This window comes from Coregonus clupeaformis, chromosome 4 (genome assembly GCF_020615455.1).
Source record: "Coregonus clupeaformis isolate EN_2021a chromosome 4, ASM2061545v1, whole genome shotgun sequence".
Classification (NCBI taxonomy): Eukaryota; Metazoa; Chordata; class Actinopteri; order Salmoniformes; family Salmonidae; genus Coregonus; species Coregonus clupeaformis.
In genome coordinates, this window is record NC_059195.1 from 13,573,176 (window position 1) to 13,645,264 (window position 72,089).

At 42.0% G+C, this 72,089-nt stretch overlaps 2 protein-coding genes across 2 annotated transcripts in view; both read left to right on the forward strand.

Annotated features, from left to right (window-relative positions):
• LOC121553009 (protocadherin-8-like) overlaps positions 1-3,221 on the forward strand; it is a 4,477-nt gene extending 1,256 nt beyond the window's left edge. The window contains exons 1-4 of the mRNA XM_041866094.2: positions 1-1,190; positions 1,324-1,394; positions 2,099-2,223; positions 2,473-3,221. The exon at positions 1-1,190 is cut by the window's left edge and continues 1,256 nt beyond it. Of these exons, the coding sequence (XP_041722028.1) occupies positions 1-1,190; positions 1,324-1,394; positions 2,099-2,223; positions 2,473-2,825 (1,739 nt within the window). The 3' untranslated portion in view covers positions 2,826-3,221. The remainder of the gene's footprint in view (positions 1,191-1,323; positions 1,395-2,098; positions 2,224-2,472) is intronic.
• A 22,393-nt stretch (positions 3,222-25,614) lies between these two features.
• On the forward strand, positions 25,615-50,631 carry LOC121552993 (protocadherin-17-like). Its single transcript, XM_041866093.2, has 4 exons — positions 25,615-29,157; positions 30,531-30,589; positions 30,758-30,930; positions 49,340-50,631. Exons 1-4 carry the CDS (start codon positions 26,671-26,673, stop codon positions 49,948-49,950), a joined length of 3,330 nt encoding a protein of 1,109 aa, XP_041722027.2. The 5' UTR covers positions 25,615-26,670; the 3' UTR covers positions 49,951-50,631.
• The last annotated feature ends 21,458 nt before the right edge of the window (positions 50,632-72,089 follow it).

Here is a 72,089-nt window from a genome sequence, read left to right on the forward strand (position 1 = left end):
GCCTACACGGCCACGATCATTTCAAGCTGCAGCAGGCCTACGGGGACACTTTTATGATTGTAACAACCAGCACTTTAGATAGAGAGAAGATCCCAGAGTATAACCTCACTGTAGTGGCTGAAGACCTCGGAACACCACCTTTCAAAACGGTGAAGCAGTATACCATCAGAGTGACCGACGAGAACGACAACGCCCCCCTCTTCAGTAAATCAATTTATGAAGTTTCTGTCCTGGAAAATAATATCCCTGGGTCATATATAACTACTGTTGTAGCACGTGACCTTGATATGGGTAAAAATGCCAAAGTTTCATACAAACTAATTGATTCAGATGTAGTGGGGGAGGCCTCCATTTCGACTTATGTGTCTATAGACCCAATGTCAGGGTCATTGTATAGTCTGAGATCTTTCGATTTTGAAACCCTCCAACAGATTGAATTAACCATCCAGGCTGACGACAAGGGCTCACCTCAGCTGTCAAGCACATCCATGATCAGAATCAAAGTGGTTGATCAGAATGACAACTATCCCTGTTTCACCTTTCCTGTTATGCTGAATGACTCTGCAGAAGTTCCTCTTCCTGTCAATGCACCACTGGGGTACCTGGCCCTACGGGTCAAGGGTCAGGATGAGGATGAGGGCATGAATGGTGAGCTCAGCTACAGAATTGTACAAGGTGACTCTAAGCTATTTTCAATCAATAAAGACACTGGAGAAATAGCTCTAAAACAGGGGCTGGCCTCTGCTATTGGAGATGTTTTGGAAATCAAAATTGCAGTGAGCGACAATGGGAGATCCCCCCTCTCCAGCAGTGCCACCATTTGCTTTGTTGTCACAGATTCGCAGCTCTCAGACGACCAAGTTGTCATTGTATTACGGTCAAGTGATGAGGAAGACGCAGGCTTGGATGTTTCAGTAGTAGTTATCATAATGCTCGGCGGAGGTTGTGCTCTGCTGCTGATTACCATAGTGATTGTTGTTATCACATGCAAGCTGAATCGAGGAGGGAAGGATCAAGACTCCAAGAGAGACGTGTCTCATGGCCTGTTTGACTCCAGGCGTCATCCCAGGCTCAACTCTGCAGAACCCAACATGTACGGTGGACCAAGAGGTTTCCTCAATGAAAGGACCTCTTCATCTCTTGATGAGTCCAGCCTGTATGAGGAGAAAAATGGAGATTTGGAGTCACAGGTGAGTGAAATATTTCATTCAATTTCAATAGTGTTTAAATACTGTACAACTGTACACATTCAAGTGTAGCACTACTCCTGATCCAAGTAGCTGAAATTAATTCCCATCCTGTTCTCTTGTGTTTGCTCTTTAGATGTTCCTGCCTCCCAAGCCTTTCCTACCAACATCTATGTGGCAAGGGGACAAATACTGCCTGCAAATGAGGTAAGAATACCACCACATTCCTCATACTTGGCATGATGTGCTCTTTTATCACAATTATTATTTTCCATGAGAAAACATTTACATAACCAGTCACTGGAAGTTACTTAACATCCCATATGCATACTGCAGATGTAGGATTTTAATTGAATCACTCTTTTGTTGCTTAGAATTTTCCTGCACAACAGTACATGCAAACTTATTGTGTATTCAAGGTTTAAAAAGGCTTCTAAAGTGTGTAATTTCCACTTTAAAATGTCAGACTTGACTTGCTCTAACAAAAAATATATCAACCCCTACAAAAAACATCCATTAATTATCATTTAAAAAATAGACAAATATGCACATCCAACTTATCAGGTGCAGGACAGAAGAACGTATCAAAGAAAAAAGAATGTCCGCAACTCTGGTAAGCTCCCATGGTGATTAAACCAGACGGACAAAACAGACAACGTTTCGATCCAAGTTGGATCATCGTCAAGTCATTAATTATAATCCACATTATAATTCACATTTTCTGTTGTTGCAGGATAATTTTCCTGCTGTATTAAACTGGCTCAAATTAAGATCCTATATCTGTACATGTGATTGCAGTTGTTGTCCGGAGAGAGGGGGCGGGTGGTGGCAGGTTTCATAAGAGGGGGGAAAAGCACACATCAATAATCAGATACAGCGGTGCAGTGGCTAATGTTTGATTCTATTCGCAGTGGCATTGACCAGCAGAGCGTAAAGGACAGTGGCAAGGGAGACAGTGACTTCAATGACAGTGACTCTGACATCAGTGGGGATGGAGGCAAGAGGAACCTCAGCACCTTCCAGCCCTGGGCCAAAAGTGAGTTTACTACCATCACAATTTCATACTGAGATTTTAGAGTTCCTCGTAGCAGAATGATGAAGATAACAGTGGCATTTTTATAGCACTTTATAGCACTCAAACTGCAGCGGATTACATTGTGTGGGGATAACTCACCCCTTCCACCACCAGTGTAGAACCCATCTGGCTAGATAGCGCAGCAACAACGAATATCATTCTTTACTCCTTGGAAAGTAATTCTGTATGCGTGTGTGTGTTCTATTTCAGGTTCATTCCATGCCGCTAACACCCTCGCTGTGGATTGTCAAGGCACTTATTGTGTAATACCAACCCAAAGCTTCCAGGCCCCACTAGACAATGCATACACAATTGGCTTTTCCCAAGCACCAGTCTACAACAATCCCCATGCCTATTCCCACTCCTGGAAAGACTCCGGCTACAACACCAGCATTCCCAAAGCAAGAAACACCATGCAGACGTTCTCTCATCACACAGGTACACTCCCTTCTTACTTTGCCCATCAAAAGAGACAATCTGCTGCCGGACTTGCTGAAATTCAGGAGTACAACCAAGATATTACTACAGTGGCAACCATATCTGAAGTTGCCACCATTTTTTAAACAACCTGCCAAGTAAATATACAATTGGTTATTTATAGATACTGTATTATTCACTAGATTGTACAGATACTGGTCAAACTAGACAATTGGAAAACACTGTAAAATGTATTGGCCATATGGACATTTCATGTATGAAAAGAGAAGCAACTTGATGCATAATGAAAACAGCTTATGTATATTTTCTTATTTGATTATATTGTGAAGATGTAGGCTATGTGTATATATTGATTTTCTTATTGTATGAACATTTGTGAAAACATTGGTGTTTGTTTTATGAATAAACACAATATTAAAACAATGAGAGATACAGTATGTGCATAAATGTTAATGAGATTGTTTAGCATGACTAAACTTTACCCACTGGGATTGACTTTCCCATTAACCCATATATATAGTGCTTTCAGAGTATTCACACCCCTTGACTTTTTCCACATTTTGTTGTGTTACAGCCTGAATGTAAAATGTATTACATTTAGATTTTGTACCACTGGCCTGCACAGTCCACTTAATAAGTTGCATGGACTCACTCTGTGTGCAATAATAGTGTTTAAAATGATTTTTTTATGACTAACTCATCTCTGTACCCCACACATACAATTATCTGTAAGGTCCCTCAGTCGAGCAGTGAATTTCAAACAGATTTTATCCACAAAGACCAGGGAGGTTTTCCAATGCCTCGCAAAGAAGGACCCCTATTGGTAAATGTCACCATATTAGCTAAAGTCATAGTCAACATAGCTACTAGAACTAATGCATTAGTAAACCCGCTACAATCATGCAGTACAGTGCACAACACCTCAGCTGTCTGTGATGAGGTTAATCACTACACACAGCCTACATCGTTGTCACCATATTAGCTAAAGTCATAGTCAACATAGCTACTAGAACTAATGCATTAGTAAACCCGCTACAATCATGCAGTACAGTGTACAGTCAGCAAGCAGTTTAGCAGTTACATCGGCGGACCCCGGTGGCAATAAATTAATAAATCCAAAAGCTAAACTAACAAGCTGCATTCACTAGCTAAGTGAAAGTGAAAAAAAATACAACGAAATATAGCTAGCTCTCTCTCTCTCTCTCTCTCTCTCTCTCTCTCTCTTGCTTCTCCTTCATTTTTGAAGAATTGTAATTTGTTCAAAACTGTTCAGCTATTGTCTTCTCTGTCTTTGAGTCAACTACTCACCACATTTTATGCACTGCAGTTCTAGCTAGCTGCAGGTTATGGTTTCAGTACGATATTCATTCTCTGATAATTTGATTGGGTGTTTAACATGTGAGTTCATGCTGCAAGAGCTCTGATAGGTTGGAGGATGTCCTCCGGAAGTTGTCAAAATGACTGTGTAAGTCTATGGAAGGGGGTGAGAACCATGAGCCTCCTAGGTTTTGTATTGGAAGTCAATGTACCCAGAGGAGGACAGAAACTACCTGTCCTCCGGCTACACCATGGTGCTACCCTATAGAGTGCTGTTGAGGCTACTGTAGACCTTCATTGCAAAATAGTGTGTTTTAATCAATTATTTGGTGACGTGAATATATTTACGATAGTTTTATCTAAAAATGATAACTTTTTAAATGTTTCACTATTTTTATTTTTATTAAATTCACTGAAGAGAATGGTCCTCCCCTTCCTCCTCTGAGGAGCCTCCACTGGTGTGCAATAATAGTGTTTAACATGATTTTTGAATGACTACCTCATTTCTGTACCCCACACATACAATTATCTGTAAGGTCCGTCTGTCAAGCAGTGAATTTCAAACACATATTCCACCACTAAGACAAGGGAGGTTTTCCAATGCACCTATTGGTAGATGGGTAAAAATAAAATAAAAGCAGACATTGAATATCCCTTTGAGCATGGTGAAGTTATTAATTACACTTTGGATGGTGTATCAATACACCCAGTCACTACAAAGATACAGGCGTCCTTCCTAACTCAGTTGCCAGAGAGGAAGGAAACCGCTCAGGGATTTCACCAGAAGGCCAATGGTGACTATAAAACAGTTACAGAGTTGAATGGCTGTGAAAACTGAGGATGGATCAACAACATTGTAGGTACTCCACAATACTAACCTAATTGACAGAGTGAAAAGAAGGAAGCCTGTACAGAATACAAATATTCCAAAACATGCATCCTGTTTGCAATAAGGCACTGCTAAAAATGTTGCAAAGCAATTCACTATTTGTCTTGAATACAAAGTGTTTTGTTTGGGGTGAATCTCTATGTGCGACCACGAAATTCAAAATACAAACTCACGTAGTTCTATCATCATTATAATCCCATATAATCTCTGCCACTGAGTATACACAGTGCCTTCGGAAAGTATTCAGACCCCTTGTCTTTTTCCACATTTTGTTACGTTACAGCCTTATTCTAAAATTGATTAAATAAATAAAAATCCTCAGCAATCTACACACAATACCCCATAATGACAAAGATAAAACTTGTTTTTAGAAATGTTTGCTAATGTATTAAAAATAAAAAACAGAAATACCTTATTTACATAAGTATTCAGACCCTTTGCTATGAGACTCGAAATTGAGCTCAGGTGCATCCTGTTTCCATTGATCATCCTTGAGATGTTTCTACAACTTGATTGGAGTCCACTTGTGGTAAATTCAATTGATTGGACATGATTTGGAAAGGCACACACCTGTCTATATAAGGTCCCACAGTGGACAGCGCATGTCAGAGCAACAACCAAGCCATGAGGTCGAAGGTATTGTCCATAGAGCTCCGAGACAAGATTGTGTCGAGGCACAGATCTGGGGAAGGGTACCAAAAAATGTCTGCAACATTGAAGGTCCCCAACAACACAGTGGCCTTCATCATTCTTAAATGGAAGAAGTTTGGAACCACCGAGAATCTTCCTAGAGCTGGCCGCCCGGCCAAACTGAGCAATCGGGGGAGAAGTGCCTTGGTCTGGGAGTTCCTGAGTTCCTCTGTGGAGATGGGAGAACCTTCCAGAAGGACAACCATCTCTGCAGCACTCAACCAATCAAGCCTTTATGGTAGAGTGGCCAGACGGAAGCCATTCCTCAGTAAAAGGCACATGACAGCCCGCTTGGAGTTTGCCAAAAGGCACCTAAAGACTCTCAGACCATGAGAAACAAGATTCTCTGGTCTGATGAAACCAAGATTGAACTCTTTGGCCTGACTGCCAAGTGTCACGTCTGGAGGAAACCTGGCACCACCCCTATGGTGAAGCATGGTTGTGGCAGCATCGTGCTGTGGGGATGTTTTTCATCGGCAGGGACTGGGAGACTAGTCAGGATTGAGGGAAAGACGAACGGAGCAAAGTACAGAGAGATCCTTGATGAAAACCTGCTCCAGAGCGCTCAGGACCTCAGACTGGGTAGAAGGTTAACCTTCCAACAGGACAACGACACTAAGCACACAGCCAAGACAACGCAGGAGTGGCTTCGGGACAAGTCTCTGAATGTCCTTGAGTGGCCCAGCCAGAGCCCGGACTTGAACCCGATCTAAGATCTCTGGAAAGACCTGAAAACAGCTGTGCAGCAATTTTTTTTTTTTTTTTTTTTTTTATTTCACCTTTATTTAACCAGGTAAGCCAGTTGAGAACAGGTTCTCATTTACAACTGCGACCTGGCCAAGACAAAGCAAAGTAGTGCAACAAAAACAACACAGAGTTACATATGGGGTAAAAAAAAAACATAAAGTCAGAAATACAACAGAAAATATATATACAGTGTGTGCAAATGTAGCAAGTTATGGAGGTAAGGCAATAAATAGGCTATAGTGCAGAATAATTACAATAGTATTAACACTGGAATGCTAGATGTGCAAGAGATTATGTGCAAATAGAGATACTGGGGTGCAAAAGAGCAAATTAAATAGCAATATAGGGATGAGGTAGTTGGGTGGGCTAATTTCAGATGGGCTGTGTACAGGTGCAGTGATCGGTAAGGTGCTCTGACAACTGATGCTTAAAGTTATTGAGGGAGATAAGAGTCTCCAGCTTCAGAGATTTTTGCAATTCGTTCCAGTCATTGGCAGCAGAGAACTGGAAGGAATGGCGGCCAAAGGAGGTGTTGGCTTTGGGAATGACCAGTGAGATATACCTGCTGGAGCGCAGACTACGGGTGGGTGCTGCTATGGTGACCAATGAGCTAAGATAAGGCGGGGATTTGCCTAGCAGTGATTTATAGATGGCCTGGAGCCAGTGGGTTTGACGACGAACATGTAGTGAGGACCAGCCAACAAGAGCGTACAGGTCACAGTGGTGGGTAGTGTATGGGGCTTTGGAGACAAAACGGATGGCACTGTGATAGACTACATCCAATTTGCTGAGTAGAGTGTTGGAGGCTATTTTATAAATGACATCGCCGAAGTCAAGGATCGGTAGGATAGTCAGTTTTACGAGGGCATGTTTGGCAGCATGAGTGAAGGAGGCTTTGTTGCGAAATAGGAAGCCGATTCTAGATTTAACTTTGGATTGGAGATTCTTTATGTGAGTCTGGAAGTTGAGTTTACAGTCTAACCAGACACCTAGATATTTGTAGTTGTCCACATACTCTAGGTCAGACCCGTCGAGAGTGGTGATTCTAGTCGGGTGGGCGGGTGCTAGCAGCGTTCGATTGAAAAGCATGCATTTAGTTTTACTAGTGTTTAAGAGCAGTTGAAGGCTACTGAAGGATTGTTGTATGGCATTGAAGCTCGTTTGGAGGTTTGTTAACACAGTGTCCAATGAAGGGCCAGATGTATACAAAATGGTGTCGTCTGCGTAGAGGTGGATCTGAGAGTCACCAGCAGCAAGAGCGACATCATTGATATACACGGAGAAAAGTGTCGGCCCAAGAATTGAACCCTGTGGCACCCCCATAGAGACTGCCATAGGTCCAGACAACAGGCCCTCCGATTTGACACACTGAACTCTATCTGAGAAGTAGTTGGTGAACCAGGCGAGGCAGTCATTTGAGAAACCAAGGCTATTTAGTCTGCCAATAAGAATGCGGTGGTTGACAGAGTCGAAAGCCTTGGCCAGGTCGATGAAGACGGCTGCACAGTACTGTCTATTATCAATCGCGGGTTATAATATCGTTTAGGACCTTGAGCGTGGCTGAAGTGCACCCGTGACCAGCTCGGAAACCGGATTGCATTGCGGAGAAGGTACGGTGGTATTCGAAATGGTCGATGATCTGTTTATTAACTTGGCTTTCGAATACTTTCGAAAGGCAGGGCAGGATGGATATAGGTCTGCTAGCAGTTTGGATCTAGAGTGTCACCCCCTTTGAAGAGGGGGATGACCGCGGCAGCTTTTCCAATCTCTGGGGATCTCAGACGTTATGAAAGAGAGGTTGAACAGACTAGTAATAGGGGGTTGCGACAATTTCGGCGGCTAGTTTTAGGAAGAAAGGGTCCAGATTGTCTAGCCCAGCTGATTTGTAGGGGGTCCAGATTTTGCAGCGCTTTCAAAACATCAGCTGTCTGAATTTGTGTGAAGGAGAAGCGGGGGGGCATGGGCAAGTTGCAGCAGAGGGTGCAGAGTTGGTGGCCGGGTTAGTGGTAGCCAGATGGAAAGCATGGCCAGCTGTAGCAAAATGCTTGTTGAAATTCTCGATTATTGTAGATTTATCGGTGGTGATAGTGTTTCCTAGCCTCAGTGCAGTGGGCAGCTGGGAGGAAGTGCTCTTATTCTCCATGGACTTTACAGTGTCCCAAAACTTTTTGGAGTTAGTGCTACAGGATGCAAATTTCTGTTTGAAAAAGTTAGCCTTTGCTTTCCTGACTGCTTGTGTATATTGGTTCCTAACTTCCTGAAAAGTTGCATATCGCGGGGGGCTATTTGATGCTAATGCTGTACGCCACAGGATGTTTTTGTGCTGGTCAAGGGCAGTCAAGTCTGAGGAGAACCAGGGGCTATATCGGTTCTTAGTTCTGTATTTTTTGAATGGGGCATGTTTATTTAAGATTGAGAGGAAATTACTTTTAAGGAACAACCAGGCATCCTCTACTGACGGAATGAGATCTATATCCATCCAGGATACCTGGGCCAGGTCAATTAGGAAGGCCTCCTCGCTAAAGTGCTTCCCATCCAACCTGACAGAGCTTGAGAGGATCTGCAGAGAAGAATGGGAGAAACTCCCCAAATACAGGTGTGTCAAGCTTGTAGTGTCATACCCAAGAAGACTCGAGGCTGCAATCGCTGCCTAAGGCGCTTCAACAAAGTATTGAGTGAAGGGTCTGAATACTTATGTAAATGTTATATTTCAACAAAATGTTGAAATATTCAAGGGGTCTGAATACTTTCCAAATGCACTGTAAGAATCTAACATGTATTGACTCAAGGGTGTAAATACTTATGTAAACATGTTTTCACTTTGTGATCATCGGGTATTGTGTGTAGATGGATGAGAAAAAATATATATTTAATCAATTTTGAATTCAGGTTGTAACACAACAAAATGTGGAATATGTCAAGGGGTATGAATACTTTCTGAAGGCACTGTATATAATATATGAAATGATAAGGTATATAAACAAACAATTATAATGTTGTTTGTGTTAGTTATGATGGCTTACAGTATAAACTGAATCAATATGCATCTAAGCAAAGTCCATTATGATGGCAAACAGATTGTGTGATACAAATATATTGTGCTAGTTTAGACAAAATAATGAGCAAATCCAATTCTGTAATGATGTTTACAATATTTATACCTTAGTGAATTCTTACATAGTGTTACTATGAAAAACCACAAGGATGCTTGGCACACTCAATCCCCAGTGGTATTAAGAACAATCCTCCTTTCGTGCAAGGGAAAAGCACCAGTGATCTTTAACATAAAGATAAAGATGTATTTCAATGCCATACAAATTATGCTGGACAGAGCGCTTGACTTGCATCATCAGCAAATGCCTGTATGGCTAAAGAACATTTCCAGTACTTCAGTAGCTTTATGTTCCAATAAATATGTACTGTTCAAAATGAGTAGTCTATATACATAATTTTGACACAATAAAACCATTTTCATACTGTCAACAGAAAATTCTACATTTTTATTAAAGGAAGAAAAGCGTCCATCATTCCATCAAATCAATGTCCTTAGGGAAGTGGAATGCTTTTCATTACTAACTTAAAATGTGCTTAGGAAGTCTTCTTCATAGCAGATATTTCAGTTTTGAGGAGTTAAACAGCGGAATATGTCCCAGGTGACCTGGATTGACTTTCAGCCTCCAGGATATAACATTTGACTGTCAATTACTATCAGCACAGAAGCCAGTAAATTACTGTAGATTTACAGGACCTTTACTGTAACACTAATGTACAGCATATTACTGGAACACCTGACTACAGGAACATGCTGTATTTCTAGAATTTACAGTACATTACCGGAAGCACAGTGGTTAGTAAACTGTTTCAGATTTAGTGTAGGTAGCTAGTGCCAACACGGGCAGTATTTTATATTCTGTAGGTATTTCAATACCTATGTTGTAATTTGTATTTTGCCTGTCCCCAACTACAATTCATGTAGCCTATTTTGTAACAGTTTAATTAGAATACACGTATTTTGTAATACAAATACATACACTGAGTGGGTGCAACTCAATATTAGGAAGGTGTTCTTAATGTTTTGTAAAATGTAAATGTATAATTGTAAAAATGAACGCTTGCAAAGCACACTGCTGGGTATTACTCTAGTGACCTCCACCCCCAAACAAGGCCAAATTTGATCAAAATACAAATAGTTTGAGGGCGGAGCTCATTAGAAGAATACCCAGCAATGTGCTTTGCAAATGTACATTTTTTACATTTACATTTTGGTAATTTAGCAGATGCGCTTGTCCAAAGCGACTTACAGTCAATACATTCATCTAAGGTTGATTGAAGAAAAGAAAAAAAACATATCACAGTCATAGCAAGTAAAACGTTTCTGTAACCGTTACTGGGAATGTTGTTGTAGTTAAGGATACATTGTAATATTCATTGCAGAGCAATGCAAAGTACAATACTGTAAAATTAGCCTACTAAACTGTAAGAAAGTGGATGCTACTGTAATCATGTTAGTATTTATGGTAAATCCCGGGGAAGGACTGCCCGCTCCATGATCTCGCCATCACGGTTGACAACTCCATTGTGTCCTCCTCCCAGAGTGCAAAGAACCTTGGCGTGACCCTGGACAACACCCTGTCGTTCTCTGCTAATATCAAAGCGGTGACCCAATCCTGCAGGTTCATGCTCTACAACATTCGCAGAGTACGACCCTACCTTACACAGAAAGCGGTACAGGTCCTAATCCAGGCACTTGTCATCTCCCGTCTGGATTACTGCAACTCGTTGTTGGCTGGGCTCCATGCCTGTGCCATTAAACCCCTATAACTTATCCAGAACGCTGCAGCCCATCTGGTGTTCAACCTTCCTAAGTTCTCTCATGTCACCCCGCTCCTCTGCACACTCCACTGGCTTCCATTTGAGGCTCGCATCTACTACAAGACCATGGTGCTTGCCTACGGAGCTGTGAGGGGAACGGCACATCCTTACCTTCAGGCTCTGATCAGACCCTACACCCAAACGAGGGCACTACGTTCATCCACCTCTGGCCTGCTAGCCCCCCTACCTCTACGGAAGCACAGTTCCCGCTCAGCCCAGTCAAAGCTATTCGCTGCTCTGGCACCCCAATGGTGGAACAAGCTCCCCCACGACGCCAGGACAGCGGAGTCACTGACCACCTTCCGGAGACACTTGAAACCCTACCTCTTTAAGGAATACCTGGAATAGTATAAAAGTAATCCTTCTACCCCCCCCCCCATAAAAAAAGAGAAAAATTGGTTGTCCCACTGGCTATCATAAGTTGAATGCACCAATTTGTAAGTCATCATACGTTGAATGCACCAATTTGTAAGTCACTCTGGATAAGAGCGTCTGCTAAATGATGTAAATGTAAATTAGTGCAAGCAGGTTGGCTGCTAGGTATTTGTATATTACAGCATATTTATGAATAGGTGGTGTTTTATATCACTTGCACTTCTAGAGACCTAAACAAAGGCTTCCAAACTCACCGTGATTACAGGGCAAAACAGATGGAAAGGACATGGCCTAATATTTAACCATTAAAGGTTTAAGACCCACTGTTCCCTATATACATTAAATTGTTAAGGCAAGACTACCACATATCAGTTAAATTGCTACAGCATTCTCACTAATGGGTGCAACAAATAGCAACTTACAAGGCATGCCTCAAAATATTTATCCTACAAAATGTTTCCACAATGCACCATAATTTACAGAATTCTACAATCAAATATACAGCAATACAGTACTTTATTGTTAAATTGTATTGTTAAAAAAACTACAATGTGCACCCAGGTGGGGGCCCATGACTGAGTTTGGGAAAGCCTGTGTTACAGCATATCAATGAATATTTGGTGTTTTATATCACTTGCACTTATAGAGGCCTTAACAAAGGCTTCGAAACTGGCAGTGACTACAGGGCAAAACAGATCAAAAGCACATGGCCAAACACTCAACCATTAAAGGTTTGAGACTTACTGCCACACTGATCTGTCCCCTATATACATTTAGTTGTTAGGGAACTACTACCACATATCACTTTAAATTAGTACAGCACTCTCACTAATGGGTGCAACAAGTACAGCCTCTTACAAGGCATGCCTCAAAATGTGATAATGAGCAACAACAATATCATCCACCCACAAAAGGTTTTTGCTGCTCCAAAATTACAGTATAGTACTGTATTCTGTGGGGGTGGTACTGAATTACAGTAAATTACTGGCAGCACAGTAGCCAGTAAGTTTCTGTAGATTTACAGGACAAATATACAAAAAATATGGTATGGTACTTTATTCTGTAGGGTACAGCAAATTCACTAATGGGTGCAACCAATATAGCCTCTTACAAGGCACGCCTCCAAATATGTTAATGAGACAAAGATTATTTCACCGCCCACAACATTTTCCCATAACGCACCATAATTCACAGTATGCTGCTGTAAAATTACAGCAATTTTACAGCAGTGTAGCGGAATGCCATTGATCCCCCATAATGCATTGATCTTTACAGTACTGTAATATAGAATTACCGTAGCTAACTAAAAGTTTTGCTGTAAATTTACAGCAATTTGTTACAGTGAATGCGGAATCATCTGCAGCAAATCTCTAGTTTTTGGTAGTTTGTGTATAAGATAGATTTTCTTCTGGTGAAACAGTTTCCCTTTGTGTTGTTCTATTGCGTCTGCTCCTGCTTGTGATGTTGTTGTTGTTGATGATGATTATAAGTTGTATCTTCTGCATATGGGTTGACAGTCTTGTTTAGGCTATGCGGCCTGTGTGCTGGTTTCACAGAATCCTCTAACTGCTTAGGGCCGGTATCAAATGAACCTGCAATTTAGAAGAGCAAAGAAGACACCAGGATTTTAAAAAGCTTACATAATCCAGCCATCTGAAGTTCATGCCCTGAAGGAAGAGGGGAAAAAAGTGTTGCTTGATTTTTGCCAGAGAACCTACAGTACAGTGCTAGGACCAGATGCTGGATGGATCCATGTTCATTAGCAAATTATCACTGTCGTTTTTTCCATTCAACAAAGCTAAGACTACTTTTCATCACTACGAATTATATAAGATATATGAACATATGGTGTAGAATTTAAATCAAGATGAGCATTCTTATTGATTAGTTGCACATTTTCTAGGAAGCTCTCACAACTAACCACAATGCACCACCTTCAGATTATTCTTATTCCATATCCAATGATTGTATGGTCAGGGAAGCCCCCAATAATCTTGTCCTTGGAAATGGATTTTTTGGTGGCAAAATGGACACATAAATACCCTATCATAAACAGCCTATATGTTAATGACGTTAGATACACTATGGACAAAATAAGGTCATACTTTTTTCTCTGGGTTATGTAGGCTACTAGCTTGTGACTGGTTGTGACAGATCTCCAATTCCACAGGGGAAAATGCATTTATCAATCAATAGAATATGAAATGGCTTACTTCATCATTGCTATATATTTTCCATGTAGGTCAAAAAGCTACCCATCGACCCGATAACTTGTGCCACAAGGCATATTCATCTACAGGGTTGAATTAGAGGAAAAGTCCATTATCAGAACACATTTGTGGATCCATTTTGTCGTGTGAATATTAATAGCCTATCATCGGTAATATCAGGAACAGTAGTGTAGCCTACTGCTCAATTCTCAGACACCTCACTCAGTAAGTAACTCACGACAGTACTATGTTGGTCTCCGCAGCCGATGGAAAATGAGGCGTCACATAAAGCCTGCGCTGTGTTCACAACTTCACGATCGACAGATGAGCATGATTCACACAGGGCGTGATGGCCTTCAACTTCCGATGATGAAATGTAATTTTTTTGGCAGATTGCTAGTCTTCTTTTTAATTAGTGTTGTAGTGGCCTCTTCTTTTCATCGCTTTGTAGGCCAAGGCCATCAATACACAACTCCCCAATTGTGTAAGATTTGGCAAATGTTGACTCATGTTTATCTATTGTCTGGCCTGTCAATGGATGTTCGTGGGCAGAAATTACATTAACCTTTAGCTTTGTCATTAGCGGTGGGACGCCCTTATCTTTCACACCCACTTGCACATAAAATATTTTCTCCGGTCTGTTCATTTATTGAGAATAATTTGTTGGCTTCGTCCAAGATAAGGAACATTAATTTTGCATTCAATCCCTCATCAGCGTCTTGCGCTTTGATCCCTAGCATCAGTTGACACATCAGGCGCCAAGAACGCGAAAGCGGCTCCATTTACTAAACGAGGGGATGTTATCACTGGTGCGTGTTCATTTTGGTCCATAACTCTTATCCAATGTTGTGTTCGATAGCACTGGGTATCCACCATCACTGGCCTGTATTTGCACATCAATTTCTTTGGTCAACTCAAGGTAGAACGCTAATGCTGAGCCTGAAACTGAATTGATGGACACTCTTTGATTAAGGGAATTTTGCCCTGGATATACCATTAATTAGTCGGTATGTTATCTCAGGGTTCTGGCCCAGATCGAGTTCATTGGCTAACACATATCTTAGAAATGTGTCCACTACTACATTGTTCTCCTCTACCCAAACTTCACAGAACGATTTACTGAACGTAGGAGCATTGTCGTTTTCTTTGCTCACTCGGATTGTGTATTTTACTGTGGTTTTGAACAGCGGTGTTACAAAGTCCATTTCAACAACAGTCAGATTGTACTCAGGTAATATTTCTCTATTTAACGTTGTTGTTGTCACAATCATGTGCGTGCCTCCATATGCCTGTTGCAACCTGAACTGGTCATGGCCGTACAAAGAGCAGCGCACATAGCCGTTGAACCCAGAGTTGCTGTCCATTGGACTGATCAGAGACACAAAGCTGCTCTCTGCCGCGGACTCAGTTATGTAGGCAACCCTGTCAAACTCGAACAGTTCTATGACAATTTCTGGGGCATTATCATTAACATCTAGAATATCAATCCTAATTGTACATATTATGAATTTATAAAACGTATTTTTCTCAAAATCAGCCTCTGCAGCGAGAAACACACAGGAATCGATTGTAAAGATGTGTTGTAGCCTATGTCTGCAGGCGCTTTTTCCACCAACCCATTCATTATTTCACCATTCGTGCCCTCGTCCGGGTCAGTTGCATTTAGCTGCGATAGCAAGACTCATACTTCAGCTTCCTCATAGAGTTCCACTCTGGTGAAGCTGTCCAAAAATATTGGCCTGTTGTCATTGAAATCTATCACTTTGACATATACTGTCGGTATGCCAGACCTTGGTGGACTTCCACCGTCCATTGCCATGACCACAATGGTATGAGTCCTCCATTTCTCTGTCAAACTCTTTCACTAAGACTTGATCTGCATGTCTACTCCCATCCTGTCAATTCGCACTTGAAATGATTATTCGCTGAAACATGGTAACTTTGGATAAACAGTCGTTTCGACCGACATCTTGATCAGATGCAACTTCTAAAGAGAACCGGGTACCTACGGTTGCGCTCTCAAGTATCTCAATGTAGGTGTCATCAACAGGGAACATTGAATTTATGAAATGAAATGAAAGATCTCATTGTAAAATGCGAGGACGTACAAAAAATGCATGCAGCGTTGCAACCGATGGCACAGTTCTTCTCGGTCAAGTCTCTGAGACTGTCGACGACAGTTGTCCATCCAGCTCTCTTAATCTTATCAAGCAGACAATGGTTTGGTTGTTCAATGAATCGAAAAATGTTTGTGCCAAAAGAACCATCAAACAAGGGCAATGGCCAGATCCCGCCGCAGGTTCCCAGTCTCCGAGCCAGCTTCATCCTCTTCAATTACAACCTATCGGATGGTCCTAATTTTCTCAGCAAGTTGTACAAACAGTAAACAGGTCGAAAATAAATAGCTTAAGGGCGGTCTTGTCAAAAAGTCAGTTTTCTTCAACTGGGCTTATGTTGTTTCTCCTGAAAATAGTTGTATTAACGCCTTGTTGTCCCCAACATCGTCTTTGAGCTCTAACACAATCCATGTCTAATTCGTTTATCCAAGACCCTACAGTCTTTTAGACCAATACAATTCCTTTGATAATTAGGGTTCGTTTTATGATTTATCTCGAAAGAGGCTCGGAGAGTGTAATCCGACTATCTTCTCTCCCCAAAGTGGAGACATCCTTATAATCCATTAAGTGATTGCATCATCAATGGAACAACATCAAAATATGTGATGGAATTCATGTCACGGAAAATAAAACAATTTATTGCCATATGGGTATTTCATACACTCCTCTGGGAGTCATAATGTGGTTTGTAAATACTTGTGATGTTATAAACATAGTTTAATCCCCAATGAGAGATAATTACAGTATAATGTTTAGACGTTTGTCATAGTTTATCCCTTTCTTAAACATACTTTTACATAAATAAAATGTTCTTACTGAGATTGAACATATAGGCTGATGATTGCACCCAGTAGGATCCCCTCACGTTGAAATATAGCTAATTGTCTGAAAGCCACATGCTATACATACCATTTAGACACATTGATTGTTTCCCGTTTAGGAACTCCGTTGAGATGAGAACATAATGGATATGAATCAGCAATGAAAGTGATTCCTATAGGCTCACATAGGAAAATATTTTGACAATAAATAAAAAATAAGTACAGGCCTACTATTTATATTCTATTGTCTGTCCCCCACTGCCCCTATCCTCAGTGGAATGGCAATTCACACTAACCTGATTGACAGTCTTGTTCTGCTCTCTTGCCAACTCCTTATGGAATTGTCATGCAAAAACATGTTTGGCTTGATAATGACAATGGAGTAGGAAAAAGCACTAACATATCTAGGACCAGGCTAAATTCACACCACTAGGGGGAAACATCATGCTATGGAACCGCAAAGAGTGTAGTCGGGGAAAGCCGGAAATCCAATGGTGTATGACTGGGGTGGAACTGACAAATGATAAGCTGCTGAGTATCAGGTGCAGGTGACTGTGCAAGCAATATAAAATTAAATCTCATAGGCACTTATGGCATGACTAAAGGTTGATGGTGCCAGCTTAGGAGCTGCAAAATAATTGAAATTCAGATGATAGTCTATATTCATGAGTCATGCAATGCAAATAAGGAGTAATTTCATCTCGCTTATGAGCACTGAAGAATCAATCTGTATCATCAGGCCCTGCAAGGGTTTCAACATATTTCCTGCCAGGTTGATTGTTTTAAAATATTGAAATATATTTCATTATGGTTAATTGTGGACTGCTAATGTAATTGACATAGCCTTTTCACATCCCGGATTTGCAATTACATGACCTTTCAAAATATAAGCAATTTTAGGTGTGCTTGCTGAAACCAAACCACAACTTTAGAAACTGTTCATACTTCTTCTTATTCGTCTTCCGCTGCCACCTGTAGCGCCAAAACCGTAAAAGCTACCAACACCAAAACAACTTTCAAATATCCGGACTGCCACTGGCCAGGTTGCTTGAAAAAAACGTTTTGATACTACTTATACTTTTCACACTACAACCATATTTGCATAAATCCCAATGCATTTCAATGGCCTAAGACTTGAATGGTAAACATTTCCACCGTAACTGGTCTTCAACCATTTAAGCTAGAAATGCCATTCAAACTTTAACTACTGGCTACGCCGTGGACCAGAGTTAGTGCGGATGAGAACTAATGCTGACCAGAGCTAGCTAGCTACACCCCGGACCAGAACTCTGGTCTGGCTCTGGTCCACACTAACTAGCTCTATTCCAGGGCATAGTTAGTAGCATTGGTCTAGCTCTGGTCCACATTCTCTAGCTCTGATCCAGGGCATACAGACTGACTCAACTTAGGTTTCTTCAATAAAGCTTTATGCTAGAATTGACCACAGTCACTACTAATACCACTATAATGCAGTAACTACTACCACTACTAATACTACCACCACCACTACTGCCACAGTCACCACTACTACTACCACCATTACTACTAGCCCACTATAGCCTACTATAACAACTCCACACCGACAAACCACCACAAAATAGGTCACTATAACTATATATTACTACTAGCCCACTATAACTATAAACCTATGAAAACCATATTACTACCATTACTACTTCTACCATTACCTCTGCCGTCACCACCACTACCACTACCACAGTGCCGGTTCCAGGCATAAGTGACACAAACGGTTGCTTAGGGCCCCAGTCATTGTTAGTCATTCTCACTCAGAAACAGTTGCTAGTGAAAGTGTCCACACCCCTTGCACAATCTTCACATAAACAGTGCCTTCGGAAAGTATTCAGACCCCTTGACTTTTTTCACATTTTGTTACGTTACAGCTTTATTCTAAAATTGATTAAATAGTTTTTTCCCCTCATCAATCAACACAGTATACCCCATAATGATGAAGCAAAAACAGGTTTTTAGACATTTTTGCTAATTTAATGGAATTTTAATGGAAATATCACATTTACATAAGTATTCAGACCCTTTCCTCAGTACTTTGTTGAAGCACCTTTGGCAGCGAGTACAGCATAGAGTCTTCTTGGGTATGAAGCTACAAGCTTGGCACACCTGTATTTGGGAAGTTTCTCCCATTGTTATCTGCAGATCCACTCAAGCTCTGTCAGGTTGGATGGGGAGCGTTGCTGCACAGCTATTTTCAGGTCTCTCCAGAGATGTTAGATCGGGTTCAAGTCCGGGCTCTGGCTAGGCCATTCAGAGACTTGTCCCGAAGCCACTCCTGCATTGTCTTGGCTGTGTGCTTAGTGTCATTGTCCTGTTGGAAGGAGAACCTTCGCCCCAGACTGAGTTCCTGAGCACTCTGGAGCAGGTTTTCATCAAGGATCTCTCTATACTTTGATCCATTCATCTTTCCCTCGATCCTGACTAGTCTCCCAGTCCCTGCTGCTGAAAAACATCCCCACAGCATGATGTTGCCACCACCATGCTTCACCGTAGGGATGGTGGCAGGTTTCCTCCAGACGTGACGCTTGGCAGTCAGGCCAAAGAGTTCAATCTTGGTTTCATCAGACCAGAGAATCTTGTTTCTCATGGTCTGAGAGTCTTTAAGTGCCTTTTGGCAAACTCCAAGCGGGCTGTCATGTGCCTTTTACTGAGGAGTGGCTTCCATCTGGCCACTCTACCATAAAGGCCTGATTGGTGGCGTGCTGCAGAGATGGTTGTCCTTCTGGAAGGTTCTCCCGTCTACATAGAGGAACTCTTGAGCACTGTCAGAGTGACCATCGGGTTCTTGGTCACCTCCCTGACCAAGGCCCTTCTCCCCACATTGCTCAGTTTGGCTGGGCGGCCAGCTCTAGGAAAAGTCTTGGTGGATCCAAACTGCTTCCATTTAAGAATGATGGCCACTGTGTTCTTGGGGACCTTCAATGCTGCAGACATTTTTTGGTACCCTTCCCCAGATCTGTGCCTCGACACAATCCTGTCTCGGACCTCTACGGACAATTCCTTTAACCTCATGGCTTGGTTTTTACTCTGACATGCAGTGTCAACTGTGGGACCTTATATAGACAGGTGTGTGCCTTTCCAAATCATGTCTAATCAATTGAATTTACCACAGATGAACTCCAATCAAGTTGTAGAAACATATCAAGGATGATCAATGGAAACAGGACGGACCTGAGCTCAATTTCGAGTCTCATAGCGAAGGGTCTGAATACTTATGTAAATAAGGTATTTCTGTTTTTAATTTTTTGTCAATGGCAAAAATGTCTAAAAACCTGTTTTTGCTTTGCCATTATGGGGTATTGTGTGTAGATTGCTGAGGATTTGTATTTACTTAATCCATTTTAGAATAAGGCTGTAACATAACAAAATGTGGAAAAAGTCAAGGGGTCTGAATACTTTCCGAATGCACTGTAGCTGCCTTAAAATTAAATCTAAAAAGGGATTAAATTGGATTTTTCTTCCTACCAATCGACACCACCGACTCCACATTTTAAAAGTGAAAGAAAAATAATAATAATTTTTTTTAATGGATGTATTGATTGCATATTTTGTAGTTGTATTTTTGATGGATCCCCGATTGTATTGCTCAAGCTCAGTCAATTTGGTTGGGAATCAATGATGGACAGCAATATTCAAACCTGGACCATTCAGGAACACTCAACACCTCTTGGAAAGCAATTCTGGTGTGTCTTTGGCATTAACATTGCTATAAAATAAAACTCTATCCCAGGGTTAGGTTTTCAGAAGACTGAGGCGGGTTTTCCTGAAATGTTTTACCTTGGCTTTGCTCCTTTCATATTTATTTTGATCCTAACAAACTCCCCAGTCCCTGCCGGTGACAAGCATATCCATAATATGATGCTGTCACCACAATATTAGAAAATACAAAGGGATCAACAACATTGCATTCACTCCACATTACTGGCCTGTTTGACAAAGTGAAAAGAAGGAAACTGTGTTAAAAAAAAATCCATCCATTCTGTTTGCAACAAGGCAGTTAAGGAATACTGCAAGACAACACTGCAAATATATGAACTTTTTGGCCTAAATTAAAAACTACAAGTTTGAGTCAAATCCAATACAACAAAGCAAAAAGTGAAACCCTCTGTATTTTCAAGTATTGTGGTGGAAGCATAATGTTATGGGTATGCTTGTCATCGGCAGGGACTGGGAAATTTGTCAGGATCAACATAAATATGAAAGGAGCAAAGCCCAGGTAAAACGTTAAAGGAAAACCCGCCTCAGTCTTTTGAAAACTCAACCCTGGGATAGTTTTATTTTATAGCGGGAAGCTAGCTTTTCATCATGCAGATCCAGAGTCAAGGACTCCATTCTCTGTTACATCTTACCTCTCTTATAGAAATACTTTATTACATCCAGCCTTTACTGTAATCCCACAAACGGCATGGCATGTGCAGAGAGAATTCATTTAAACCCCTGTGTCTTACGCAGCACATGTCAGTGTCTGCAGTCCCATTTCTGTAGACTGTGTCAACACTGCTAGAGATATCCCTAGTCCTGGGATGATGAGGCTGTTGGTAGTGATGAATCTGTACCAGTTGCATACCGGTTGTTTTCTGCACACTACTGAGACTGGAGTGTCTCATTATGTCAATACTGGTTGCCCTGTAGACAGCTGTCAAATGAAACATGGGTCTAGTTATCTATTTTCTTCCATTCCACGTAGATGAGGAAGTGAGAGACCTTATATGTTCCATCAGTCTAATTGACTTGGTTGTGAATTAGCCGCTGTGTTTTGTTCTAAGTTTCACAGAAGTTATTAGTGGTTTGCCAGTTTGCCTTGAAGTAATTTGAATTCCTCAGAGACAACACTTGATGTTGCTCTATCTGTGCAGGACTGACAGATAATTTTTTTCTCAGTGGGCGACTTCCCTCCTCTTTCATGTTCCTACAGTATTTGTAAATGAGTTTCCCCGTCCCTATACAGTAGCACATAATACTAATTGGGGGTGAGCTGTTTGTGTTCACACCCCACTAGGTGACATGGTGTCTTTCACTTTGTAGGCTACGCCTAGACAGGGTAAACATCACTGAAGCCATTAGAAATGAATGCATTGCTCTTGCAACCATTAGCAATGAATAGATTGATCTTCTTTTGGTAATATTTGGATACAAAAGACACTGTGACACCACTTTTGAAAATGGCATTTCCTTGTCAACAGATATAAAGATAAGAGACATGAAAAGCAGTAGAAGTCATGTCTTCCCCCTTACAACCCAGTAAACTTAGTCATTTCTGTTGATTTGCCTTGTCTACAATTAGGCATGCACTGAGTTGCCATTGACTTCTGTTATTTTCTGTTGGAGGGGATATCCACTCTGTTCTCCTTTAGGGCACCCTTCATTTGACAAGGAGAGGCAGTCAACACTATAAAGGAGTTTTATTCTGAGTTAAAGTACAATCATTAACAGCCTTTTATTGGGGCTGGGGGGGGGGGGTTCCTGCCACGCTATGTTCCTTATCAGACTCTAATTGTCCTTATCCATGACAGAGGATGGCAGGGGACTGCAACGTCTTCCAAATATCCCCCTTACGGTCACAGGAAAAGTTCTGAGCTTCCGGGAAATTGATATTATGGAGTGGCACGCAGAATACAGAGAAACTTGATGTCACCTTGAATGCACATTACTTCCCCGATTGGACTGGCAGGTGATATCGGAGGATAAACCTCATTTTCACCTTGTGCTCACTCATCACAACAAAACAAAAGGAGCAGATAGTGCCAAAGCACCCATCCATCATGTTTCAAGTTTTATTGCCTTCAGACTACTGATATCGCCATGGTAGTTTCAGAGAGCTGCACTTCATTTTGCCAAAGCAGGTAATTCTATCTGACTTATATTTTTTAAGGGTCTTATTAAAAATTGCATAACTAAAAGTGTTTCCATTCATATTTCATCCTAGGGTGTAGTAATTGATTTCATCATCCCAAAGTTATTTTCATGATTGGAATGGGGACATTAAAACGCAGTGACCTCCATAATAATCACTTTGAAATGAAATCCACTTTTATTCTCTGCTCAGGCTCTCACCAGTATTTCCAACTATTTATCTAGGGTGATTCCTTTTCCTAAACTGCTCCTTCAGTGCTGGTCCAGAGAGTATCCAGCCATACATCCACCTATATCACTTCCCCATGCTGTATGTGGGCCACTTGAGCTAGGCATCTGACACAACCCTCCTGAGGCTGTGCATCAGTGTGCTAGTTTCTGTATCAGTAATACACAGGCAGGCACAGGCCCAGAAGAGAAGTGGCCCAGAAGTGAAGTAGCACACATGTTATATTTATGTTGATAACACATGGGTCTTGTGCACTGAATGAAATCCCTACACAACAACAATCCATGTATAGGCCAAGGGCTCTATTCAGTTCAACACCAAACAGAACAACCTGTTATGCAGCATACTGCTTGTAGGTCTACTGTTTTCTCTTGTATTATTGTTCTTGTTCAATTTAAAGAAACAAAAGTGAAATGAGGAACAATGTTGTTACTAGAATGTAATTACAGTGTTATACAAAGGTATACTGTACACAGTTGTTGTCTGACTCAGGAATGTACAGTAGGGGTAATGATAATACTGGAAAATGCTCACATACTTGACCACATCAAAAGCACTTTCAACTACAAAGGCTACACAATGGCTCAAGAGACCTCTTTATGACATTATAATGCTGATGCTTATACAGTGAGTGCACTACTATCATACAGCACCAGTGGAGGGTATTGGAAGGGCTAACCAACACAAACACTTAGAATACCCAGTCTCAAATGTGCTTAAATTCATCCAGGATTCTCCACTGGTGTTCCTTGAAAATAATTGATTGATATGCGGGTAATGTGCATTGTTCAGAGCGTATAATTGCATTAGGTCTTTGAAGGCACATTGTCCGTGGTAAACAGAGAACTGGTCCCCATAGGCTTACCTGACCAAAGGCAGCTGTCAGAGTGGTTTAGCTAAACCTGAGTAGGAGGAGCGATGAGGGGCATCTGTAGGGCATGGAGGCACATGTGTCTGTCCACCTCAGGAGGTTTTTGTTGAGAGCATAGAGCACACATGACTGGATATCATACATGTAACAACATTATGTGTTCCTACACTGCACATGATTGTGGTGAAATGCTTTGTACTACATTTTACATCACCTATTACACATTCATTAGCTTGGTGTTTTGGAGGTTTTTAATTAGAGATGATGAGCTGTGGTACAGGCTGTGATACAGATATGTGGTGATAAACAGTTCAATCTCACCCTCTAATCACACCATTACAAGGTGGAAAGTGAATATTGTATTCATGCTCAAAGCTGTGTAATTACTGTTTACTACTTGTCATTCCGGCTTTTCCAAAATTACAGCAGCTCAAATATGCAGTGGCATCTTAATGCATATTTGACTGCGAATCAATTTGCAGTGAAACAATCAATGCACCCATGTCTTGGTGCCACAAACAGATGCAGATTAAAGTGTATCACTGAAAGAAAAGCAATATGCTCTGAGGAAGATTCTCGCCATGGCACAAACTCTTCAATCTCCACAAAACCTATTGGGAAATGGAGAGGCACACGTGGACGAAAGAGGCATGCATTATGGATTTGAACTTCACATTCATTCTAAGGGAATTATGATAATAGTAAGAAAAAGGGATAAATGTGTCAATGCAAACAGTATTGTCAATAGCCATCCTTTCCTGGGGTTTTTAACTGACTGAATAAAAATTAGGGTTTGCCTTTGTTGCTCTTATCTCGCACCTGCAGTACTGTCCAATTTATGCAGGCTGCACCCTGGGCTGGCAAAGTTGCTGCTCCCCAGAGGAGGATGGCAGCATGTTTCAGACAATATAAATGAACCTGTAGACAACTCAAGGTTGATTTAGAGCCGGAGCAACAAGCAATTTAATGATGAACCTGCAACCATACTGATCTTGCCCTTACGCTGACAAGAAAGAATATGTCAGTGCATACCTGTATTACCTAGGAGAATGGTATTGCACTGCTCTGGCCAGGTGAGAATTAATTCAAATGCAAATGTTAGCTGATTTGAAAGAAGACTGGATTAAATGTCAGTCCATTTTCCCACAAACTGTCTGTGATAATAACTGTGGATATTGCATAGCAGGAAGAGGTGGAACAACAAGTGTGATATTTACGATAAGAAATAGGAAACAGTCTCTGAATATAGAGAATATCCCCATGTAGAGAAATAATCCCTAATATTAATTGACAACTACTATGATATTATTGCTTTTTCTTTAGTTTTATCCTCTTGTGAGACTTGTATCTTTACTCACTCAATACAACCATGTTCAGCTTGTATTCTTGAATCATGAACCACAGTCATTATCAGACCATGCAGTGAAAGGAGACAAGATCAAATCAAGATGTGTCATAACAGTAATATAAACGTTATAATTAGGTGAATTGGGATTGGAAGCATTGGATACATGCTGTACACAGTTATTTTGGTCGATCATGTCCACAAGCATTTCCACAGTCAGAAAACAAAGGTCTGTTGTTATGATTGCCTAGCCTAGTAGCCTAGTACCAGCCCCTGGCATGACCAGCCTTTCTGTCTCAACAGGACTGACCACCTTTAACCAAAGCTTTATAGTATTGTCACCACTTTACCCAAACCCTCACAGTTTTTCTATATTAATTCCCATCCCCACATTTTTATGATCCACACACTATCTCTAGGCCTACTGCACATCGAAATGTAGCCTATTAGGAACAAAATCCACAAGCACGTTTTCATCTGCAGCTCTCTCTCTCTGCTCTGTGCGCTCACATCAGTAACTGAATCACGTACCAGCGGAACAGCCCTCGTTCAATGCGAACTTGCCAGACCTATTGGAGAAAACCCCCAAGGCAGGATCTGTCACAGTTTCACTCATTGGTTGGAAGACGATCAGAAACAATGTTAAATGCACCAAGATATAAACTGGAGTCAGTGTGTAGGGCGTCGGGAGGATTCTAGTGGTAACCAGATATCAATGCCAAGAGAGCTTTTTTTTTCCGTGACCGGATAATTGAACACCGAATTTATTTGCGACCATATCGAAAAATCTACAACGTTGTGCACCTGACTTCTTGGATTTGTTTAACCTCTAAAGGAGCATTTTTTATGTTCTTACCCCGAATCAATGCAGAATGCAAGGGCACAAGGTCCAACTGGACTGGATTACCGGATTACTGGACTGATTATAGGACAATTATCGGGCAAAAGTCCTTATCGTTCTCCAGATGTTCGTAAATGAAAGGAAAATGTAAGACTTGGTCCCGAATGAGCGTATTTATTTGGTGCATCTGCTTTACTTTATGGGTTGGTTCATGTGTACATAACCTGTATGCAACAGTGTGTAGCTCTCAGAAAAAGTATACTGTGTAGATGGTAGCTGACTATGCTGGAAAATGAATGGTTAAATGAATGACTATCTCAGTATTTTGCTGTAGGTAGGCTATAAGGGCATTGCGCTTTTCTACTGCCTAACCTTCAGCATAGAGCGATGTACAAACGTTTGTAACCTTGTAACAACAGGGGAAATCATAAACGCTTTAAAATCACTGAATATATTTTATTCACCGCACCAGCGAATCACGTCTGCCACATGTTAAATGTTGTGTTGCGTTAATGCGTGATATGTCTTTAGGCGTTCATCTTTGTTTACAGAAAGAGTTAATCATAGCTGTACGGCATGTGGAGGTTAAAAGGACAGCGGAAAGAGAGAAAATATATCAAGAAATCGATGTAATAACCTCTCCGTTGTGTTAGATACAAAACTACCTGTCTCGTGTGATTTTAGTCGTAGTGTGTTCGCTGAACAAATCAACAGGTTGGAAGTTAAAAAGGGAATTTTTAAGCACGCGCATCCTACACAGTAAATGGATATGCGTCTTCCTGTCATCTTTTTCCTTCTCTTTTGGGCTAAAGCCCGGACACTGACAAATCTCAATTATTCCGTTCCAGAGGAGCAGGGACCTGGAACTGTTATCGGAAACATTGCTAAGGATGCCGGATTTGGACCGGTGGAGAGAGGGGGGAAATCTAACTTTAGAGTTCTGGAGAATTCTGCTCCACATCTCATTGATGTGGATCCGGAGAGTGGGCTGCTTTTTACCAAACAGCGAATCGACAGGGAGACATTGTGCAGACGCAACCCCAAGTGTCAGCTCTCCATGGAAGTGTTTGCCAACGACAAGGAAATATGCATGATCAAGATTGATGTAGTGGATATAAACGACAACTCTCCCAGTTTTCCCTCAGATCACATCAATATTGATATTTCAGAGAATGCAGCTGCTGGGACACGTTTCCCTCTAACAATTGCGCATGACTCAGATTCTGGGGGAAACGGAGTAAAGAGTTATCAGGTCACCAGAGATGATTACAATACATTTTCTTTGGACTTGAAATTGAGGGGCGAGGGAACCATCTATCCTGAATTGGTGGTTCAGCGACCTCTAGATAGGGAGGATCAGTCCCATCACACCCTCCTTTTGACAGCCATTGATGGAGGGGAGAATCCAAGATCAGGGTCCATGCAAATCAATGTGAGAGTTACTGATTCAAATGATAATAGCCCCGTATTTGACAAACCCGCCTATGTGCTGGAGCTCCCTGAAAACTCACCACCTGGGAAAATGCTGATAGATCTGAATGCAACAGACCAAGATGAGGGCAGCAATGGACAGGTAGTCTATTCTTTCAGTGGATATGCATCTGATAGAGTCCAGGAGTTGTTTTCTATTGACCCCAACACAGGTGTCATAAAGATTCAGGGAGAAATTGACTATGAAGAGAATCCGACCATTGAATTTGACGTGCAGGCCAAGGACCTGGGGCCTAACCCCATCCCTGGCCATTGTAAGATTTCAGTCAAAGTGCTTGACAAGAATGATAATTGGCCTGTCATAAGTTTTGTTTCAGTCCGCCAGGGAGCTATCAGTGAGGCAGCGCCTCCAGAATCTGTCATCGCCCTGGTGAGAGTCACTGATAAAGATTCTGGGAGAAATGGCCAGCTCCAATGTAGGGTGCTTGGCAATGTACCATTCAGGCTGCAGGAAAACAATGACAATTTTTACACTCTGCTCACAGACAGACCTCTAGACAGGGAACTGAAAGACGAATATAATGTGACAATAGTGGCCAGAGACAACGGAATACCCTCCTTGAATTACACCAAATCGTTCACAGTGAAAATCTTAGATGAGAATGATAATGCACCACGTTTCACCAAGACAATCTATATGCTCCAGGTGCCTGAGAACAACATACCAGGGGAGTACTTAGGCTCAGTTCTGGCTCATGATCCAGATATAGGTCGGAATGGAACTGTGTCTTACTCCATTTTGCCATCGCACATCGGAGACGTGTCAGTTTACACCTACGTGTCTGTCAATCCTACCAACGGAGCCATATACGCCTCAAGGTCTTTCAACTACGAACAAACTAAGTTCTTTGAGTTCAATGTTCAAGCTAAAGATGCAGGGTCTCCTCATATGGAGAGCAGTGCCACAGTCAGGGTCGGTGTGCTTGACGTCAATGACAATCTACCATTTATTGTATTACCCCTCCTGATAAATGACACTGCGGAAATCATGGTCCCTAGAAATGTAGGCCTGGGGTACATAGTGACCACCGTAAGAGCGGTCGACCACGACTACGGTGAGAGCGGTCGACTGACCTACGAGATCTCAGAGGGTAACGAGGAGCACCTGTTTGAGATGGACCCTGTGGCCGGTGAGGTCAGGACTGCCCATGCTGTGTGGGAGGACGTGGCCTCAGCTGTAGAGCTGGTAGTGAAGGTAACCGATCACGGCAAGCCCCCGCTTTCTGCTGTGGCTAAGCTGATCATTAAGGCCAACACAGGAGCCATGGCAGGAGGGGAGTCCAGGGCTAGCGGGGAGCAGCAGCACTGGGACTTGTCCCTGCCCCTCATCGTCACCCTCTGCATCATCTCTGTCATGCTGCTGGCTGTCATGACTGCCATCGCTGTTAAGTCCAAGCATCAAGATAAGGAGGCTGGGAATTATAAGTGCCGCATGGCTGAGTACTCCAACTCCAATCCCCCGGTGGGGAAGGGCAAGAAGAAAAGGATCAACAAGAACGAAATCATGCTGGTGCAGAGCGAGATGGAGGAGAGGGACTCTGTGAGCAGGATGAACGTGGTGAGCAGCCCGTCTCTCATCACCTCGCCTATCTGTTTCGACTACCAGACGACCAGCCCGCTGCCTCTCACGCTGCCCAGGTCAGAGGTCATGTACCTCAAAACCACCTCCAACAGCCTGACGGCGCCTCGGGCTGGATGTCACTCAAGCTTCGCGGGGCTTACCACAGAGACTACTATGAATAGAATGTCAGTCATACAGGTAAGAAACAGTATCATTGTACTGTATTTATTCAGCCTTTTATTCTTCCTCATTCTTTCATGGTATTCTATACAAATCTGCCACAAGAGAGGTAATTGTTCAAATCAATACTCAGGCACCATGCAATCAGACATCCTTGTTATCGTTTGTATTCCCTGTCTGGCGCCCTATGATGTTGCAAATTGAAGGACAAAAAATGCAGCATGATACATCACAAGCATATTGAAGAAATAATATCTGAAAAGATACTGTATTTTGATACCGGTTGTTACTGTGCTAGAATAGACTGTTTGTGATCTACATTTCCTCCACAGAGATCCTAACCATTTTGAAATTGGCCCATTATGAATCACTTCTAGCAGCACCTTACAGGTGGTCTAAATAATCAGAAAACCATTTCTGTTAGATATGCAAACCATGTGGGTCTTGGACTGCACTGTTATGCTGCCACTGCCAGATCCGCCTGCCACAAGAGTGAAAACAAAACCTTGCCTGAAGTCTGGGATTGGCCAGGTGTTTGAACAGCTTGTCTGATCACATTAGTGAAATATTGTGTGCCAGACAGCTAGATGCACACAGCATAACCTTAGAATCCCATCTCTTGCCCTCCACAAACATGGGCCAGTTCCACAAATCCAAATCCAATGTTGGCAAGATAAGGCCATTAATAGGGTCCAGCCCTGCCTTGTAAAAGATGACAGGGCTGCTTATGCAAGCCAGCATATTAAATTGACAGGGAGTGCATGTAATTTTATTTAGCACAGCAGTCTTTTCAGTTGTAAATTATGTAAATATCTAGGACAGTCTCCGAGACAGTCTCATTTGGAGATGATAACACTGATGACAAGAGCTGGCGCTGTCACCAGTTGCTAGGGCATGTGGGTGTGATCAAAACAAACACATTATTCTCAAGATGAGAAAAAACAAGGATGCAGATGACAGTGGCTGATGCATTACTTCTCTCTCCCTCGCCAAACAGGCACATATGGACATAAAGGAGATTTGTTCTTATCAGGGTGCCACTGATAGCAGCTGCTCTCTCACACTGGAATATGCTTTATTAAAGCTAGAGTCCTTAATTTAAACAATAACAAAGCGGATACCCCGCCTCTGTTTTGATAAAAAGCTGAGGTATGGACCATTGAGAAATGTAACCACTCTCAAATTCATACAGAGCAACAAAAAAAAATGGATGTAGCAACAAGGATTCAATGTGTTCCTAAATGATTCAAATGAACAGATCGGAATGCAGGCCAAGCCATACTTAATGGAGGTGTCCTTTGAATATGTCATGTTGCTCAGATATACTGTTGCACACAGGAAAACAATTCTGGCGCACAATACACAAATAATTATCTCTCTTCTATTCTCAGACGGATAATTTTCCCTCGGAGCCCAATTATGCGGCCAACAGCCAGCCATTTGCTCAAAGGTAAGGCCGCTAAATGATAACTACCTGACGACCGCCATTTACATTCTAGTCAATATCAAGCCATCAGACCATGCATGTCAAATAGGGCGCGAGGGCGATCACAGGAAAGACAGACAGACACCACCACCAGTGAGTTATGTTTTTTTTTTCTGTCTCCTCATCCTGCAGCAGCTCAACATTTAAGGATGCAGAGCAAGCGAGCCTCCGAGACAGTGGCCATGGTGATAGTGACCAGGCTGATAGTGACCAGGATACTAATAAAGGCTCCCACTGCGACACTTCTGCCAGGGAGGCCCTCAAGATGAAAGCCACAGCAGTTAATGGCCAGCCTCTCGAGCAGGGTGAGTGGAAGCTCTCGTTCTGTCTGACATCTTGAAGATGCTTAACGGACCCTTGTATCAGACCCTTGTTTTCCCAATCACCGCACCAAGCCAAAATGCACTACAAACACATGTACACAGTCTGTCTATCCCCAATCCTACAGTACCACCCTCAGGGTAAAGCTAAAGTAAATAAAGATAGTACAGTGTACACCTCAAAGAGATTACTGAAATCATAATACTTAAACAAGATTTCAGCTGTATGAATTCTATGCAATTACAATTTAGTCATTTAGCACAGGGTTTCCCAGTCGGTCCTGGGGGCCCCCCGTGTGCACGTTTTAGTTTTTGCCCTAGCACTACACAGCTGATTCAAATAATCAAAGCTTGACGTTGAGTGCACCCAGATGGGGCCCCAAGACTAAGTTTGGGAAACCCTGATTTAGCAGACTTACAGTAGTGAGTGCATACATTTTCATACTGGTCCCGCGTGGGAATTGAAACCACAACCCTTGCGTTGCAAGCACCATGCTCTACCAACTGAGCCACACGGGACCAGCACGATCTACCATCTGAGCTACACAGGACCTACGCAGCAGTAATTAAATCTTAGCTCTATGAGGCAGCTTGATGGGATGTTATCTACTTCCTCAGAGTCAGATGAACTCATGGATACTATTGTTATCTCTGCATCCAGTATGAAGGAAGTTAGAGGTAGTTTTACGAGCCAATGTACTAGCATTCTAGCCGTTACCATAGACTTCCAGTCATTGCGCTACCGCTAGTTAGCAATTGCGCTAACGCTAGTTAGCAACTTCCTTCAAACTGCCCGCAGAGACATAAAAATGTTATCCACAAGTTCATCTGACTAGATAAAGGGCTTCATTGCCAAAATCCTGAAGTATCTCTTTAAATATATTTTTTAATGCATTTTCAGGATACATTTGAAAATATAAAGAATTGGCCAAATCATATATACATTTTAAATACATTTAAATACATCTTGACATACATTGCAAATTGTATTTAAAATGCATCTGAAAATGTATTTAAAATGCATTAAATATATTTTTGGAAAATATATGATTTGGCCAATTCTTTGTATTCTGGAAATGCATCTAAAATATATATTTGACATTTATATTTTTCAATGTCACATTAAATAAACTCTGCATTAAGAAATCTGTAAATATTTGATTGAAAACAATTCTGGAACAGAATCTGGGTTGTTGATTGCTTTGGTGGGGTGTTTCATCTGATTGCATACACTATATATACAAAAGTATGTGGACACCCCTTCAAATTAGTGGATTCAGCTATTACAGCCACACCAGTTGCTGACAGGTGTATAAAATCGAGCACACAGCCATGCAATCTCAATAGACAAACATTGGCAGTAGAATGGCCTTACTGAAGAACTCAGTGACTTTCAACGTGGCACCGCCATAGGATGCCACCTTTCCAACAAGTCAGTTCGTCAAATTTCTATCCTGCTAGAGATGCCCCGGTCAACTGTAAGTGCTGTTATTGTGAAGTGGAAACGTCTAGGAGCAACAACGGCTCAGCCGCAAAGTGGTAGGCCACACAAGCTCACAGAACGGGACCACCGAGTAGCGCGTAGCACGTAAAAATTGTCTGTCCTCGGTTGCAACACTCACTACGAGTTCCAAACTGCCTCTGGAAGCAACATCAGCACAACTACTGTTCATCGGGAGCTTCATGAACTGGGTTTCCATGGCCGAGCAGCCGCTCACAAGCCTAAGTTCACCATGCGCAATGCCAAGCGTCGGCTGGAGTGGTGTAAAGCTCGCCACCATTGGACTCTGGAGCAGTGGAAACGCGTTCTCTGGAGTGATGAATCATGCGTCACCATCTATGCAGTCTGACGGACGAATCTGGGTTTGGCGGATGCCAGGAGAACATTACCTGCCCCAATGGTGGAGGAGGAATAATGGTCTGGGGCTGTTTTTTATGGTTTGGGCTATGCCCCTTAGTCCCAGTGAAGGGAAATCTTAATGCTACAGCATACAATGACATTCTAGATGATTCTGTGCTTCCAAATTTGTGGCAACAGTTTGGGGAATGCCCTTTCCTGTTTCAGCAGGACAATGCCCCCGTGCACAAAGTGAGGTCCATACAGAAATGGTTTGTCGAGATCAGTGTGGAAGAACTTGACTGGCCTGCACAGAGCCCTGACCTCAACCCCATCGAACACCTTTGGATGAATTGGAACGAACACCGACTGCGAGCCAGGCCTAATCGCCCAACATCACTGCCCGACTTCACTAATGCTCTTGTGGCTGAATGGAAGCAAGTCCCCACAGCAATGTTCCAACATCTAGTGGAAAGCCTTCCCAGAAGAGTGGAGGCTGTTATAGCAGCAAAGGGGGGAACAACTCCATATTAATGCCCATGACTTTGGAATGAGCTGTTCGACGAGCAGGTGTCCACATACTTTTGGTCATGTAGTGTTTCTGTAAAGAGAAAGGAAATGTTGAATCAAATTGGGAAATAATGTAGATTGCTTGAGCGTTTATTGAACACATATTCAACTTAAGTTCAATCTTACCTTCAAAAATGACGCTGCTATCATTAAGACATCAGGCAGGCACCATCAGTTTGTACCATCGATGTTGCTGTGGACAGGGGAATTAGGGGGGTGTATTAATTGCAGATCAGCCATTTAGAATTCAAAATGATGTGCATTGGTTTGAAAAAGGATTGCAGCATGTCTAACATTTTTCTTCCAGATTTTTCTAGTCCATTCCCTTGGACAACATTCTTAGCATTGACTCACAAATCCAAGCCTTATTAATCTCTGCGTACACTTACTTTATGATCTTCCGGGCTGCACAGTAGATTCTTCCATTAAAGGTCCTGAACAGTCATTCTGAAAAGTACTTTTTCTCTCATGGCTAACTACCAGGAAATGTTAAAAGACAGGCTGAGTGGGTGGGGAGTTTATATTCATGAGCTTACCTTGACTGATAACTCTTTGAAACACCTACAGTGGGGAGAACAAGTATTTGATACACTGCCGATTTAGCAGGTTTTCCTACTTACAAAGCATGTAGAGGTCTGTAATTTTTATCATAGGTACACTTCAACTGTGAGAGACGCAATCTAAAACAAAAATCCAGAAAATCACATTGTATGATTTTTAAGAAATTAATTTGCATTTTATTGCTTGACATAAGTATTTGATCACCTACCAACCAGTAAGAATTCCGGCTCTCACAGACCTGTTAGTTTTTCTTTAAGAAGCCCTCCTGTTCTCTACTCATTACCTGTATTAACTGCACCTGTTTGAACTCGTTACCTGTATAAAAGACACCTGTCCACACACTCAATCAAACAGACTCCAACCTCTCCACAATGACCAAGACCAGAGAGCTGTGTAAGGACATCAGGGATAAAATTGTAGACCTGCACAAGGCTGGGATGGGCTACAGGACAATAGGCAAGCAGCTTGTTGAGAAGGCAACAACTGTTGGCGCAATTATTAGAAAATGGAAGAAGTTCAAGATGACGGTCAATCACCCTCGGTCTGGGGCTCCATGCAAGATCTCACCTCGTGGGGCATCAATGATCATGAGGAAGGTGAGGGATCAGCCCAGAACTACACGGCAGGACCTGGTCAATGACCTGAAGAGTGCTGGGACCACAGTCTCAAAGAAAACCATTAGTAACACACTACGCCGTCATGGATTCAAATCCTGCAGCGCACGCAAGGTCCCCCTGCTCAAGCCAGCGCATGTCCAGGCCCGTCTGAAGTTTGCCAATGACCATCTGGATGATCCAGAGGAGGAATGGGAGAAGGTCATGTGGTCTGATGAGACAAAAATAGGGTGAGTACAACCCCAAGAACACCATCCCAACCGTGAAGCATGGAGGTGGAAACATCATTCTTTGGGGATGCTTTTCTGCAAAGGGGACAGGACGAGGATGGATGGGGCCATGTATTGCGAGATCTTGGCCAACAACCTCCTTCCCTCAGTAAGAGCATTGAAGATGGGTCATGGCTGGGTCTTCCAGCATGACAACGACCCGAAACACAAAGCCAGGGCAACTAAGGAGTAAGAAGCATCTCAAGGTCCTGGAGTGGCCTAGCCAATCTCCAGACCTGAACCCAATAGAACATCTTTGGAGGGAGCTGAAAGTCTGTATTGCCCAGCGACAGCCCCGAAACCTGAAGGATCTGGAGAAGGTCTGTATGGAGGAGTGGGCCAAAATCCCTGCTGCTGTGTGTGCAAACCTGGTCAAGACCTACAGGAAACGTATGATCTCTGTAATTGCAAACAAAGGTTTCTGTACCAAATATTAAGTACTGCTTTTCTGATGTATCAAATACTTATGTCATGCAATAAAATGCAAATTAATTACTTAAAAATCATACAATGTGATTTTCTGGATTTTTATTTTAGATTCTGTCTCTCACAGTTGAAGTGTACCTATGATAAACATTACAGACCTCTACATGCTTTGTAAGTAGGAAAACCTGCAAAATCGGCAGTGTATCAAATACTTGTTCTCCCGACTGTATGTCAAGCAACTTGGATGCAGTGAACAGTGTTGCAGTAAAATCATCTCAAGCAAATGTGGTGATGCACAAAGCAACTCAAATTGTATCACTAACCAGGTTTCCATTCAACATTTTTATGTGAGTAAAGTACATGTTGGATAAAAAATATAATGACATGCCTGATGGAAACAGAACATTTTTCAGTAAACTTTCCAAATGTCGACAAAACAAAATACAAGGTGGGATAATTTTGTGTCGGTAAAATGAATTATATGAGAAATGTTGGTGGAAATGCTTTTATGCGTAAATATTGATATGATAACCATCATATGGAAGTAAACGTGGCGTCACGTGATGACATGTTGTGTGGTCCTCCCACTACGACTCGTCAGGAAAGCATGCAGTTTATTAGGCTACAGAAAAATTATGATGAACTTCACAGGGTGGTGAAAGTGCAAGGTGATGATCTTGATGCTCCTTTCCAATAAATATTAAGGGTCTTATTCTGGTGACATGATCATTGATGCTTGGCTGCCGTTTGACAAATACAAATAATCTCGCTCTTTAGTCCATAATAATGTCATGATGTAGACCAGGGATGGGCAACTGGCGGCCCATCCCTGGAATAATATAATAAACAAGGTGCAATCTCAAAATTTGGTTGTGCAACAGCAGTCAATCAATTAGCCCATGTCAGCAAAACATTTTTAGATTGGTAAATTAGTCTAGCAGCAGGCTATCTAAACTTGTAGTAAGCATTGTCTAATTACAAACCGGGGTGGGGCCCATTGATCATCAGCTATCATATGAAAAACGGCAAACATTTCTCTCCACCCTATGGCAAAATGTGTAGAATTGCAGGAAATGAACTTTTAAACATTTTTTTTTTATCTTCGCTGTCACGAGGGGTGTCGCTAAAACATCCCCCATTTGGCAGGTCTCTTGTGATGCAGTTCACAGCAGCAATGACGGATGTGTTGACTTGACAACTGCGTCTGAGTTTTGAACTACCCTTCCCCCCCTTTTGTTCCATGCTAGCTGAAGACCTAGCTAGCCAGTAACTAGCTAACACCAGACATGAATAGGGTAAACTTTTAATTATATTTGCTTACACCCCACAGTCAAATATTGGCACCAGTAGAGTAGCTATCTAGCTATATAAGCCACGCCCCTCTGCAAACTCGCCTTCTCCGATGTTGGTTACAAGGCGGTACTAGGTATGAGAATATCATGTTACCATTGATGTATTAAAATGAGAGTTAAGGTGATGTCACCTTGTCCCCTTAATAATGAATTCAAGTGTTTGACATGGGGGAGGGGACCAGTAACTTTATGATCAAACTTTATCAATGTAGAAGCAACAGTCATATTTCATACTTTGGTCATCATACTTTGATCTGGTTTCCTTCAAATATCATCCAATTTCATGAAAACATGATTTTGACTGTTCATGACCTATGGAAACAAAATGGAACAGACACATTTGAAGATTAGTAATTAGTTAGAAACATGACAGTCAAAGCTTACAAAGTCATGCAGCTCTAAATACAGTGCTATGAAAAAGTATTTGCCCCCTTTCTAATGTTCTCTACTTTTGCATATTTGTGATACTGAATGTTATCAGATCTTCAACCAAAACCTAATATTAGATCAAGGGAACATAAGTGAACAAATAACACAACAATTACATATTTATTTCATTTATTTCATAAACAAAGTTATGCAACACCCAATTCCCCTGTGTAAAAAAGTAATTGCCCCCTTACACTCAATAACTGGTTGTGCCACCTTTAGCTGCAATGACTCCAACCAAATGCGTCCTGTAGTTGTTGATCAGTCTCTCACGTCGCTGTGGAGGAATTTTGGCCCACTCTTCCATTCAGAACTGCTTTAACTCAGTGACGTGTGGGTTTTCAAGCATGAACTGCTCGGATTAGGTCTGGACTTTGACTAGGACATTCAAAAAATTCCAATTTGTTGCTTTTGAGCAATTTTCATGTAGACTTGATTGTGTGTTTTGGATCATTGTCTTGCTGCATGACCCAGCTGCGCTTCAGCTTCAGCTCACAGACGGATGGTCTGACATTCTCCTGTAGAATTCTCTGATACAGAGCAGAATTCATGGTTCCTTCTATTAATGCAAGTCGTCCAGGTCCTGAGACAGCAAAGCATCCCCAAACCATCACACCACCACCACCATGCTTGACCTTTGGTATGATGTTCTTACTGTGGAATGTAGAGTTTGGTTTTCGGCAGGCATTACTGGAACCATGTCGTCCAAAAAGTTATACTTTTGAATCATCTGTCCATAGAACGTTCTTCCAAGAGTCTTGATGATCATCCAGGTGCTTTTTGGCAAACTTGAGTCAACTTTTTGGACGAGATGGGTCCCATTATGCCTGGCGAAAACCCACACGTCACTGAGTTAAAGCAGTTCTGCATGGAAGAGTGGGCCAAACCAGTTATTGAGTGTAAGGGGGCAATTACTTTTTCACACAGGGGAATTGGGTGTTGCATAACTTTGTTTATGAAATAAATGAAATAAATATGTAATTGTTGTGTTATTTGTTCACTTATGTTCCCTTTATCTAATATTAGGTTTTGGTTGAAGATCTGATAACATTCAGTATCACAAATATGCAAAAGTAGAGAAAATTAGAAAGGGGGCAAATACTTTTTCATAGCGCTGTATCTTCACCTCTGAAGAAAAGAGAAATGGTGAATCAAATTTGAAATAAATATACATTGCTTGACTGTTTATTAAACACCTTAGTTAGCAAAAGTTAAATCTTACGTAAAAAAATGATGCTGCTATCTTTAGGATATCAGGCACTATCAGTTTGGATAATCAGTGTTGCTGTGGACAGGTTCATTAGTAATTAGGGTGGTCTATTAATTGATCAGCAGAATTAAAAGTGGCTGTATGGTTCTGCATGGTTCTGCAGATTTGCAGCTTGTACATTTAGTCCAAAATACAATTCTTACCTAGCATTGACGCGCACACACTTGCACTGCTTTAATTTAAATGATCATGTCTTCAGGGCAGCACATTCTCTCCATTCAGCTAATGGAAACAAAATAAGGCAGACACATTTGAAGAGTTATTGAAGTAGCTAGCTAGCTGGCTAATCGGCATACACAGTCATGTTAGGGATCAATCATTGGAAGATATAGCTAGGAACAGTTGGTTAGCCAACTTAGCCAATTTAGTTTTCCGCTACAGTATTTACAATTTGCTATTTTTACCTAGCTAGCTAGACCATAATACTCCTAATTTGTGTCTACTCTTACAAACAAAATCACACAATAAAATCACATGTAAAAAGAATGTGAAAAAACGTGGTTTTCAGAAAAAAATTTGTGAACACAAGTGTGAACAAATCACTTGAAAAATGTCACGTGGGAAAAACAGACACATGGTTTTCGGACACGTGTGAAGTTTCACATGGATTTTTCACATGTCATTTTTTTCACTTGACTCAGACACATGGTTTCCCAACATTTCACGTGATATTATAAGTTTCAAATGTGTGCTTTTGTAACTGGCGGGATTACAACCTTGGTCTCACACAACGTATTTTGAGTCGCAAGCGGGGCTACCTCATCACTTGACGATGAGCAACCATGACCGACTCATGTTCGTTACACTTTCACATGTGTATTTTCACACTTTAATGTCAACTGACATGTGGCGCCGGAGAAGATGGCTGCCGTTTTACAGCCCTCTAACCAATTGTACTATTATGTGTGTTTTTTCGCGTTATTTGTAATTTATTCTGTACATAATGTTTCTGCCACCGTCTCTTATGACCAAAAAGAGCTTCTGGATATCAGGACAAACATTACTCACCTCGTATTGGACTAAGATTTTTTCTTCAACGAGCCTGACGCGAAGGATATCCTACAGACACCCGACAAGGCCCAAATCCCCGTCATTCGCATGAGAAAGAGACGGAGATATCGTGGACGTAGGTCGGGGTGCCTTGTAAGGATCCGACGGCGAGCGAGTAAACTGCCTCTTCCATCAATCCTATTAGCCAATTTTCAATCATTTGAGAACAAATTGGACGACCTAAGATTATGGTTATCCTACCAACGGGACATTAAAAACTGTAATATCTTATGTTTCACCGAGTCGTGGCTGAATGACGACATGGACAACATACAGCTGACGGGATATACGCTACATCGGCAGGATAGAACGGCTGAATCTGGTAAGACAAGGGGTGGCGGTCTGTGTATATTTGTAAACAACAGCTGGTGCACAAAATCTAATACTAAGGAAGTCTCGAGGTTTTGCTCGCCTGAGGTAAAGTATCTCATGATAAGCTGTAGACCACACTATTTACCAAGATACTTTTCATCTATATTTTTCGTAGCTGTCTATCTACCACCACAAACCGATGCTGGCATTAAGATTGCACTCAATTAGTTTTATAAGGCCATAAGTAAACAGGAAAACGCTCATCCAGAGGCAGCGCTCCTAGTGGCCGGGGACTTTAATGCAGGGAAACTTAAATCTGTCCTACCTAATTTCTACCAGCATGTTAAATGTGCAACCAGAGGAAAAACAACTCTAGACCACCTTTACTCCACACACAGAGACGCATACAAAGCTCTCCCTCGCCCTCCATTTGGCAAATCTGACCATAACTCTATCCTCCCGATTCCTGCTTATAAGCAAAAACTAAAGCAGGAAGCACCAGTGACTCGGTTAATAAAAAAGTGGTCAGATGATGCAGATGCTAAGCTACAGTACTGTTTTGCTAGCACAGACTGGAATATGTTCCAGGATTCTTCAGATAGCATTAAGGAGTACACCACATCAGTCACTTGCTTCATCAATAAGTGCATCGATGACGTCGTCCTCACAGTGACCGTACATACATACCCCAACCAGAAGCCATGGATTACAGGCAACATCCACTCTGAGCTAAAGGGTAGAGCTGCCGCTTTCAAGGAGCAGGACTCTAACCCGGACGCTTATAAGAAATCCCGCTATGCCCTCCGACGAACCATCAAACAGGCAAAGAGTCAATACAGGACTAAGATTGAATCGTACTACACCGGCTCTGACACTCGTCGGATGTGGCAGGGCTTGAAAACTATTACAGACTACAAAAGGAAGCACAGCCGCGAGCTGCCCAGTGACACAAGCCTACCAGAGGACCTAAATCACTTCTATGCTCGCTTCGAGGCAAGCAACACTGAAGCATGCATGAGAGCACCAGCTGTTCCGGATGACTATGTGATCACACTCTCCGTAGCCGATGTGAGTAAGACTTTTAAGCAGGTCAACATTCACAAGGCCGCAGGGCCAGACGGATTACCAGGACGTGTACTCCGAGCATGTGCTGACCAACTGGCAAGTTTCTTCACTGACATTTTCAACATGTCCCTGACTGAGTCTGTAATACCAACATGTTTCAAGCAGACTACCATAGTCCCTGTGCCCAAGGACACTAAGATAACCTGCCTAAATGACTACCAACCCGTAGCACTCACGTCTGTAGCCATGAAGTGCTTTGAAAGGCTGGTCATGGCTCACATCAACACCACTATCCCAGAAACCCTAGACCCACTCCAATTTGCATACCGCTACCAACAGATCCCCAGATGATCAATCTCTATTGCACTCCACACTGCCCTTTCCCACCTGGACAAGAGGAACACCTACGTGAGAATGCTGTTCATTGACTACAGCTCAGCGTTCAACACCATAGTGCCCTCAAAGCTCATCACTAAGCTAAGGATCCTGGAACTAAACACCTCCCTCTGCAACTGGATCCTGGACTTCCTGATGGGCCGGTCCCAGGTGGTAAGGGTAGGTAACAACACATCTGCCACGCTGATCCTCAACACGGGGGCCCCTCAGGGGTGCGTGCTCATTCCCCTCCTGTACTCCCTGTTCACCCATGACTGCATGGCCAGGCACGACTCCAACACCATCATTAAGTTTGCTGATGACACAACAGTGGTAGGCCTGATCACCGTCAACGATGAGACAGCCTATAGGGAGGAGGTCCGAGACCTGGCCGTGTGGTGCCAGGTTAACAACCTCTCCCTCAACGTGATCAAGACAAAGTAGATGATTGTGGACTACAGGAAAAAAAAAAGGACTGAGCACGCCCCCATTCTCATCGACAGGGCTGTAGTGGAACAGGTTGAGAGCTTCAAGTTCCTTGGTGTCCACATCACCAACGAACTATCATGGTCCAAACACACCAAGACAGTTGTGAAGAGGGCACGACAAAGCCTATTCCCCCTCAGGAGACTGAAAAGATTTGGCATGGGTCCTCAGATCCTCAAAAAGTTCTACAGCTGCACCATCGAGAGCATCCTGACTGGTTGCATCACCGCCTGGTATGGCAACAGCTCGGCCTCCGACCACAAGGCACTACAGAGGGTAGTGCGTACGGTCCAGTACATCACTGGGGCCAAGCTTCCTGCCATCCAGGACCTGTATACCAGGCGGTGTCAGAGGAAGGCCCTCAAAATTGTCAAAGACTCCAGCCACCCTAGTCATAGACTGTTCTCTCTGCTACCGCACAGCAAGCGGTACCGGAGCGCCAAGTCTTGGTCCAAAAGGCTTCTCAACAGCTTCTACCCCCAAGCTATAAGACTCCTGAACAGCTAATCATTGCTACCCGGACTATTTGCACTGCCCCCCCCCCACCCCCACCCCCACCCCCCTCTTTTACGCTTTTACGCTGCTGCTACTCTGTTTATTATTTATGCATAGTCACTTTAACTCTACCCACATGTACCTCAATTACCTCGACTAGCCGGTGCCCCCGCACATTGACTCTGCACCGGTACCCCCCTGTATATAGCCTCCCCTTTTTTTATCTTTAAAAAATGCATTGTTGGTTAAGGGCTTGTAAGTAAGCATTTCACTGTAATGTCTACACCTGTTGTATTCGGCGCATGTGGCAAATACAATTTGATTTGATTTGATTTGATTTGAACTAGGGCTGTCAAACGATTACATTTTTTATTGAGTTGCTAAAATTGAGCTGTAATTTATGTTGGATGTTTTCAGTGTATTTTGAACGCTTTCAGACAATGTGCCCCCCAAAAATGGTGCATTAAATTACAAAAAGTTAACTGATTAACTCTGAAAGTGCTTATTTTAACATGTTAAACAGGATAAATAAGGAGAAACGGAGCGCTAGCTTCTCTGTTGTTTTCACTGGGCTTATTCCAACGGTCACTGACCAACGTATGAAGAACAGAGGCGTGCGTCTGCAGCAGTAACACTCCAAATGGATGGCTCAGAAATATGAAATAATACTCACTTGAATATTTATACTCAGGTAGGCTAAGTTACATTTTTACAGAATGGCATTACAGAATTTGCATATCCATATGTGGAAACATTGCTACTGCAACATGTTAACAGCACCTTTTCACATGTAAGGAGAATAACAAAATTTCACCACCACATGTGAACTTGCAATTCCACATGTGAAAGTTAGATTTTAATGATGTGAATGTTTCTTACATGTGAAACGGCAAATGTGATTTTACATATCCGATTTTCACATGTGAAGGTTTTTAACATGTGAAACTGCAATTCATATGTGAGGTAAAAGCATGTTTTTTTCTCACCCATCGACACACAACACCCCATAATGACAAAGTGAAAACATGTTTTTAGACATTTTAGCAAATGTATTGAAAATGAAATACAGAAATATCTCATTTACATAAGTATTCACACCCCTGAGTCAATACTTTGTAGAAGCACCTTTGGCGGCGATTACAGCTGTGTCCTTTTGGGTAAGTCTCTAAGAGCTTTGCACAGCTGGATTGTACAATATTTTCCCATTCTTCAAGCTCTGTGAAGTTGATTGATGATGATTGCTAGACAGCCATTTTCAAGTCTTGCCATAGATTTTCAAGCCGATTTAAGTCAAAACTGTAACTAGGACACTCAGGAACATTCCATGTCGTCTTGGTAAGCAACTCCAGTGTAGATTTGGCCTTGTGTTTTAGGTAAATTCAACTCCCAGTCTCCCAGCAGACTGAACTAGGTTTTTCTCTAGGATTTTGCCTGTGCTTATAGTTGTATTCCGTTTCTTTTGTTCCTAAAAAAAACTCCTTAGTCCTTGCTGATGACAAGCATACCCATAACATGATGCAGCCACCACCATGCTTGAAAATATGAAGTGTGGTACTCAGTGATGTGTTCTGCTGGATTTGCCCCAAACATAACACTTTATATTCAGGACAAAATTAATTTCTTTGCCACATTTTTTGCAGTGTTACTTAATTAATAACTTCACCATGCTTAAAGTGATATTCAGCTTCTGCTTATTTTATTTTGACACATCTACCAATCTTTGCGAGGCATTGAAAACCTCCCTGGTCTTTGTGGTTGCATATGAGCTTGACATTCACTACTTGACTGAGGGACCTTACAGATAGTTGTATATGTGGGGTACAGAGACTGGGTAGTTATTCAAAAATCATGTTAGACACTATTATTGAACATGCAACTTATTATGCGATTTGTTAAGCACATTTGTACTCCTGAACATATTTAGGCTTGCCATAACAAAGGGGTTCAATACTTATTGACTCAAGGCATATCAGCTTTACATTTATGTATTAATTTCAAAAATGTTCTACAAACAAAATTCCACTTTGACATTATGGGGTATTATGTGTAGATCAGTGTCACAAAATCTCAATATAATCAATTTTAAATTCAGTCTGTAACACAACAAAATATGGAAAAAGTAATGGGGTGTGAATCCTGTCTGAAGGCACTGCAGCTAGTAGTGAATCTAGCTAGCGCTAACGTTAGCTTGCTAGCTAGCTAGCTTTGCTGAGTTTGCACACGTAAAAACGAAGCTAGAGTAAACTACTCATTTCCGTAGGCATAGCTATGTGTTCATTTTAAAATCGGAAACTTACTTGACAGTGCTTTCCCTGCCTCCCCTCGTGGAGCTTTGGCTGGGACTCTTCAGTTCTCAATTCAAACGGAAAACGACCATTATGTGATCGTGATGTCATAAAAATGTATGTGAAATTCTTAACATGCATTTAGACAAAAACATACATGTATTTGGAATCCATTTTGAGTACAGGAAATATATTTCAATGTATATTTTTTCTGCGTGGGAGTCCTGTTGCAGAAATGTTGATCTGCGCTGCCAAGATGATATGAAGACACCAGAGTAGAAAGTAGATGATAGTTAAGAGGATAAAAGGGTCCATTGGCTGAAGGAAAGAATGTTCAAACATCCTCTACCGGCTTCAGCATTCAAACGAGCTCATATGCATAGTAAAGTGTATCTCTATGGCTGTCTCATTTGATCATTTCATTATTTGATTATGAACTTCCTGCAAGCTTGAATTGGAAGACAGGGACAAAAGAGCATGACAGACTCTTTCAATACAAACAGACAGGTAGCATTTGGCGGCTCCTGACAGAATGTTTTCATACAGCTTTTCTGTGGGCGACATTCTCAGTTGCCTTGTCTGGAATCTTAAATGGAATGTTAGAATGGACTGTTAGAATGGACATGTAAAAAATTGAAGTATTTCATACCAGTTATGTCAAGTCTTGTTGACGTGCTCAATAGGCAACATACAATCATTGATGAATTTCAATTTCCACCAGTCAAGTCCTTTTCACCACTGGTCGGATTATGATTGGTTTATGTAGCTCTTTTCCTGCGTGATATGATGCATATAAAAGATGAGGCACGTCTCCCATAAAAGTCAGTTTGTCTGCAGTCGGAAAGATAATGGAGGACTTGACTGAAGTGGGGCTGGCTCTCATTTCCCTCAGTGAGAGACAGAAGTGTCTTGGAATTGAATGGCTATGGTCATCAGATCCCTGTGCAGTACTTTCCACTCCATTTGCATTGCTATGAGCTGTTTGTTTGTGGCATGCTCAGGAGGACAGCGATGGGAACACTGTTGTGGTTGCCAGGGGGAAGTGTGGGATTATGTGTGTGTGTGTGTGTGTGTGTGTGTGTGTGTGTGTGTGTGTGTGTGTGTGTGTGTGTGTGTGTGTGTGTGTGTGTGTGTGTGTGTGTGTGTGTGTGTGTGTGTGTGTGTGTGTGTGTGTGTGTGTGTGTGTGTGTGTGTGTGTGTGTGTGTGTGTGTGTGTGTGTGTGTGTGTGTGTGTGAATGTGTTAGGGGAAACGGCAGGACCATGCTCTCTCTGTGGGAGGTATAAATTCAATCACACTTTTCTGGAGCACATATTTCTGAGTCTGATTCTCCTGCCCCTGTGTTCAAAGGCCAATCAAATGGAAAGATATTGAAAGAGATGTTTCATATGTGCAGAGTGGAATTTACACACAGCACTGATGCTTAGTTGACTGGAATGTCAATTAATTTAAAGGCCTGCATTTTTAAGATAAGAGAAATGCAAAGAACTGGGGCAATGCATTTAATATTAATTGCTTACGTTAATGCTTTTTTCTGATGTACTCTGAGTTGTGTCTTTGGTTGTAGAAAATGTACAGCAGTTTAAAAGGGAAGCTAATTGTCACATTAAATGTGTACTGTAAGGGTTTGTCAGTTTTACATTGAATTTACATTGAGTTTGCAGACAGTTCATCCTCCAAGCACGAAAAGAGACGGTTTCTGCATTATGTATATTTTCTATAGGTCACAGCGCACACATACTGGTGTGTGGGAAGTGTAGATATATGTTCTTTATCTCTAGGAAAATAAGTATTGAAATCCAGCAACTTGTACAGGATCATAGCCTGGAACAGTAGTTTAGACTTAATGCAAAGAGCACTATACCGGAAACCGAGCAGTCTTTGAATCGTATCCCCACAAGCCCTAACACAAAATGCCACAACAGTGGATTAAGTAGTGTTTTTGTATTTTCACCTCTATTGAAGACTCCAGTCTCCTCTCAGCTTTGATACAGGTAATGTATGCACCTGTGTGTCTCTCAATAGCTTCCCCCTCTGAATATGTATTGTCTCCAGGAGAAACCAGGTGCATACATCTTGGGGTTCTCTGTTGCTAGGCTTTTTCTGTTTCTATTTATAATGACCAGGCAGGTTATTTTCTTGGAAAACATGTTTTTCCCTTCAACTTAACCATAGTACACCACCCATGTGATCCGTTTAAATGGGTCCTTTGTGTCCCTGGCTTTTAAAAAGCATCCACAAGGCATACCACTGCAATTGTAGACCCATTAAACATGATTAGTCCTCGAACTCTAAGGTGCCTTAAGATATTTAAATTACACTGACTGTGGCAGGTACATGGCAAGGCACATCCAGTCTACTCTTGTTATTTTTTGTAAGATCCCAATGTCTTTAGGAATAGCTACAGTACTGTATGAACAAGGGAAGGAGGTAACATACAGATGTAGGATCTTCATTTGAGCCAGTTTGCTACAGCAGGAAAATAATCCTGCGGCAACAGGAAATGTGAATTATTATGTTGATTATAATTAATGGCCATTTCTGTAAGGGTTGATATATTTTTCGTAAGGGAAAATCAAGTCTGAAATTTCAAATAGGAAATTACAACTTTCAGAATCCTTTTTTACACATAAAATACACTACAAGTTTTACATTTCCTGCATTGCAACAGGGTGATCCAGTTAAGATCCTACATCTGTATGGTTGGTCTGTGTTGTGCGAGACATGACACATCCGCATTATCTGTGCAAGGGTGTGAAACTCGTTTGACATAAACACACAAATCCTGATAATGAAGAGCTATTGTTTCAGGCCAGGTGTGCTTCTTTGCCTGTGAAAATAAACGGTCACTGTGAGTCGAGATATGACAGTTTCCTATATTTAACCACTTGCCATATGTGTTGCAAAATAAACATAAAATGCCTTGTTAGCGCCTATCTTAACGGGTGCTCATACCTTTATATGAATTCTTAATTGTCTGAACTAATTTGAATTCAAAGCATACAGTGAGAAGGCAATGCAACACAGGCTTTTTAGTTCTCTCAGTCCAAAATATAAAGTGCAAATGCTTCTATGAACCTTTTCAATACACAGACCTCTCTCTTTACGTCATTGTCAAAGGCTAGTTTTTTTGTGGTCTTTTTATATGTATATACAGTACCAGTCAAAAGTTTGGACACACCTACTCATTCAAAGGTTTTCTTTATTTTTACTATTTTCTACATTGTAGAATAATAGTGAAGACATCAAAACTTTGAAATAGCACACATGGAATCATGTAGTAACCAAAAAAGTGTTAAACAAATCAAAATGTATTTTATATTTTATATTCTTCAAAGTAGCCACCCTTTGCCTTGATGCCAGCTTTGCACACTCTTGGCATTCTCTCAACCAGCTTCACCTGGAATGCTTTTCCAACAGTCTTGAAGGAGTTCCCAAATATGCTGAGCACTTGTTGGCTGCTTTTCCTTCACTCTGTGGTCCAACTCATCCCAAACCATCCCAATTGGGTTGAGGTTGGGTGATTGTGGAGGCCAGGTCATCTGATGCAGCACTCCATCACTCTCCTTCTTGGTCAAATAGCCCTTACACAGCTTGGAGGTGTGTTGGGTCATTGTCCTGTTGAAAAACAAATGATAGTGTCACTAAGCGCAAACCAGATGGGATGGCGTATCGCTCCAGAATGCTGTGGTAGCCATGCTGGTTAAGTGTGCCTTGAATTCTAAATAAATCACAGACAGTGTCACCAGCAAAGCACCCCCACACCATCACACCTCCTCCTCCATGCTTCACGGTGGGAACCACAAATGCGGAGATCATCCGTTCACCTACTCTGCGTCTTATAAAGACACGGCGGTTGGAACCAAAAATCTCAAATTTGGACTCATCAGACCAAAGGACAGATTTCCACCGGTCTAATGTCCATTGCTCTTGTTTCTTGGCCGACCTTCATGTCTGTCATTTCTCTTTGCTTATTTGAGCTGTTCTTGCCATAATATGGACTTGGTCTTTTACCAAATAGGGCTATCTTCTGTATACCACCCCTACCTCTGTAGCTCAACTGGTAGAGCACGGCGCTTGTAACGCCAAGGTAGTGGGTTCGATCCCCGGGACCACCCATACACAAAAATGTATGCACGCATGACTGTAAGTCGCTTTGGATAAAAGCGTCTGCTAAATGGCATATTATATTATATTATTATTATACCTTGTCACAACACAACTGATTGGCTCAAACGCATTAAGAAGGAAATAAATTCCACAAATTAACTTTGAACAAGGCACACCTGTTAATTGAAATGCATTCCAGGTGACTACCTCATGAAGCTGGTTGAGAGAATGCCAATAGTGTGCAAAGCTGTCATCAAGGCAAAGGGTGGCTACTTTGAAGAATCTAAACTTTTTTGGTTACTATATGATTCCATATGTGTTATTTCATAGTTTTGATGTCTTCACTATTATTCTACAATGTAGAAAATAGTAATACAAATAAAAAGATCCTGGAATGAGTTGGTGTGTCCAAACTTTTGACTGGTACTGTATGTAAAACTGATGTGTTTTTTTCCTCTGACTGGAGATGAAAGGCAGACAAAAACAAATGCACCGGGCACTTGACTGTAGTCTGTGGTTCGTCTACCTTGGTGGATATGCCTTCAAAGCACAGTGATTGTAATGTGTGGGATCTATGTTGCAGTTTTGCAAAATCGAACTGTTGTCGTTTTGTTCTCCCTTTTGATTTAATATGCATTTTGAACTCACATATTCTCTTGATCTTGGTCCTGACAGACTGGAAATTGGAGTGGTTGTACTTATTCCCTAGAAATTATTTATTCATTTTTCTATGCTTTTCATTTCAGTATGTGTGGGAGGACATATGGGGTCTCTATTGTGAGATTGAGCTGGCTCTGAATTAAATTGTATTCTTTAACTTGCATATTTAATTATACTTTGTAAAGTGATCATCAGTCATTTAATGAGAACTTTGTAACTCTTTCCTTAGGACAAGGCAGATCTGTTCACTGCACAGATGAATGTCGTGCGCTGGGCCATTCTGACAGATGCTGGATGCCAAAGTTACATGTAGGAAGCCAAGCAGACAGCGCCGATAATCGCACCAACCTTTTCATCCCAGTGGGAATGGAGGCCATGGTGGAGACAGAGATTTATGGCAGCCTCAACCGCAGCGCAGCCAGAAAAACCCTCAGCACGTTCGGGAAGGAGCAGCGGGACAGCATCATCCTAGTAGCCAACGTCAAACCCTACTTAAAGTCTCAGCGCGGCCTCAGTCCCCTGCTGCAGGAGTGCTCCTCCATGTCCAGCAGCCCCACCAAGGGGGACACACCCCTGGACTCCCCCACCAAAGGGCCCAGGGAGGAGGTGGGGAGGGACGGGGAGGGGGACTCAGACAGCAGTGCCTACGGACCCCCAGATGGCCAGTGTTCACCGCCCCATACAGAACTGGAGGAGCCGTCGTACCTGTCCTGCGACCTCAGTCCCAAGTCCCTGTCCAACAGCCTTATCCACAGCTCTGGGATCAGATCTGGGATCATCAGCCAGGAGTGTGGGGGGACGGAGTACGTCAGTCTGGACCAGCGGGAGTCTGGGAACTGAAAGGTCAGAGTCTGAGCCTTGCTCTCATTTGGCCGCCGTGTGATGAGGTCACAGATGAATGATGGAGGGGTAATTTGTTTTGACCCAGCAAGGTTCCAGACATGCATTGTATAACCAAAAACCATCAGACATTAGCTATCTCTTTTTTTATTCTGTGGTTTGTTGTTTGAAGTAAAGTGTGTTTCCTTGGTTCTGACTGCTGTGAGCGGAAGGGGAAGAAAACCATTGCTTTCATGCGATTACGTGTTTTCATGGTATACCCTTCAATTTAGATGTCCGTGTTTTGCACATTTCAAGCTCCAATTTTGTGAGGCTGTTGAACGAATTGCTCCTGTTAAACTATTGAGTCCTGTCTGCTTATGTACAGTGATATGCTTTTGTCTTCACTTACTATATTGTATGAGAAACATCATTTTGGATATTTCAGACAATTGAAATACATATCATTCAAGTATAATACAATGTGAAGTGTCTTATGAACGTTTAAAGGCGACTCTGCTCTGGTAGAATAGGGAATGTCACTTTTCATCAAACAATTTGAGGTTCCTGAAAAATCTAACCGTTTTTTATGAATGTATTTGTAATTTTATTGTCGTCTTCTCTGCAGTTTATGTGCAAATAAGCTGAGCTTTCAAGTGAATATAAGCTACTGTACTTGTTGTTATTAAATTTGTATACACATGTGCTACTGCGAAACATGGAATGTAATTATTTTTGACAAATGGTGCCTCTAAAGCTATCAAGCTTTATTATGCCTGAGGATCATAATTCTCTCTCCAAGGTATGGTTCAAGGGCTGACATGATTTATCTTGCTTAATCAACTGTCAGAAAAAGCTGCAACCCCACAAACACACACCAACACAAGCCGTGACTATTTACAATAGCGGTCGAGACCCCACTCTCAAGTTAACTTAATATTATCATACTCTTAACCGCAGTCACCTTTCTTTTTACACACCAACTAATTATCTTTAACAGCAAACAAATGAAATCGGACAATATGAAATGCTTTACAGATGTTGGATTTTAATTTGATCACCCTGTTGCAGGATAACATTCTGCAATTTTAAACTTGTAGTGTATCTGTGGTTTAAAAAGGGTTCTGAAGATTGTAATTTCCACTTAGGAACAATGTATCAACCCCTACAAAAATGTCCATTAATTATCATCCACATAATAATTCACCTTTCCTGTTGCTGCAGGATTATTTTTCTGCTGTAGCAAACTGGCTCAAATTAAGATCCTACATCTGTAGTTTATGCAAGATGTGTTGACCTCAGCCCACTAGTGTACCTCATTAAACTGCAAATCAGCTGAACCTATGCTGCTTCTATGCTGCTTAAGCATTAAAGAAGTCTCCAATGTATGGTACGTGGGAATTTGTTTAGCACTGGCGTGCCTGAATTAAAGCCAGCTGCAGGATGGCCGTCCATTTGAATCAATTTTCCTCTTCCTGACATCCCATTCTGTACCATCCTGAGCAGAATAGAAACAGTTTGTCATGAGAACCACTAGTTCCAAACAAGAAAGAGCACCAGTGCAATAAAATCCCTAGCAGGGGTAAGCACTTCAGGTAAAAGTGATGGACAACAGCAATGATATGGCAGCCCTAGCTCATTTATCCTGTCTTTGCTGGTTCAGCTCTTTCCAAACATACCATGTTATTCCCTCTGATGCTGTCTGTAGCTCTATCAAACAGTGGCATGGGTTCTGCTAGTGACTAAAGCCGCATAACAGGGGAACTTGAATCCCTTCCAGCTCATCTGGCTCTTATACAGTAGGCTACTCTACTGCTACTCTACTGACTATTCACTGAATGGTATTTTTATTATGATGCATTGATTTGTGCTAAATTAGATCACCATATAAAAAGGCAATGTGTTTCACAATAGTTAAATTATCCCCATGAATTGCTTTTTCTATTTTCTCCTGTCTTATCTGAAGCAGTAGAAGACATATGACATCTGTGTGTCATCTCACTGAGAATGCCACAGTGCTTGTTTCCGGGATAACAGGATCCTGTCATGTTCTGAGAGACGAATATAAGTAAGACTCAGTTCCCTCCTCAGGGGAAACATATTAATTTTGATTTTGATTTGCATTTGTTTTCGTTGCTGGTATTGACAATTCCAAACCGAGATGTTGCTGCACAGCAGGCGGCTCTGTTGAGCTCATCTGCATAAGTTGAAATACTCTTTGAGGGGGAAATTGCGTGGGTCACAGCAACTGATTCCCAATGAAATGCCAGGCAATAATATCACATCTCTCACTACTCCTCTACTTCAATCCCCAGAATTGTAAAACACTAGACATGAAAACAGGCGATAGCAGAATGTCAATCTGAAAGGACTCAGGCAATGTGGTCGAATATACCCCTTGAGATCCTTTAAGATATCACTTACGCTTAACAAAGGGCTACAGGTTAAACTCCCATTTCAGCTGCAATTATGCAAAAAAAAAAAAAAAAAAGGAAGACAACCCTCCTTTAATTAACTCCGTGCAACAACTGCTTGACAAAAAGCGGCGACATGTTGTTGAGGAGCGCTGAATGCGGATTAGGGACAGGCATATCACACACCGTGGGATGGATGAATATGACTTGTCTTTCACAATGATTACAGTCAGAGTGAATAGGAATTACAGACAATGAAAGCGATCTGTGTAATACCCCCATTCTTCACCATTTTACATACACAAATGATCTATTCAGATGAGAAAGGAATGAGCAGTGTACCATTCAGTTGTGAAAAATGGACTTGCTCACCCTGAGCACATAAGCTTTTAATTCAATAATTCAATAACACACAAGCGATTAAGAGCTTGTCTCTACCTCCACCAAATGCTTTGGGAAATGGTTCCACTTGGTTGAAAGCTATTGATGGGGAAAAACTCTGAGAGCATGTCATAAACAATATTGGGAGAGTACTTTCCCCTAAAGTTAAAAACACCAGTCAACATTAGTCTTCCCATTGAGCGTCTCTTTTTCGAGTCCTCCTTTCGTCAGGTCAAGTTTTTGCTGACAAAGACATGGAAATTGGGTGTGTACATGGAATCATTTTCTCATAAGAATGATTGAAGTGTTGAAGTAACAACATTTTCAGCTGATATGGCTCGATAAGAAAAACTTCAGTATCGTAGGACTTATTTGGACTCTGACTTACTGTATCTTAAAATATTTCCAAGACTGTGGACTCTAGAGGCTTTTGTAAACCCTCAGGATTGCACTAGGGCACCGAGAGTATTTATTCACAATGTGTTAATGTATTGTGAAAGTAGACATGGCAGACAGGAAGTCAACTGAAAAAGCAGTGGTGTTAAGTCTCTTACTCTTAGAAGATCATGACACTGTTGACTGCATATAGTTTTCAGCCTCACCCCTGGGAATTAACACCCTTTTTATAGACCCTGTCTAACGCAAGAGAGATGGAGGGAGTCCACATCCATCCTTTCTTAAGTGCTTGTTAAAATTGTGTTACTGATGGCTTTTTCCTCTGGGAAGTGTTCAAATACAGCTCCAACCTGTCAATCAACGCTAAGTGTTCCAGACCAAGAGAGGATAGAAAATCAGGAAAGTTTCAGCTCAACCTCTGATGGGCTCCTTTATGGGGTACCTCATCTGTGCTTCCCCTCTTCAGAGACAAAGTGGGACAAAATCTGAATGTAGGCTACAGTCAGTGTTAGGAGTAGTGAACTACATGTAATTCAACTAGTAATTTAACTACATTTTGCAGTAGCTTGGTGGTAGTTGAACTAAATTCAAATCTAGGTAGTGTTTTCAGTTGTTAATTACTTTTTTGTAACTACTGGAACTACACACAACTATTTTTGAGAAAATAAAATATGGTTGAAGTAGGCAATCATGTCCTTTCTTTTTCAGCATCAGACCTGCCTAATTCTCACTTAATACATCGTTTTTGTGTTTAATAGGCCAAATTACACATTCTGTTAACATCTGACTCCAGAGTGATCTGTTCTTGAAATTTGTAGCCTATGACATTTCAGATTTCGATATGATAATTTATCACAAAGTAGTTTGGATGTAGTGAACTATGTTTTCAAAGTAACTTTAGTTAAGTAAGCTATTTTCTTCTTATGGCTAGCTTTAGTTTAAGTTAACTTCTTCCCAAGTGAAGTAACTGGTAGCTTGGTAAACTATATTTTCAGAGTAGCTTCAGTAACACTGTACAGTAAGAAGGTTCCTCTATCACAGCATGAAGGCTTACAAACCCTCTATCCGAGGTGACTTGCCCATCAGGTGCATGTGTCTGCTATGACAGATAAAAATACATATTATAGAACAATAAGACTGGAGCCTTGAACCAATACACAGTTTAGTAAATCAATATACTGTTTAGTGTAACACAAAGCTTGGCTGCCAGACTAGAATGACACAAGTAGAATAGAATGACCTGATTACGTGCTGCTTCGTTGACTAGGACTGTGCTATCCTGGTAAGATAAAAGGTGCTTTCTCACAGGATGCAAGATAGCAGGCGTATTATGAAGAAAGACAGTACGCCTTTATATTGTTCTAACGTTGACGGAAGGTTCATGCTTTTATGGAACTTTTCAATGATGTGCTCCATCAAACTATGTCTATATAAAGTCTACACTTTTCTCCTCTCCCATTTTGACAAAGCGATGTGCATAACAACCATTCATCTGAACCTTAATGGTGGAGCGAAAAGACAAGTCCATATTCATGTGACCTTGAACTGTCAGAATAATATTCTCTGACAAACCTGATATGACATTTGAAGTGTCCCAAGTTATTCTGTGAATGGAGTTCAATCATCACATCATTAATGGCTTTGGAGTGGAGCCAGTCACTCATGACACTGTGCTTTATAGCTTTGCCGGAAATCTCAGCTCCGAAATGAAAGGGTCGTAGATATTTACCATGGAGCCATTTTCTGACCAGAGGCTAGGTTTGATTAATGACTGTCTTTCCCTGCAAAGTCACCTGGGTAATTCAGAGGAATAATCATCTCATGCATGTGAAACCAGACAGCGGCCACAGAGAGGGAAATTAGCTGCTGCAGTGTGTTCACAGACACGAATGGCAAATTAATCACACATTTCAATGATGTCTAAATACTAGGACTTTTTTTTCACATCAAATGTTTGTTATTTCAATTCATAGGATTCATACAATACACCATACAGGGCATTTGGAAAGTATTCAGACCCCTTGACTTTTTCCACATTTTGTTACTTTACAGCCTTATTCTAAAATAAAAAATAAAATTTAAAAAGTATCAATCTACACACAGTACCCCATAATGACAAAGCAAAAACAGGTTCTTTGAAATTTTTGCAAATTTATTAAAAATAAACAATTGAAAGATCACATTTACATAAGTATTCAGACCCTTTACTCAGTACTTTGTTGAAGCACCTTTGGCAGTGATTACAGCCTCAAGTCTTCTTGGGTATGACACTACAAGCTTGGCACACCTACAGTACCAGTCAAAAGTTTGGACACACCTACTCATTCAAGGGTTTTTCTTTATTTTTACAATTTTATACACTGTAGAATAATAGTGAAGACATCAAAACTATGAAATAACACATGTAGTAACCAAAAAAGTGTTAAACAAATCAAAATATATTTTAGATTTTAGATTCTTCAAAGTAGCCACCCTTTGCCTTGATGACAGCTTTGCACACTCTTGGCATTCTCTCAACAAGCTTCACCTGGAATGCTTTTCCAACAGTCTTGAAGGAGTTCCAACATATACTGAGCACTTGTTGGCTGCTTTTCCTTCACTCTGCGGTCCAACTCATCCCAAACCATCTCAATTGGGTTGAGGTCGGGTGATTGTGGAGGCCAGGTCATCTGATGCAGCACTCCATCACTCTCCTTCTTGGTCAAATAACCCTTACACAGCCTGGAGGTGTGTTGGGTCATTGTCCTGTTGAAAAACAAATGATAGTCCCACTAAGTGCAAACCAGATGGGATGGCGTATTGCTGCAGAATGCTGTGGTAGCCATGCTGGTTAAGTGTGCCTTGAATTCTAAATAAATCACAGACAGTGTCACCAGCAAAGCACCCCCACACCATCACACCTCCTCCTCCATGCTTCACGGTGGGAACCACACATGCGGAGATCATTCGTTCACCTAATCAAACATCTCAAATTTGGACTCATCAGACCAAATTACAGATTTCCACCGGTCTAATGTCCATTGCTCATGTTTCTTGGCCAAAGCAAATCTCTTCTTATTATTGGTGTCCTTTAGTAGTGGTTTCTTTGCAGCAATTCGACCATGAAGGCCTGATTCATGCAGTCTCCTCTGATTAGTTGATGTTGAGATATGTCTGTTACTTGAACTCTGTGAAGCATTTATTTGGGCTGCAATCTGAGGTGCAGTTAACTCTAATGGACTTATCCTCTGCAGCAGAGGTAACTCTGGGTCTTCCTTTCCTGTGGCGGTCCTCATGAGAGCCAGTTTCATCATAGTGCTTGATGGTTGTTGCGACTGCACTTAAAGAAACGTTCAAAGTTCTTGAAATTTTCCGGATTGATTGACCTTCATGTCTTAAAGTAATGATAGACTGTAGTTTCTCTTTGCTTATTTGAGCTGTTCTTGCCATAATATGGACTTGGTCTTTTACCAAATAGGGCTATCTTCTGTATACCAACCCTACCTTGTTACAACACAACTGATTGGCTCAAACGCATTAAGAATTATAGAAATTTCACATATTAACTTTTAACAAGGCACACCTGTTAATTGAAATGCATTCCAGGTGGCTACTTTGAAGAATCTAAAATCTAAAATATATTTTGATTTGTTAAACATTTTTTTGGTTACTACATGATTCCATATGTGTTATTTCATAGTTTTGATGTCTTCACTATTATTCTACAATGTAGAAAATAGTTAAAAAATAAAGAAAAATCCTTGAATGAGTAGGTGTGTCCAAACTTTTGACTGGTACTGTATATTTGGGGAGTTTCTCCCATTCTTCTCTGCAGATCCTCTCAAGCTCTGTCAGGTTGGGAGGGGAGCGTCGCTGCACAGCTATTTTCAGGTCTCTCTTGAGAGATGTTAGATTGGGTCCAAGTCTGGGCTCTGGCTGGGCCACTCAAGGAAATTCAGAGACTTGTCCTGAAGCCACTCCTGCGTTGTCTTGGCTGTGTGCTTAGGGTTGTAGTCCTGTTGGAAGGTGAACCTTTGCCCCCAGTCTGAGGTACTGAGCGCTCTGGAGCATGTTTTCATCAAGGATCTCTCTGTACTTTGCTCTGTTCATCTTTCCCTCGATCCTGACAATCCTCCCAGTCCCTGCCGCTGAAAAACATCCCGACAGCTTGATGCTGCCAACACCATGCTTCACCGTAGGGATGGTGCCAGGTTTCCTCCAGTCGTGACGCTTGGCATTCAGGCCAAAGAGTTCAATCTTGGTTTCATCAGACCAGAGAATCTTGTTTCTCATTGTCTGAGAGTCCTTTAGGTGTCTTTTGGCAAACTCCAAGCGGGCTGTCATGTGCATTTTACTGAGGAGTGGCTTCCATCTGGCCACTCTACCATAAAGGTCTGATTGGTGGAGTGCTGCATAAATGGTTGTCCTTCTGGAAGGTTCTCCCATCTCCACAGAGGAATTCTAGAGCTATGTCAGAGTGACCATCGGGTTCTTGGTCACCTCCTTGACTAAGGTCCTTCTCCCCCGATTGTTCAGTTTGGCCAGGCGGCCAGCTCTAGGAAGAGTCTTGGTGGTTCCAAACTTCTTCCATTTAAGAATGATGGAGGCCACTGTTTTCTTGGGGACCTTCAATGCTGCAGACATTTTTTGGTACCCTTCCCCAGATATGTGCCTCGACACAATCCTGTCTCGGAGCTCTACGGACAATTCCTTCGACCTTACGGCTTGGTGTTTGCTCTGACATGCACTGTCAACTGTGGGACCTTATATAGACAGGTGTGTGCCTTTCCAAATCATGTCCAATCAATTTAATTTACCACAGGTGGACTCCAATCAAGTTGTAGAAACATATCAAGGATGATCAATGGAAACAGGATGCACCTGAGCTCAATTTCGAGTCTCATAGCAAAGGGTCTGAATACTTATGTAAATAAGGTATTTCTGTTGAGTTTTTGTATAAATTTGCAAACATTTCAAAAAAACTGTTTTCACTTTGTCATTACGGGGTATTGTGTGTAGATTGATGAGGATTTGTATTTATTGAATCAATTTTGTAATAAGGCTGCAACGTAACAAAATGTGGAAAAAGTCAAGGGGTCTTAAACTCTCACAACCCAACCCAGCAATCTGATAGCATATGTAAAATATATTGTGAAATAAAAGCACCTATAAATAAACATACAGTACGTTATATAGTACATTTATTGAATAATACATCACAATACATATATCAGAAATAGTTTCAAATTATCCATTCATGGATGTACAGGTCTATTGGATAAGAGTTCAGAAATGTCTGCTGCTGCTTTTTTCGACCTGGAAAAATACTAGGACCTTTTGACATCCATCACTGTAATTGAATGGCACTCATGCCCATACACCCTCATGGTATGACTCACTCAGCTAAGGCAGTACTTCATATTATTGCTACTTTTAGGTGCTTTTAAAAGTTTTTGCCTTTACTCCGGAATAGTCTTACTTTTACCCCTGCATAGTTCAAACTTCTTTAAGCCTCTCCGAACGTTCCCCTTTATTTCCTTTGAATGCCGCAAATAAACATGGCTGCTTTCCCTCAACCCCAATTTAAACACTGCATTCCCTCCCATCTCACTCCCATTGACTGGCCAGTGCCTTTGAGACTCCGGCAGCAGGTCCCCACTAGAAGTGTTAACGGCAATTAAACCCATGGCACCGCTCTGTCACTCTCCAGTTGGGGTGACACATGAGTGATAACAGAGCCCCCTTACCTTCAGCTTTCATCTGACACAGATTAAATGGCACTGGACCCTTGCTTTTCCTGACATTTGGCAGAAATCGATTGCAATTTAATCACTCAGAGAGGTGCTATCAGCCATGCTTACCACAGCTGTTTCCATGTTAACTGGACTAAGAATTGAGCACTGCTGTGGAGATGAGTCGCCTGATAATAATAATAATATGAAGAAAATAACGTTTTATTTATTTTTATTTTTGTGTACTTGTTTGACATTTTACTGCACTGTTAGGAGCTAGTAAAACATCTGCTAAACTGTGTACGCGACCAATAAACTTGTATTTATTTATTTTTGGATAATAACTTTATTTGTATAGACCATTTCAATACAAGTAACAAAGCATTTCACATTATAAAATAATAAAATAAAAGTACTAACAAAGAAGCAAAGACAGGAGAAAGGAGAATGAAAAAAGATAGCTAATTAAAATCATACATTGAAATCATTGTCACGATCGTCGGGAACAGAGGAGGACCAAGGCGCAGCGTTGAAGGCGAACATACTCTTTTATTAGTGATTACACGAACAAAACAACAAAACGATAACCTGACGTCCACGGTCTAACACAAACCACACTGGAACAAGATCCCACAAACCACTGTGGCAAACAGACTGAATAAATATGGTTCCCAATCAGAGACAACCAGCAACAGCTGACACTAGTTGCCTCTGATTGAGAACCACTCTGGTCAACATAGAAATACACCAACTAGAAACAAGGAAACTCACACCCTGGCTCAACATACAAGTGTCCCCAGAGCCAGGGCGTGACAGTACCCCCCCTAAAGGCGCGGACTCCGACCGCGCCAACTAAATACCACAGGCGGCGGATCCGGCTCCGGGCCTGATCCCCACTCCCTCTCTAACCCCCCAAAGTACCCCTGGTCCGGTCTGACCCTGCTGACCGGAGCTGAACTGCACACTGGTGGAGCGGATTGCTCTAGCTCCGGCGTGAAGCAGCTGACCGGTGCCGGACCAGGCCCCGGTGGAACAGGCACGGGCTGTGCCGGACTGACGACGCACACTACTGGCTTGGTGTGGGGAGCAGGAACGGACCGGACCGGGCTGGCGACGCTCACCATAGGCTTGGTGCGGGGAGCAGGAACAGGCCGGGCCGGGCTGGCGACGCGCACCATTGGCTTGGTGCGGGGAGCAGGAACAGGCCGGGCCGGGCTGGCGACGCGCACCATTGGCTTGGTGCGGGGAGCAGGAACAGGCCGGGCCGGGCTGACGAAGCGCACCACTGACTTGGTGCGGAGAGCAGGAATGGACCGGACTGGGCTGGCGACGCGCACCACAGGCTCGGTGCAAGGGACAGGAACAGACCGGACCGTACTGGGGACACACACCACTGGCCCTACGCAGGGATCAGGAACGGGCCGGACCGGACTGGTAACACACCCCAGTACCTCTCGCCGTGCCTCTACACCTTCCTTCCCCTCTTTGACCAGTGGCACCCGTAACCTGGCGGCCTCCTCTGCCAACCCGCTGGGCCGCTCTACCGCGGTCTCCTGCTGCCCCGTCGTCCACGGCGTGAGCCCCCCCCTAAAAAAATTCTGGGCTTCTCTCCTACCCGTGGACCAGGTCTCCATATTTTTCGCCAGCCTTTCGCCCTTCTGCTTCCACGTCAAGCCCCTCTCTTCCTCACACGGCTTGACCCAGTCGAGGAGGCGAATGAGATCCATTAGAGATCTCCCTGGCGATGGCTCCTGGACACGCTGCTTGGTCCAGTCTTGGTGGGATCTTCTGTCAAGGGTTCTGATGCGAATGTGGTGTGGAATCAAGTGCAGGACACAGGAGCTCAGTCAAACTTGACTTTACTGGAAAAGCACAAAACAAACGGGTCAAACTAACCCGGAGGCGAACAATACGCAACAGTGCGTAAAATACAAAAACCGACTACGCACGAACAAATGTGCGACGGTAATAACTAGTGTCTGTCCAAACAACAGTAGAACACCAACAGACAGGAAAAACAAATACACACAACACATGACAGAAACAACGAGAACTTATAGGACACCTAATCAACACTAAACATGAACAGGTGTACTAAACAGACCAAACCAATCAAACATCGAAAACAAAGAACGGTGGCAGCTAGTACTCCGGAGACGACGACCGCCGAAGCCTGCCCGAACAAGGAGGAGGAGCAGCCTCGGCCGAAACCGTGACAATCATGTATTAAAAGCATCTTTATAAAAGTGTCTTCAGCAGGGATTTAAAAAGAGACACTGAATCTGCAATCCTGATCTCCTCTGGCAGACCATTCCAAAGTCTAGGGGCCCTAATGGAAAATGTCCGGTCTCCTTTCGTTTTCAACCTAGACTTTGGAATGGTCAACAGTGCCCTGCCAGAGGATCTCAGGCTGTGTCCTAACTCATAGGAGGATAAAAGATCAGAGCTATAGGATGGGGCTAAACCAAGCCTTAAACGTGATTAATAACATTTTAAAATCTATTCTAAAAGTGACTGGTGGCCAGTATAGAGAAGCTAAAATAGGTGTGATATGGTTACATTTTCTAGTTCCTGTTAAAAGCTGAGCTACAGCATTTTGAACTAACTGTAGACGACAGAGTGATTTCTGACTGAAAAAAAGATTTACAGGAAATAAAGCATGTATAACTTTCTTCAGATCAGTGACTGAAATAAAATACTTGACTTGAGCTATATTTCTTAGATGATAAACGCAGGACTGGACAACCTTCTTTACATGCAGCTTGAGGTTTAGGTCAGGGTCAAAGAAGACACCAAGGTTACATTGGTGGACAAATGACCAGGGTTATTGACAGTCTGGGTTCTAGCAAGGTGGCGGCCAAATAAAACAACCTCTGATTTCTTATCATTGAGCTGGAGAAAATTGTCAGACACCCAAAATTGGATGTCAGCAAGACACTTGTGAAGGGCAGCTAGGCTAGCTTGGTCACTTGGTCTGATTGGTAAATAAAGCTGTGTGTCCTCTGTAGCTCAGCTGGTAGAGCACGGCGCTTGTAACGCCAAGGTAGTGGGTTTGAACCCCGGCACCACCCATACACAAAAAATGTATGCACGCATGACTGTAAGTCGCTTTGGATAAAAGCGTCTGCTAAATGGCATATTATTATTATCAAAATAGCAGTGAAACTGAATGTTATGATTGCAGATGATGTCACCAAGGGGAAGCATATACAGGGAAGAAAGTACACACGCTCACTGAGAAACGTGTGCCACGTAGATATGACCTGAACCAGTCGAGGGCAATGGCGGAGTTTCCACCAACCTCTCCAGCTGGTCAACAAGGATGTTATGATTAATAGTATAAAACATGGCACTGAGATCCAAAATAACTAGAACAGAGCATTAACCAGCATCGGCAGCCAACAGAAGGTCATTACTGACTTTCAATAAAGCAGTTTCCATGCTGTGAAGTGAGCGGAAGCCCGACTGGAATTTTTCAAATAAGTTGTTCATACTCAAATAAGCCACCAATTGCTTGAAAACAACTTTTTCTAAAAGATATAGATCTATAATTACTCAGTAGGGGTCTAGATTGGGGTTTTTAAGGAGAGGTTGGACCAGAGCAGTTTTATACTAGGCTGGAAAGGAGCCAGAGGTCAGGGAGCTATTTACAATAGACAGAATGTTGGGACCAACAGTAGGCATAACCTCTTTTAGTAGTCTAGTAGGGATCACGTCCAAGGGGCAGCAGGAGTTCTTCATGTGAGCTACAGTATCAAGAAGGGACTCAAAGGATATTTGCTCAAAGGAGGAAAGGGAAGCAGTTGACAGTCTCAGAGTAGTTGCCTCAAGTGCCTCCTGACCAGAAATGCTGGTATGGTGTCGGCTACTGTCAATCTTGGATCTAATATTTTTTATGTAAAGAATCGTTAAATCTGTTCACAGAGATCACGGGATGCGAGCGTATCAGTGTTAGGGGGGGCACCAAGAACACGCTCAATTGTCTTAAACAGAATTTTCGAGTTGTGGGAGTTCTCAGAGATCAGGGTAGAGAAGTAGTTCGCTCTTGCATCTTTAACAGCAACATTGTATTTTCTCATCAGATTCTTCATTATCTCACAGAATACTTGAAGTTTGCAGGCCTTCCATTTACATTTAGCATTTCTAGACTAGCACAAACAGTACAAGGCAGTAACAGTCGTAGAGTTGCTAATATATTAGGCAGAGTCTTATTTGCCAGTGGTCTAAGGCACTGCATCACAGTGCTAGCTGTGCCACTAGAGATCCTGGTTCGAATCCAGGCTCTGTCGCAGCCGGCCGTGACCGGGAGACTCATGGGCAGCGTACAATTGGCCTAGCGTTGTCCAGGGTAGGGGAGGGAATGGCCGGCAGGGATGTAGCTCAGTTGATAGAGCATGGCGTTTGCAACGCCAGGGTTGTGGGTTCAATTCCCACGGGGGACCAGTATGAAAAAAATATGTATATGTATTCACTAACTGTGAGTCGCTCTGGATAAGAGCGTCTGCTAAATGACTAAAATGTAAATGTAATAATGTTCTCTCAAACTCTTTTCATTCCCATTCTCACCGCACTAGGATGTAACACAGAGACAATTCTTCATTATCTATTTTTGGCAGTCCTTATCTCCTCTTTCACACACTCTGATGTCAAGTAATTATCCCTGTATCCTTTGAATTTAAAATTTAACATGCAGTACAGACTCACTTTCTCTTTTTCATCTCAACTGTTACATAGTGACAACTGTAGCTCTACAAGAACATACTTTCATGCATACATCCATGTTTAATTTAAATATTGAATGTGTCATTGTGCATGGCAGCTAGAACTCATGTTAATGGGTTTAGTGAAATTACCCACCAATAAATAGCCTTAGTTCCTTGGGTTTTATGTGGAGAACACACATAACAGTATTGGTGATGTACAACTGTCTGAGTCCTGTCTGCCATCACATATTACTCTGGGAAATGCCTCAGGCTGTACATCTATGATGTGAAAATGAAAGCAACTCCATAACTGCTTGGATGGTGCATGGTCTGATAAACGTGAAATAAATATCTATGCTGTTTATGTCAGCTCAGCCTGTTTTCCATCCTGTTTTATAACAAAATCCACGTGGGAGGAAAGGAGAGGAGGTGAAGGAGACGGTCAGTTGACTGAGAATCACTGGAGCGTAACGAGAACATAACACCAAGCTGCACCAAATACACACGCACGCACATGTACACACACACACACACATATATATATACACACACACACACACACACACATACACACGCGCACACACAGTGGATACACTTTTCTGGATAAAACAAGCAAGCAACCAAAAAAAAAAGATAAATCGGTCTCTGTCTAAGATTAAATTAAATACGATTGAACCGGAACCGAGAAAAAACAGAAAACCTTTTAAAAACAAAAAATACTTCTAAATGTAACCCTATGGCATAGCCTGAACCTCTAATAGAGCTTCATAATAATGCTCTCATTAAATGATGGTATTGTGAATCCTCAGGTTCAGACGGAGAGCAAACGCTGTCATAAAAGCGATGTGTGTTATCGTGTTACCGTGGCAACATCATAGAGACCTGCGTTTGAACGCTGGAGCTGTAATCACCGGCCTGTTGTGTGCAGTCCCCAATGCTTCCATCCAGAGCTCTCTGGAATTAAAGGGACACTGCTAAATAAAGCTAGTCTCGCAGCACACTGATGTCACATCAGTTTAACCATCCTCTAGCCACCTCACTCCTCAGATGTTGTTGTGACCTGCTCCTTCAGGAGCCACAGTTATCATCTATACCAATATAGTACACAGTGCCACCACAGTGGGTGGTGCTGATATCACAGGAGGTTGGTGGCACCTTAATTGGGGAGGATGGGCTCGTGGTAATGGCTGGAGCGGAGTAGGTGGAATGGTATCAAACACGTTTTCAATGTGTTTGATGCCATTCCATTCGTGCCGTTCCAGCCATTATTATGAGCCGTCCTCCCCTCAGCAGCCTCCACTGACAACTCTACTAACAGCAGACAGAAGCAACAGATTGTCACAGTTGCTATGCTAATTTCCTGTATTACCTTTTTCAGACAGAATCTATGGTATGTAACATGTAAAAAAAAAATTAAGGCAATGTTTATATGACCCCCTTTCAAACTGTCCCTTATTTGCCACTTTCTTGCCGGTATACCCCTTATAAACATCAAATCAAATTTTATTTGTCACATGCGCCGAATACAATTGGTGTAGACTTTACCGTGAAACGCTTGCTTACGAGCCCTTCCCAACAACGCAGAGTTTAAAAATAGAAAAATTGTAACACAGGAGGAAAAAATTAAATACACAAGAATGGAGCTATATACAGGGAGTACCAGTACCAGATCAATGTGCTAAGGTACCAGGTATTTGAGGTTGATATGTACATGAAGGCAGTGTAAAGTGACTAGGCATCAGGATAGATAATAATAAGAGTAAAATAATAAACAGAGTAGCAGCAGCAAATGATGAGTGTAAAAGTGTGTGTGTGTGAGTAATGTGTATGTTTGTGTCACAGGAGGTTGGTGGCATCTTAATTGGGGAGGATGGGCTCTTGGTAATGGCTGGAGCGGAATAAGTGGAATGGTATCAAATACATGAAACACATGGTTTCCATTTCCTCAGCAGCCTCCACTGGTATGTCTGTTTGTGTTATGTCAGTCTGTGTGTGTGTTTTATGTGTGTGAGTGTATGTAGTGTATGTGAATGATCCCAGTGTAACCGGCACCGGTGAGGGGTGGGAGTAGCCTAGGGGGGTGTGCCGATCTGGCTATAGCCTACTTCTTGTCTTTGTAATCGTATCTGTAATTGACCGTTGATAGTCTGATCCAGGGCTCCAGACTGTAACCATCTAGTCGCATTCTGCGACCCTTTGACTTGGCTGTGCGAGTTACATTTTTTATTGGTCACATCAGTGCGAGCTGCACATTCTACATAAGTCACTTCTCTCCAAACATCCTATCTTTTGGGCAGCTAAAACCACGATTTGGTCAAACAATAAAGTGCATTAACCTCAAGATTTTTTGTATTAAAGTGACTTCCCTGCCCTTGTGCCCGTTTCGCTAGGGCCTGCTGCTGTGATGAGCAATCCATTATCACTTTGTCTCCCCCATCTGTGTTCCAGGAGAGAAAAATGTGTTCTGATTGTATAAAATGTCTAAATGCAATTTTGGGGAAACACAGCTGGTCTCAGCTTTCTGTCATTTTCATTTCTCAACTCCAGATATTGAGCTCAGTAGCAACTATTTTACAACAGAGATATTTGATATGGCTAGGAGATACAGAGCGTGCGAAACGCACATTCTACAACTGCACATTTAGTTTTTTACTGTTAGATTAATACATGGCTACTAGCAGTAGGTATTATATTTAGAGTTAGCGATCTAACTCTGAAAATGTGTTTGAGTTTCCACTTCCTCAGGTGATTAATTAGCCCCAAAGCCGGGAGATGTTTTTACGGCTCAGTTTTCATAAAGGCGAATTTTCTTAACGAAAATACCACAATCATGACTACCTCTATTGGCAGGTTTTACTGTACCACATTTTTTTCCCTTTACACCTTTCGGTATTAAAGAAAAGGCGGTATAAAGAAGACGGTATGATAACGATTGCGGGGTTTTGTCAAGGTATAAAATAGGTATATTTCTCTCCTCTGAGAGAGTCCACTACATTCTATGACCTGGCAGAGATGTTTTCCCTTTCTTGACTCAATTTGAGGTTATATCTTACTAACCACATTCTCACTGCTTCCCAAAATGTACCACAATGCTCCAATTATGGTTGTAAATCATTGTGTTTGTGTTACACTCATCTTAGACCAGACCATTGGTGTAAAGATGGATATCACTCTCCATCAGTCTCAAGGTTTTGGTATCCTTTGAACTGTATTCTACTGAATAATGTACGAAAGGTTTTAATTTTTTGGTAGGTTTTTCATTTCTCTACCAGAGCCAAAATATTGTTATTGGGCATGAGAGTCATGTCAGCATGTGAAACAGAGATAAGGTGAACATAGTATTCAATTAAGGTGAAAGGAAGCTCTACTGCTATCTCTGCACATGCAGACGCTACAGTGCAATTGACTTTAGCAAACATGTTATGACTTTATCTCTCTCACATCAATAACAAGTTGAGTAAGAACTTATAAAAAAAAAAAAAAAAAAAAATTAAGGATTCTAGCTTTAAGCAAAATGATCATTATCTGGCTAATAATGGGGGTCTTGAGGAAAAAATGGGCCGATGTGTGGGCCTTAAGGAAAAAAATGGTCCGGTATGTTAGAAATGCCAGCAACGATTTCTGGTCCCAGGTCGCCCCTAACAATGACCCTGTAATGTGGTCTAGCTGACACCATGCTCAAAGTCTTTCTGACTTCAGAGTCTGGAAAGGCTGCTTGATGTTGTAGGCACGATGTGTTGATAATGAAGAGGGCTGTGCTTTTTTACTGCTTGGCTCTCTTCTGTGTCTTTCTCACTCAAACACACACGGACAGCCACACACAGCCCCCGACCGCCGCCCCTTCCAATACAAATGTTGGATTTTCAAATCCAAACAACAAGAGGTCTCAACCCCCCAGAAAAAAAATAATAATCAAAGCTCAAACAATGTTTTCACAAATATTGCACCAACAAAGGGACTCCAGTCCAGACTAGTGTGTCACAGCTCTCCCTAGCAGAGTCAAGTCAGCCAGTCTGCCTGTAATGGCCTTTTCAATTCAATAAATAACATATCAGCAGAGGGCGCTATTGTATATCATAACTAGTCATCTTCCACAGCTGACGTAGGCCCTGGTGTACAATAGTCACATGTTCTCTCCATCCTCACAGGAACATGTTAACCTGGCAGTGTTCATTTATTTAACAGACTAAAATCTTCCTAGTACATAGTCCTCATAGAGGTACTTACCTGCAAGTAGAGAGCTGAAGTCCAGCCATCCAGTAGGTCCGTAAGGGAGGGTTATATGAGTGCATTGTGCTGTGTTGTTCCCTGAGGCTAGACACTGGGGGATAGGCCTATAGGTATTGTTTGTTCGTACCCCCACTGGCAGCTCTTCCTGTTTCACAGTGAGATATAAAAGTTGATATTTACAAAGTTGCTGAGAGGAAGCCAGTGCCAAAAACTTTGGAGTTGCTTTATGTGGGCTGAGTCATCTTTTCTGACTGTGATGGGTAACAAACTGTGCAAAACTTGCACTCCTCAATCAGAGAAACCGCTTACCTATGCCCTCTGAGATGTCAATCATCAGTTGACATGCTGTTTGGCCAATTGTACGTGTGAACAATTCAGCAAACACACCATGCTGTGTCCAAAGATTTCAAGAAAATACAAAATATTGCCTTTGGTATTCATATCAGAGCTTTGCTTTGAACTACACATTATTTTGTTGATGTGTTATTGTTATCAAAAGCTTACACCACACATCTGTTTGGAACAAATTCATAATTACTACAAGCTCTCTGTGTGGTCTCTATTTGGTTATCTTTCTCATAGGAATCCTACATGGAGAGCAGCCTATGTAAATGAGCCTACATCACTGGCGTACAGGGTTCGCTATCATATGATGCTGAGGGGACTTTTTTATGCTCCACATGAATTTCCGCTATACGTAACAGTACAGAACATTTGTTTAATAGAAGCTTGATTTGTGGATCTCAGACCATGTGACCCTTAATTATGTCATCAATCATTTTCAGAGTCATTTGTGTGTCTCTTCCTTACTGTGAAGTGCATTGTGTTCCCAGTTGGAGGTACAGAGTGTGCTCAGTGTCATGGAAGACTTGATAAGATATTAAATCAGTCTCAAGCCATGCCTCACTATGCCTCAAGTAGTGTACTGCATGTTTTTCCTGCCCTTCGGTTGTACATGATTTATCTGTAGGATCTGCCTCAAAGGAAAGACAAACCAACAACACACACACAGATGCGGTCAAGGACACACACACACACATAACAATTAATATTAAATATTAAAAATAATTGGTGTCATTCAAAATGGTGTGTTAAGAGCTGTAAATACTGGATTAATGTATGATGTAAATCAAGCGAATGGTTTTTCTTATTATGTTACAACAAACATCAATTGTAATGTATTCACAAATTGTAGAGTAACGACAGGGTTTGGCTGATGCTAAGGGTGCTCAATAAACAATACACTGAGTACAAATCCCTGAAGCCGAAAGAAACCCAAGCCTTATGCACTTTTCACACCAGTCAGAACCAGAAGATTATGATGCACCACAATACTTTTCAAAAAAATACACCATTAAATCCGCTGCTCTCTTCTCATGTGAAAGTCATCACATACATGCAATGATGAGGGATAGCTACATGCCACATAGTTCTGTAAAATGATAACTGACGTTTTCCACATGACTGACAGCAGACAACACCAGCTTCAGGAGGATGTCGAAGCTCTTTTCTTCATATTCTGCTGCACACAACATACATATGGTCGTTTTAAAATGTTAGATACAGTGCGTTCGGAAAGTATTCAGACCCCTTCCGTTTCTCCACATTTTGTTATGTTACAGCCTTATTCTAAAATTGATTAAATAATTGTTTTCCCTCATCAATCTTCACACAATACCCCATAATGACAAAGTGAAAACAGGTTTTTATAAATTTTTGCAAATGTATTAAAAACTAAAACCAGAAATACGTTATTTACATAAGTATTCGGACCCTTTGCTATGAGACTCGAAATTGAGCTCAGGTGCATCCTGTTTCCATTGATCATCCTTGAGATGTTTCTACAACTTGACTGGAGTCCACCTGTGGTAAATTCAATTGATTGGACATGATTTGGAAAGGCACACACCTGTCTATATAAGGTCCCACAGTTGAAAGTGCATGTCAGAGCAAAAACAAAGCCATGAGGTCGAAGCAATAATGGCGCCGGAGAGGATGGCTGCTCTCTAACCAATTCTACTATTATGTGTGTTTTTTGGCGTTATTAGTAATTTATTCTGTACATAATGTTTCTGCCACCGTCTGTTATGACCAAAAATATCTTCTGGATATCAGGACAAAGATTACTCACCTCGTATTGGACAAAGATTTTTTCTTCAACGAGTTGGACGCGAAGGATATGCTACAGACACCCGACAAGGCCCAAATCCCCGTCATTCGCATGAGAAAGAGACTGAGATATCGTGGGCGTAGGTCGGGGTGCCTTGTAAGGATCCAACGGCGAGCGAGTAAACTGCCTCTTCCATCAATCCTATTAGCCAATGTTCAATCATTTGAAAATAAGTTAGACGACCTAAGATTACGGTTATCCTACCAACAGGACATTAAAAACTGTAATATCTTATGTTTTACCGAGTCGTGGCTGAACGACGACATTGATAACATACAGCTGGCGGGATATACGCTACATCGTCAGGATAGAACAGCTGACTCCGGTAAGACAAGGGGTGGCGGTCTGTGTATATTTGTAAACAACAGCTGGTGCAAAAAATCTAATAGTAAGGAAGTCTCAAGGTTTTGCTCGCCTGAGGTAGAGTATCTCCTGATAAGCTGTAGACCACACTATTTACCAAGAGAGTTTTCTATATTTTCCGTAGCTGTCTATATACCACCACAAACCAATGCTGGCACTAAGACTGCACTCAATGAGCTGTATAAGGCCATTAGTAAACAGGAAAACGCTCATCCAGAGGCAGCGCTCCTAGTGGCCGGGGACTTCAATGCAGGGAAACTTAAATCTGTTCTACCTAATTTCCACCAGCATGTTAAATGTGCAACCAGAGGAAAAAAAACTCTAGACCACCTTTACTCCACACACAGAGACGCATACAAAGCTCTCCCTCGCCCTCCATTTGGCAAATCTGACCATAACTCTATCCTCCTGATTCCTGCTTATAAGCAAAAACTAGAGTTCAATGTGTCAAATCGGAGGGCCTGTTGTCTGGACCTATGGCAGTCTCTATGGGGGTGCCACAGGGTTCAATTCTTGGGCCGACTCTTTTCTCTGTGTATATCAATGACGTCGCTCTTGCTGCTGGTGACTCTCAGATCCACCTCTACGCAGACGACACCATTTTGTATACATCTGGCCCTTCATTGGACACTGTGTTAACAAACCTCCAAACGAGCTTCAATTCCATACAACACTCCTTCAGTAGCCTCCAACTGCTCTTAAACACTAGTAAAACTAAATGCATGCTCTTCAACCGAACGCTGCTTGCACCCGCCCACCCGACTAGAATCACTACTCTCGACGGGTCTGACCTAGAGTATGTGGACAACTACAAATATCTAGGTGTCTGGTTAGACTGTAAACTCTCCTTCCAGACTCACATTAAGAATCTCCAATCCAAAGTTAAATCTAGAATCGGTTTCCTATTTCGCAACAAAGCCTCCTTCACTCATGCTGCCAAACATGCCCTCGTAAAACTGACTATCCTACCGATCCTTGACTTCGGCGATGTCATTTACAAAATAGCCTCCAACACTCTACTCAGCAAATTGGATGTAGTCTATCACAGTGCCATCCGTTTTGTCTCCAAAGCCCCATATAATACCCACCACTGTGACCTGTACGCTCTTGTTGGCTGGTCCTCACTACATATTCGTCGCCAAACCCACTGGCTCCAGGCCATCTATAAATCACTGCTAGGCAAATCCCCGCCTTATCTTAGCTCATTGGTCACCATAGCAGCACCCACCCGTAGTCTGCGCTCCAGCGGGTATATCTCACTGGTCATCCCCAAAGCCAACACCTCCTTTGGCCGCAATTCCTTCCAGTTCTCTGCTGCCAATGACTGGAACAAATTGCAAAAATCTCTGAAGCTGGAGACACTTATCTCCCTCACTAACTTTAAGCATCAGTTGTCAGAGCACCTTACCGATCACTGCACCTGTACACAGCCCATCTGTAATTAGCCCGCCCAACTACCTCATCCCTATATTGTTATTTATTTTGCTCATTTGTACCCCAGTATCTCTATTTGCACATCATCTCTTGCACATCTATCATTCCAGTGTTAATACTAATTGTAATTATTTTGCACTATAGCCTATTTTATTGCCTTACCTCCATAACTTGCTAAATTTGCACACTGTATATTATATGTATTTCTGTTGTATTTTTGACTTTGTTTTGTTTTACCCGATATGTAACTCTGTGTTGTTGTTTTTATCGCACTGCTTTGCTTTATCTTGGCCAGGTCGCAGTTGTAAATGAGAACTTGTTCTCAACTGGTTTACCTGGTTAAATAAAGGTGAAATAA

Coding starts and splice junctions, on each gene's coding strand:
- LOC121552993 (XM_041866093.2), top strand. CDS start 26,671: ATGGATATGCGTCTTCCTGTCATCTTTTTCCTTCTCTTTTGGGCTAAA. Junction 30,590..30,757: donor AGCCAGCCATTTGCTCAAAG/GTAAGGCCGCTA, acceptor CTCATCCTGCAG/CAGCTCAACATTTAAGGATG. Junction 30,931..49,339: donor TGGCCAGCCTCTCGAGCAGG/GTGAGTGGAAGC, acceptor CTCTTTCCTTAG/GACAAGGCAGATCTGTTCAC.